This window comes from Tetrao urogallus (genome assembly GCF_951394365.1).
Source record: "Tetrao urogallus genome assembly, chromosome: 17".
In the NCBI taxonomy this organism is placed as follows: domain Eukaryota; kingdom Metazoa; phylum Chordata; class Aves; order Galliformes; family Phasianidae; genus Tetrao; species Tetrao urogallus.
Genome location: NC_136830.1, coordinates 7,918,419 through 7,987,678, shown reverse-complemented (window position 1 = coordinate 7,987,678; position 69,260 = coordinate 7,918,419). Strand labels below are relative to the sequence as shown.

Here is a 69,260-nt window from a genome sequence, read left to right as displayed (position 1 = left end):
AAAGACTCAGATCAGCTGCAGCGAAATAAATGGGAAATTGGAAAATGTTGTCCTGAACTGAAACGTTAGTTGGAGTTTTTGATGCCTAAAGCACTTCTTGCGTGTAATCTGTTGGAGCTAATATCTACCTCGGAGAGCATGCTTTGTGAGATGCTGTCTGTGAAATTCATTTTTAAAAGGCATGTACTCTCCAGATGATTTCTCTGGTCTGGATTGGCATTGGAATTTCCAAGGAACGGTATTCTCCTTGTGATCATTGGCAGCTTTTGCTATTCTGTTTCTTCAACGATCTTTCACATGAAGTGGCCCTGGGCTGCTCACAGGACATCTTTACAAGCATATGTCTTCAGCAAGACGTAATCACTTGTGTGTGCAGGTATGGGTGTAAACAAACTAATGCAATCATTATTCCTACCTTCCAAATTTAACAGACATGTATCTGACAGACATGGAGCCCAGGAGCCCACCAATGGTGTAAATGGACACAACGAAGGACCACATCAAAGTAATTATCTCTTCACTGGGAGAAGATCCATATCTCTTCAGCCAGGTCTCATGTATGAAACTTTTGATGTACTTTAAGAGAAAAAAAGAAACCAATGGACTCAATCAGCATGTTTTCTGATCACTGCACCTTTTTTCTTAATTTCTCTTTCCTACCTATTTGTCTTGTCTGATACATTTCTGTCAATACCATGGCTGAAATTTAAACCCCAGTAAAACAAGGAGGAGTTTTGCCACTAACATAAACAGAGTCCATGTTTTAGAAACATAGTGTAATAAATCATAGTAAATATCAATACTAAATATCACCAGCAAATGCCATCTTCTGTTCACGTGCTAGAGCACGATTTGTTATACAGTTTTCCCCTTCACTGCCACTTATTCTTCTTTCTGCATCCTGCCTGCTGCTTTGGATAAAGTCTAGGTTTGACTTAAATTGCCTTCAGTGAGGTCAGGATTTGTCTCCTAGTGTGTATCATTCTGGGGTCTCTCTAATCTACTGTTGATAATCTCAGTGTCCTTTTTCATGATAAGGGTTCCCAGTGTGGTGACACTATGAGTTCAATGTCCTCTGCACTATTTGAACTGACAAACACCTCTCCTTTTTCAGCTGCAGGTATCAGCGCTGACCTGAGCTCCAAAGCTCCACTTCTTCCCTGTCCTGTTTTGCCTCACAGGCGTTCACACAGAACTGGTGTGCATAGCCAAGGACCTGGAACAAAGGAATCCAGGAACCTTGTGGACAGGAGAGCTTCTTGTGAACAATCCAAGTCAGTAATGGAAAAACGCCTGGCTATGGATAGCCCTCATCCTCCCCTTTCCCAGTTCTGTGGCAAATCGGTCAGAAGTTAGAAACAAGGATATACAAGAGAAATGGCAGCTGCTCTGACAATCAGGCAGCCACAAAAAGTCTAGTTTCGAGTGCGTAAGGAAAGACCTTAGTGATTACAGATGGAGGCAGGAATGCATGAGTGAAATCCATGCTGGGAGCTCAATCACTGAGCTGTCTGTGCTTACCTCAGCAGGAGAGTTCATAATGGAGATCTGCAACCCATACTGGAAAGTTCCACCAATGCCCAGGACAAAAGCCAGGAGGAAGAGATTGCAGCTCATTTTCTGGCAGGAAGAAAAGTCAGCATAGAAAGCTGTTCAGACATGCCCCCAGATGTCCTGTTCTGCCTGTGGGATCGCTTGAAGGTAATGAATGGAGTGAAAGACCACAGCAGCTAAAGCACAGGACAGTGAGACATTTGTAGAAAGGAGAAAGGAAGCTTGCAGCTGTCTTCCAGAACACGTTTTACACCTCAGTGCTTCTGTCTTCAGCTTTGTCAACTTAATCTGCATAGAATTGCTAGTTGTGGAGCATGGTACAACGTGCAAGCATCATGTGCACGCTTCCCTCCTATTTGTTCCTCCTCCTCCTCCTTTCCCATTTGTTATCTCTCCTAAGTGAATATTTTGTTCAATAGCCTGGCTGAGACAACATAAACATTTGGAGTTTGGAGGGCATTCCTGGTTTCATAGTTACTCACTCTGTTTTAGAAATATATCTGATAGGCTTAAGAATAGCCCCAGTGTGGTGCTGTGCTACATGTGTACGCCATCCCTCCCACTCCCCTGCTCTCTGTTACTGGGTGTCCCAGTGCTTTCTGAACAGCAATGATGATACGGTGCTGTACTTTTATCTCTGGAACAAATCGTATTCAAAGGCAACGCTGAGCTATAACTGGCAAACATTTACAGGCCGATTTCTAATCAGATGAACGCCGTTGTTTCAATGAGCATCAAATTTATCCATGTCGCATCATTGCTGGCTTCAGAGGAATTAGTTCTGAATGGAATTGGTATTTGGCACGTTCATATATTAAATGATGACAGTCTTATCTACTTCTCCTGTGCTTATCAAAGCACTAGGAAGAAGTGAGAATTGTGGTCTCTACCACTAGACCCATGCTCTGTGCTTACAAAAGATGCCACATATCAGCATGAGACTCACCAGGAGCAAAAAAAGCAGTAAATCCCATTCTAAGTACAAAGTTTGCATCTGCAGCAAAATTCTGACTGTTATCCCAGTTCTGCATTATAACACCATTACTTGGTTATTCTTTTATTGGGTTCCTTAGGTACCTTGTTACTTCTAACCCCTTTATTGAGGAGGACATTTTCCATCTCCTGGTCCTCCATCTGTCAAATCATGCAGTCTTGTTTGCTCGCCCTGCTCTGAACTCCCTTAGTTTGTCTTTGTCATACATCAGGCATTAAATAGAAAAGTGCTCTCAAATTCAGTTTTCTTTGCTTTTTAAAAATATTTCCTTGCAACATATTTGATAGCTCTCAATCATGATTTCATACTATTATTTTAAATGCATTTGATTCAGATTGATTTAACTTTCTGTACTTAATTTGTGCAACGGGTCCTTTAGAATAGCAGGAAGAAAAAAAATCTGTATTGAAAAAATTCTGTGGGGGGGTGAAAAAAGGAAACGTATACCAACTTGCATGCAAAGGTTGTCATCTCTGCTTGCAGGCTAGATCTTTCCTGATGCTTTGTTTGGACACTTTGGGAAAAGTCAGGCTATATATAAAGAAAGAGGAGCCTGAGATAATATTTCAACACGTCCTTTCATTCTCTTTCAGTGTTTACACTCTCTTTGGTTTGTCATTAAGTTCTTGCTATTTGCTTTGAAATGTGTTGGTTACTGATGAAACTGCGAGCAATCCTGATGAGTTATGCATTCATGCCAGCTCAGCTGGGCAATGAAGCTCCAGCAACAGAGCTGCAGGAGACAAGGAAAGGACAATAAAGAGGCATTAATGGAAGCCAAAGTCCAGAGTCTGGCATGGACTAGAGCGGACTGGCTTGGACTCCCCAAAACACGGCTTGGGTAATTAGTCATCGTATTAACAGCAGAGGTCCTGACTGTTACCTTGAGCCTCAACACAGAAAAGCTGTCTGAAGCCTTACTCAGAAAGTTGACTAAGCGTGACTAAGCTTGTGCATTCATGCTTGAATTATGGGATCAGTCGATGCTTTAAGGCTACCGGTTTGTTGCCTGAAATTCAAGTCTGCGTTCCTGTAACATGCTGAGTGCTAGGAAAGCTGAACGTCACTTTTAAAACCTGATCGTAACATAAATCAATTCAATCTTTACTTTTAGCCCTAATTCTCAATTGGCCTCTTTCTCTGGCAGTTTCCAGCGCATTTCTGGTAGAAGGCTTTTACAGGCGATTCAGACAGCTTAGGGGAAAGCATTTCAGCTGTTGAGTGGCTGCACTGGGCAGTGCCATGCTGGGATTCTGCACGCCTTCAGTTTCTGGAAGAATCTGGGCTGGGCAGGCTGGGACCAAGCTGTGTGGGACGTGAGAGGCAGATTATGCAGAGGAGCACTCAGAGCATAGCAGCAGGAACAGTGCTTCTCTGCTGTGATGGTAATCAGTCATTCCTACGGTGCCTGGGGATTTGATTTTTAAACCATCATGAGTCTCTGAGAATCACTTTTCAAGAACCATTTGTACCATCATGCTTCACATGATTAGGAAATTAACCTAAGTAAGTGGCATATATTCTTTCTGTTAATGAAGGTATGTTAATTCAGTAACAAATAACTATCTTGTTAGATGCTTCAATTAAAATGCAACCAACTAGATCAATTAAAATGTAACCACTGTTTACCTTTGCTTAATCAGTCTAAAGACACCTGATTTCAGGCCATGGCTATGAAAAGAACTGATTGGAGCTGAGGTTTTCTGATGCATAGTCTCAGGGCTGGGTCTGAATGCCTATAACTTGTGCGCAGGCATCTTCTTCCAGGGCTGACTTGCAGACATCTGTCCTTTCAGGGCCCTGGGGAAAGCCAAGGAGCTCTGACTCAGGGTAGCAGCCATACAAGTGGCCCAGATGAGGACCTCTGGACATTGCAGGGTTTCTCCTCAAACCTGTGCTTCCTGGCAATTTTGTGCCAGGCCTCTCCCTCCACCCGGGCATCTTCTCTCCCACCTTCTCTTCCCTGCCTCATTTCTATTTCCCATCTTTTCCCTGATCCCCACTGAAGGATGGAATGTTTTGGTATCATTGTGATGGTACCAGCACTTTTGCTTTGAGTGTGTGCATTCATCAGTCCTCTTTCCTTCAGACCCTCACTGCCCTCTCCCATGGTATGAATGAAGAGTTCCTCTGCATTTGCTAGCTTCCAGCTGTCTTGCTCCAGGTTGTCTTGTCTCAAAATCCTATTTGTCTCAAAATCTCAGTGTTGTCCAAGAGCAGAGATAGCTGCTGTTGCCATATGTTTACGTGAATGACTTGTAAATAGCACCAACTGCAGATAAACAAACATTTATTTTTTCTACACTGTAAACTGTAGGTAGTGAAAGATTGTTCTTGCACAGACTCCGGAAAAATACATCTGCCCATGCCCAACATGACAGTAATACACTCAGAAACATTATGTGTACATTCATGACATTCAAAAATGCTGGATTTTTTTTATTAAAATTGCTTAAAAATATACAGAAAGAAACTTTACTTATTTTGCCAATGTTCTCTTCACTGCTACCACAGCCTCAGCAGAGCACAGGTGTGAAATGGAGTCTTAATCCCTGCAAGATGCACAGGCACTGTCCAGGCAGGACCAGAGACAGAACATAGGATTGGATGGCAAGAAACAAGCCATGAAGAAAATCAGTCCAGAGTAAATAGTCTGCAAAATGGTGACCAAAAATCAGCTGTATAAGCCACGCAGCAAGTGCTAGAAGCTTTGCATCCATCATATGCCTTTATAGCTGAAAATAATTAACTGCTTGCTATTGCTCAACGAGTAGTTGTCTATTTGAAATCACTTAATAACAGAAACAGGAGCACTGCGACACGGTTCTGAGAATTTCATCTGCTGTCTGAAAGCAGAATTTAATCATATTAATTTTTATATCTGAGAGCCCAGATTTAGAAGGAAAAAAAAAAAAAAAGGCTTCTGGGGTGCAGATGAAATTTAGGAGAAATTCAGAAGATAGATGCTGAAGCATCACATGGTGGTGTTTGCTGATAAGAGAATAAGGCATCAACCTATTACTCTTTAATATGTGTGTTACTTAGTATTAAAAACCTACAGCAGAGTTTTTAACTTTTGTTGCAATTTAGTAGCTGATGTATATTATAAATCTGTTCTCCATGAGCAGAAACACAATTGTGACAGAACAAAGTTCTGTGCAAACCACGATCTGTGACACTGATAAGCTTTGGCTCCTAACTATGGAGCCTTCAGAAGGTGCATGCATTTATCCAAAACTGTCTTTGAATTTGGGAGAGGAGGGAATCTATTTGTAATTCCCTTTTTTTTCTTTTCAAATCATGGTCCATCCTAAGCTCTACGCCCCTTGGGCCAAATTTTAGATTTGAATACCTAAACACAGTATCCTAAATGAATATTTAGGTATCTGGCAGCATGGCCTGAGTTTCACCGTCGGTTGGAAGCAGGCACTTCACATTTCAACTCACAGAACCTTGCTTTTAAGCAGCAGGAAAATAGTCTGTGTAGCAACACAATAAATAGTTTGAATGTTACAAAATTCAGCTGATGAAAAGGTGGCTTACAACCTTTGTAACATCTACTGACATCCCTGAACAAAGCAGTCAGGTTCCTTGTCTTGCTATATCATGCTGCTGTCAGGCATTTCTCTGATAGACCGGCTTGAAAGTGTTTCAGTGGAACCACCACATCACTCATGCTCTGCTTTTTAAGAGAAACTCTCGAGCATTTTGGCAGGAAGGCAGTCCCTGAGAACATCCCCAGGAGCTGACAGAGGACAAGCTGTGGATGCCCCATCCCTGGAGGCATTCAAGGCCAGGCTGGATGTGGCTCTGGGCAGCCTGGTCTGCTGGTTGGCGACCCTGCATACAGCAGGGGGGTTGAAACTAACAATCATTGTGATCCTTTTCAACCCAGGCCATTCTATGATTCTATGTTAGGGTTTCAGCCAAATGGTGGCTTAGGAGTATAACAAATGAAGTAAGTAAGTACTGTGATCCTAATGGCTGAATTAAGAGCACTATATTCTCCCCAGCCCTGCTCCCCTCTCTGTGTCCCTGCAAAGAGAACATAAGCACTGCTGAATTTCCCCCAGCTGCCATTCTCCTTCCTTCTGCTACAACGTGGTGGACCTGATCTCCTCAGGGCCTTTATAGAAACCTTCACGGCTCTGAGCTCTGAAGTTCCGTTTCCTGAATTCCTCTGAGATTTCCAGGAAGGACTTTCCTTTGGTCTCAGGAAGGAAGAACCAAATGTAGAGAGCAGTGCAGATGCAAACCACAAGGAATGGGACGTAGCAGAAATGTGCTAGATTTTTCTGAGGAGGAGGTAAAGAACAAAATGATGTCAGAGATATTCTGTACAACAGCAACAGGCTATTAAACCCCTTCCCTGCATGGACTAACTTCATCCAGAGGGTATTTGTGTGCTTCCCAGCAAGGAGGACAGCAGCTCTCCAGCACAGTTTGGGAGCTTTGATGTAGCAAGAAAAGTATCTCAAATCGTGTTTTTCTGGCTTTCTGTCTATACATAACTGTATAGAATGGAGATCCACAGTAGGAATTAAGATGGGATTGCATATGCTGGAGTTTTGCTCCCTTTCACTTCAGGAATCAACATGGGGAATGGTGCCAGGGTCTGGCTGAGGGGAATTACATTGCATCTCTAGTCCCAACCATTCTCAGTAGAGGATGGAGCAGCACTAAAAGCCATTCATGCCTGCAAAGCTTTACATCAACTTTACATCAGAAATCACCATTGCATTGCCTTGGGAACCCACCACAATGAATGGAAACGCTGTTCCGACCAGAAAGAGATTGAACCAGAGCAGAGACCCGCAGATCATGTAAGCAGCTGGTCGGGACATCTGATCAAATATCTCTGTGGGCAGAACTCCTGTTACACCAGCTGGAAAAAGAAATAGCAGGAAAGTTAACAACGTTGTTGGTAACACTGCTGATGAAAACCAAGAGAGCACAAGCAAAGCCAACGTGAAATTTGTGAGAACAGTAAATTGTATTCAGTAAATTATTCTCACTAGTCAACAATGCCAGAACAAGTGGTAAAAGAGATAAACTGCAGTGGGGAAGTCTTGGGTTAAATATTAAGGGCTGGCTAATTATTTAGTCTCTTTCGTGTTGGAATGAACTGCTGGGAGAGGTTTTGTAACCCACATTATTCTCACTGGGATCTGGCTGTGAAAGTAGCTCATAATTAGTTCGATCCTATGACACTGTAAGGACAAGAAATTACTTCCAAAGGCATGTGCTTGCACACAACTGCGGACTTCCATGGCACCCAAAAGTTTCAGTGAAACGTGGGGAACTGACCTGGTCCAATTCCAAAGCTCAGGATATAGGCAAAAATGCAGGCCATGCTGAGATAAGGCATCCAGCTAATCTGAGTCTGCAGCCACAGGGAACAACGAAAAGCCAATGAGAGCACTTACTGTTACTTGCCACCACTCGACACCCCAATCACATGAAAAAGCAAAGGCCAGTTGCATTTCCCTTAAATAATCCAATGAAGTCCATTACCTGCTGACTCAGAGCGACGATGAAGACAGTGGCCCATCCTGCCATCAGGATGTATCCTCCCAGCAGCAGTGGCCTCCGGCCAGCGTAGTCTATAATCATGTTCTGCACAAAGTAACACAGTGAAATAAAGCAAAATGTTTGACATCTGTTTAGATTCCTGCCTGCTCCCTCTTGTCCCATTGCAACTCTTAGCTGAAAGAGAAAAGCTGCTCAGGGGAGGGGGTCTGGCAGGAGCCAGCAAGATGGTGGTTGAAGGAGACACAAACATCCCAGGTGCACCTAAACCCTGACTGTAGCTGTGGTGACATGAGGGAAAAGTTTCATTTTCTAGAGACAGTGTGCACAGACCAGAAGCACAGTGTCCATTCAGACCCTTTCAAAGAGCATTTTTCAGACAGTGATGACAATGCAATGTCTTACAAAATACAGCATTAACCCCTCTGGACACGAATGCTGAGAGTTTGCCTGACCGCTGTGTTATGAAGTGCTTCCTTGGGACATCAGACAATGTAAATTCGAAATTCCTCACTGTCAGCACAGCTGTGTGTCAGCAGTGTTTGAAGAGCCTCACACAAGTTACAGATGTGATCAGTTCACAGCTCCCTGTGCCGATGACAACATACGGGATTGTGTCCTGAGGAATTCCAGCCTCTTGGAACACGTAAGCTGCATAAAAGTACATCTGTGGAGAGAAGAGAAGAGAAGAGAAGAGAAGAGAAGAGAAGAGAAGAGAAGAGAAGAGAAGAGAAGAGAAGAGAAGAGAAGAGAAGAGAAGAGAAGAGAAGAGAAGAGAAGAGAAGAGAAGAGAAGAGAAGAGAAGAGAAGAGAAGAGAAGAGAAGAGAAGAGAAGAGAAGAGAAGAGAAGAGAAGAGAAGAGAAGAGAAGAGAAGAGAAGAGAAGAGAAGAGAAGAGAAGAGAAGAGAAGAGAAGAGAAGAGAAGAGAGAGCAGTAAGGGAAGGTGTCTGAAAATACATCCACTTGCTTTTTCCTGAAGGACCATGAAAATCAGGGCTGGATGCCAAAAGGTTTTTCATGTATATTAAGCAGGCATCGTTTACTTTTTATGCCATCATTTTATATACTCCAATTCAACTTCTCCCACTTCTCACAAGATTCCTCCTTCACCACTTTGTTCATGCCTTCTGCAGCCTGATCTGCAAAAGCAGAGCAGAACACTGCTCCTTCTTCTACAGGAAGAGTGTTAGACCCAAGTGCTTGCACCCATGGCCCACACAGTGCTGCTGCTGATTGCTGCAGTCACCAGCAGCTCACCGAATCGTTCCCGCAGAGCTGCATGGCACTGCTCAGCACGACGATGCTTATCAGCTGCCACCTCACCGCTGGGTTTCGGATCAGCTCCCAGGGCTTCTTCGCTCTCTGACCTTTGGCAGCAGCCTGTTCAGCTAGCATCTCCTCCAGCTCTTCTCCCAGGTCACTGCTGCCTCTGAGCTTCTTCAGTGCTGCAAGGACGAGGAAACTCAGGCTTTACCTTTGTTTGCCCATCTCTGCAGGCCAAACAGCTGAGCAGTAGATGATGGTTGTGGGAAGCTGTAGAACAGCCCATGATCGTGGCATTGCCTCCACAAGTGGCAAGTGGTGGCCCCTTGAAGGATTAGGGGTAGAAACTGCAAATCCTTCCCTGTTGTTTGACAAGAGAATATTTCCAGTCCATGTCATTCCAGCAGCCATGCTTCTGACTCATACCTCAAGTGGATTCCATGGGAAATGCAGGCAATTAAGACATTCTTGGTACATGTTTCCTGGAAACTAATTCCAGCTTCTCTGTGTATGGGGATTGTATGCTACAAATCTAAGCAAATCCCTTAATATGAACTGGCTGCACATTTGGTCATGAGCTCCTCAGCCAGCATTTATTTCACTTCATAGTTACAAAACATATACGCCATCGTGAACACAAGCTCCACCTTTTGACCTTTTCTTTGTATCAAAAAACATACTTTTTTTTTTTGGAAGATGTCTTTAAATTATCTTAATAGATCATAAATATTTAAGATTGTAGAATGCTGTTTAGCTTGGAAGGAGGAAGTAATGACAACTGGAATGATACAATGCTTCTCAGATAGAAAACCATGGCACCATTCTCACGAGATTACAGCCTAAGTCTTTGCAAAACAAGCAGGATGCAAAGAAGTATACATTAATCTGTGCTCAGAATTACTTTGGTTCACACAAATATGCAACCAACTACCACCTGCTTAAAGGTGCAACAACTAATGCATCTGCAAACACTGGTGGCACCGTGTATCCTGTACAGAACAAGTATGGTTCTGGTTTGTTCACCAAATGTTCTGGCACATCGTGGGACTGGAGACAAAACCCATAGTATTGGGCTTAAGGATTTTATGTTCATCTGAGGAGACTGGTAGGTCACCAAACAGAATATTTGTGTTGGGAGGAATCTACATTTCAATTTGCTTTGGGCTGAATACACTGGACTGTGTGTGAAGATATGCAGTTAACCTTCTATGACTTCTATGACTGTGTGTGAAGATATGCAGTTAACCTTCTTAATGTGCCTTTGCCCAGTCAGCAGATCCCATTGCTCAGTGGGGGGCTGGCTGTCACCCTAAGCTCACCAGAGATGCAGGACTCTCTGTCTCCACGGTCAATCAAGAGATATCTGGGACTTTCAGGAAACCACGGCAGAACCATGAGCTGGATTAGGGCAGGCACAGCATTGCTGGCTAAAAGGAGTGGCCAGCTTTCCTCCCCTCCTAGAAGCTCCCTGGAGAAAAAAAATAACAAGTATCTTGCTCAGTAAATCTTACAAGAGACCAGAATCATCTGCTGTGTGTGGGCAGTGGAAGAGAAAAGAAAGGGAGGAGGAGTAAAACAAAAAGGAAAAAAAAAAAAAAAAGGAAAACAGAGAAGAAAAATAGGTGAAGTATAAACTGGGCTTCTAGCTTTACATTACCTGAGTCCAACAATCTGGCCCAGCACCAGTCCCAGGGCTGTAAAGGATGCAGAGGTCAAGGCCACAGCCCCTCGGAGCTTCCTTGGGGCACTCTCTGCCAGATACATGGGCTGAATGTTCATGCTTACACCTGGCAAGGCAGACAAATGCTGGCCTCAGCTTGCAGACAGAAGAGATGAGGGCAAATGCAGTCAGCTCTTGTCTTGCAGGAAATGTGATGTCTGACCTACCTAAACTTATTTACCCAAACCTTTAATTTCAGATCTGATCGGACTAGAGGATAAATTATTTTCATGTCTAAGATCATTCCTATTTCAGTATCTTCTATTTCTAATCGATCCTTTTGATAACTTTTGGCCTGTTAGGTTTCTCGTTCCAGCACACCTCATACCTGCATTCACACCAGTAAGGAACCTGCTGAGCATAATCATTTCGAAGGATTTTGCCATCTGGCTGAATCCTGACAAGACGGCGGCTACGATCACAAAGACGTTGTTAACCAGCAGGGACATCTTCCTTCAGAGAGAAAAGAGATGGCTGTGAGCTCAGACGTGTGCCAGGTTCGCATATTTCCCCTTGGCCTAAAAGAAGCTGCAAAGCTTCAAGTATAATCCAGCACCTCTTACCTTCCCAACACAATGGCCATGGGGCCAGCAGCAAGAGCCCCTGCAAGGCCTCCCAGGGGGAACACGGACACGGTGAAGGACCAGAGCAGCAGGACCATGCCACTCTCCAGGGGAGCACCTGTGCGTTCCAACCATGTTTTGTTCATGAACGTCTGGATGTACTGCGAGGGAAGGACACTGCTGTGTGACCGCGGAGAGAGAGAGGCATGTGAATGCTTCTGCATCCATCTGCCTGTCCTGGGTTCATGCTGTTACACCTTGGGCTGAAAATGGCCTCCAGTTCATAGACGTGTTTTTAGCAGAGGGATAAGGATCTAAAACTGTAGCTGCTGAAAAGTTGTACTTGGCTTGTGTGCCTGCGTAGCTGTTTTGGATAATTTAAAAACATGCATCGTGGGTCCAACTTTGAATTTAAGGACAAAAGTCAACTTCATAGGATGTAGGTTGAAAAAATTTAGAATTAGATATTTTAAAACAACTAAAAGCAAGGCTTTTGAAAGAGTTCTTGTGACTCTAGATCCTGAATAAGGGTGGCTCGTGGCAGCAAAGTTCTGTACCTTGACTATGACTTACACAGAGGTGACAACACATTCCCACCCTCAGTACTAGCAGACTGCTTATTTTTGGAGGCAGGCCACCATTTGCAGCCTGAATGAGGACACCGAGGCAGCGTGTGTCTCAGGAGGAGCCTCTCAGGCCCACAGTACTTACAAAAGTTGGAGCATTGATGATGGAGATGTTGTAACCGTACTGGAAAGTGCCTCCAATCCCAGCAGCACACACTGTCAGGAGCAGGTTCTTGCTCTGAAGCTGAAGAAGACGCATGCAAAAAGGATAACTTTTGTGCACAGAATAAAATGGTTCAGCAGACATTTGGCCCATTGTGTGATGAATATTAGCACAGGCTACAAATGATGTTATATAATGGGAAGTACAAAAGACAGAAAACAAAACACAGAGTTCTAAAATCTATGGCTTCCAAAAGTGAAAAATGATATTAAGATTCCATATTAATGCTTTGCTGCCATTCATTATTTGGAACTGCTTGAAGACAAAGGCTTGCAATATCTTTTGTTTAATATTTAATGCATGTGCTTACAGAACAGCAAATTCTGTCAGGGTCTGGTGTTATTGCTTCAATTAATTCAATTCTGTACAAAACCTGTACCCATGCGATGAATTATTCAAGAAGCATTTGGCAAAGTTTAATAACTTCTGAATCATTTCCAGCTCCCCTCTAGGATAAGAGAATTTCTCAGGGCTATTTACGTGCAAGGCACTCTTGTTCACTGGAATGCTATTTCTTCTACCCTTTTACTGCAATTATCTTTTCTTTTTTTGTCCTTTCATTTTAGCTTAAAATAGACTGCCTTTCCTGTGCTGCTTCAGTTTTCGTACAGAGCAGGCAATGTCTTTCTGATGAACTTTCCCATCACACCGTTGTTCCTACAGGTGTTCAGCAGTCTGCAGTTGAGTATTCAGTCAGAATACTTTCTGCATTTTCAGTATAATGATGGTGAAATACATGGCAGCTCGTGGGTTCTGTGTCACGTTCTGTGCCTCCCTGAGGTCATTTCTTCACTGCCCACTGCTCATATAGCCATTTAACGGGGCTGCTTCACGCAACATCATGGGATCAGGGTGCTGGTATCAAAGAGAAGCCTCTTGCCTCAGGAAGGGTTAGAACAAGCTGTCCCAGCTGACACCTGGGTGCTCGCTGTCAGGCTTACGAACAAAAAAACAGTCATGTGTATTCCCCTTTCTACATATTTCTGTTGATCTTTCCTCCTCTATTGTGTTTGTAAATTCCAGTTCATACTTGTCACCCTTGAACACGATGCTCTTCTGTGTGTCTGACTTTCCACAAATGGACCCACTGCTCCTGCAGAGCAGCAAGCCACGTGCCAGCAGCATCAGCTCCCCATACCCACACCTCCATCCTCACTGCAGCCACACTACCAATCCTTGTCTGTTCTCATGTATTTTGTGCCTGTGCTTTCGGTTTCTCTACTTGTACATGAGATGCTGTGCCTGGCAAGCAGTGCCCTGGCGGTGTCACTGTCTCATGTCCCAAGACCACTCTGAGCTTGTTGGGGCACCCAGCCCTTATCCTGACACTGCCTGCACAGTGTTCCAGGCGGCCCAGGGCCAGACTTGCACAGCATTCCCCACAGGACAGCTCTGCAGGATGTCATGAAGAGCTCAGGCTCAGCTGTTCACCACCAGGGCAGGTCACCTCAGGCCAGATTTTGTTTTGCTGCATGAATATGACTCCACTGACCCAGGGGAAGACTTAGATATCCTAAAGCTGGGGAGACCTGTCTGCTTCACCTGCTCAACTTCTTCTTACAGAGCCATCTACCAAAGAAAGGAACGGTTTGCCTCATCTACCAGTAGTTTCTAAATCACAAATTCAAATAACCTTAGCTTTTCTCTTTCCTCAAAGCCTCGTAATGTCATTAACTTCCAGAGGCTCAGATAAGACGTTCTCCCTGGCAGAAGCACGGCAGACGGCTCCAGCCCTGCGGCTAGAAGAGGCTGAGCTCTCTCCTGCCCCTGTCAGAGGACACACAGCGCTCACTTGCACTTTCCTTGGCACCGCTTTGCTGTCTCACTGCTGCGAGCCCAGGACTGTACCCTGCTATCCCTGCTCTTCCCACCAACTCCATCCAGATGAGAGAGATGTCCTGTGCCTACAGCAGCACGCTTCTTTTTATCTTTAACCACAGTGTCTAAAGACAAAACATTCCTCCTGCTGATTTCCCTGTATTCATTCTAGAGACTATCACCTATTACAGCCATAAGCAAAGGGAAAACGTTTGCTCCTCTCTTCCGGAGCCACGGCGCAGCGCCGAGCTCACAGCCGAGCTGCCCTGCAGGGTTCCTTCCCAGCCTGCATTCACGTGTGATGTGCAGCTCCAGGAGAGCCCTCTGTCAGCTCTAAACCAGGGACTGGGACGAGCTGACGAATAATTCTGCAATAGCCTGTAAGGACTTACACAGCCTTATAAAAATAGGGGAAAAAAATAATAGAAAAGTTTATTGTTCTTACTAATCTCTGCAGCTTGTTCATCCTCTTTGATGGTCTTTCCCGTCTTGCCGAAGCCTCGCGTGCTCTCAGCAGTGCTCCAAAGGATTATTTAAATCTCCAGCGTAGGTACCGACACTCATTGGCGGAGAGCAGCCGCCTCGCATCCCGGCCGGCTCCGGGCACGAAGGATCCGCTGCGTCCTTTGCCAGGGAAACGCCGGCACGGCGGGCAGCCCTCCATCAGCACGCAGCTCTCGCGAGAGCGGCTGACGTGACGCGGGCGTTGCCAGGGCAACGGCGGCAGAGTTAAACGCCCGAAAGCCGGAACTGCCGCTCACTTGTCGGGTGGAGCCGCGCTGGGTGGTTCGGCGCCTCCGTTCGGAGCTTCTAAAGGAAGGAGCGTCTGTGCAGACCGTGGTCAGCCAGATTCACGTGTAGTCTGCGCTGAACCCATAGGGCTAAACAGCCCTGAACTCTACCAGTGAATATCTGGTTGGAGGGGAAATGAACAGCGATGAGAAATGGCGAATTGCCACCAGAAAGACTAGCAAGAGGGAAAAGCCTGCCTCAAAGCGTGAGGTACAGTGAAGAGCTCAGGGAACACGGGTTGTCTGGTCAGTTCTCCAGGTTAGGGGAATGGGGAGAGAAAGGGCTGACAGAATTAACGTCAATAAATGGCTGAGGGAGTGGTGTTGTGAATGGGGCTTTGGCTTCTTATGTCATGGAACTGATTTTGGGGCATCTCATCTTGGGGAGGATGGAGTTTATCTGTCAGCCAAGGGGAAGACCATCTTTGGCAGCAAGTTTTCCAATTCAGTCAGGTGAGCTTTAAACTAGAGTTGCTGAAGGTGGGGATCTTAAAATCATTGCACTTTGAGGCTGACCATGAGGATCATGGGCCAGTAAGACAGCTCTTAAGGTTCAGGATAAGGGATTTCTGATTGGTAGATCAGCCTCAATGGAGTCCAACTCAAGTGTCTGTACACAGTGCAGAGAGCATGGGGAGCAAGCAGGACGAGTTGCAGGCATATGCATGTTAGGGTTAAAGGGAAGGCAGGGGAAAGGAGACATTGTAGTGGGGTTCTGCTACAGGCTGCCTGATCAGGAAAACCAAGTAGAAGAGACCATCTACAAACTAATAGTAGCTGCTCCACATTCACAAAGCGTGGTCATCACAGGAGCCTTCAGCCACCCCGTATCTGTCAAAGGGACAACAGAGCACTGCACCAGAAATCAAAGAGGTTCCTGAAACGTGTTGATGATAACTTCCTCTTGCAGGCTGCATGGGAACCCATGAGAAAAGGAGCTGTGCTGAGCCTTGTCCTCACCAATGAGGAGGGACTGGTGAGTAATGTGAAGCTCAAGGACATTCTTGGTTGTGGTGTTCAAAATCCTCAGGATGTTAAAGAAAGTGCACAGCAAGCTTGCCACTCAGGAGAGCAGACTTTGAACTCTTCAGGGAACTGCTTGGCAGGGTGTCATGAGAGAAATGCCTGGAGGAAAGAGGTGCCTAAGAAAGCTGGTTGGTATTCAAGGACCATCTGCTCCAAGCCCAGAAGCAGTGCATCCTGAGAGAAAGGAAGGCAAGAATGCCAGGAAGCCTCTGTGGATCAACAAGAAGCTCCTGGACTTATTTAGCTCAAAAAGAAAGACTATAGAGAGCGGAAGAAGGAACAGGCTACTTAGATAAAGGAAGAAATTCTTTACTGTGAGGGTGGTGAGAAACTGGAACAGGTTGCACGAAACGGCTGTGGATGGTCCCTCCCTGGAAGCATTCAAGGCCAAGCTGGATGAGGCTGTGAGCAACCTGATCTAGAGGAAGGTGTCCCTGCCTGTAGCAGGGGTGGTGGAACGAGATGATCTTAAGGGTTCCTTCCAACCCAGACTGTTCTGTGATTCTATGTATTGAGTCACCTATTACATTAGGATAACACACTTGACTTGGTAAGTGTCTTGCCAGCTGATTTACATTCTCTAAATGGGACTACATATTTATTAGCAATACAGTTCCATTAACTTTCTTTCAAATACATGACAGTCTGGGGAAGTTATTCTGCAGGATCCAGAGCTGCCCAAATTCCTAAGCTCTGAGGGCAGCTGGTACCAAGGAGTGTATGTGGTTTTGTGCTGTGAGAGGTACCAATCAAGGAACCAATAGAGCTTCACAGTTGATCACAGAGGCGTAGAGGTCCTCGTACAGTGGATTTATGGCACACCCCTGGAATGCAAAATTGAAATTCCGTTCTGTTTCAAAACCTTGGTTAACAATTAAATGCCTTTATGCAGTAGAGGCTCTCGTTACCTCTGGGAGGCTCCAGCTAAATTCTAACGAGTAGAAAAGGTTTTTGGTTGTTGTTTTTGTTTTTTGCACAGCAATGGTGACTTCTTCCATGACCTTTCATCTTTGTCTTCTGGTTTATCTTTCACTAGGATGGCAGCTTTGCTCCCTTCCTGCACCACCCATCACTTCTGCAGGGCAGATCTGATGGGCTCTGTGTAACGAGGCCAGCCCGTTTGGGGCTGCTCATTGTTCCAGAAATGCTTCCTTGTCCCGTGCGAGCTGAAGATGGCCTGGCAGCAGTGACAGCAATGGCTTGCGTCTTTCTGTACAATACATTCCGTACATTTCCAAGTATTCAGAACAGGTGCAACTGTTTTTAAACCCCTCTTTATATCAGCTGTTGCTGCCGACCCGTTCTGCAAAAGCTTCTCTTTCGGGACACGGTGGCACTGAGTGCTGCTCCGCCTTCAGCCACTGAGCGGCAGGAGCAGCACGGGATGCTCGCTGCTGTGGCTCGCAGTGCAGCCCGGCTGGGAGCTCCTGGAGCTCTCTGCCTTTTCCAGCAGCGACCTCGATGTGTGTGTGAATGGATGCTTTTCTTTCCCCTCCATCACACCTGTATGCATCGTGCTGTGATACTGACTGGTGCTCACACTGCTTGCGTTGCCAACTGGATTCCTGCCATGCCTTTGGAGATCACAGTATCGCCAATGCTCAGCCTTCAGGATGAGTTCTCATCGTGTCACAGCTGATGTGGGTGAAGAATCTCCAGCCTGTGTCACTAGCATGAAGTGCCATGCTGCAGCTACACGACTTCTGGAAGGAGAAGCAGCTCCCCAGCACTGCTTACCTCCCTCTTTCCTCAAATATCTTCTCGTTGAGCTCAGCTTATCATAGTTAGGTTAAACGTGATGCCACAAGTATGGGACAACTGTTACATGGAGATGTGATGGCATCTCTGTGATTGCAATGGTCTGACTGCAGGAGCAAGCAGAATCCTGCTGTTAGGAGCCTCTAAGCACACCCTTTGCTCTGCCCAGCATTGAAAGGCTCCTGCATGGCAGGGGTCTCACCCCGGATCCTCTGGACCAGCTGCAGGCACGCTGTGAGAGGAGAAGAGGGACCTGTTTCTATTAATGCAGCTTGGATCTACAGAATGCATTCTCCCTACATACCCTGCTCTGTAACCGCAGGGCTGACCTGGAGCTGTTCCCTGGCTGGCTGTCGGGTCTCACCCAGCTGTTTCTGTCAAATGTTCTGCCTTTCCTGTAAGGACCACCCTCACAATTTCTGTGAGTTAAAAACACTGTATGACAACTTCAGGAAATGGGCTTTGTTGCAGTTTCTGGGGGCAGGGACACACAGTCACTGGGCAACTCTCTGGCTCTGAGGGGACACATGAGTGCTGGGGGGATCTGTGGTGCTCACCTGCTAGCAGGCATTTCTGCGTGTCAGAAGAGCGGCTCTGTCTCCTGTGTGTTGGGTCAGTGCTTGGTGTTTTCATCCTCCTGATAAGCAACAGAGGTTCTCTGGGAAAACCCAGGAATGCCAAAATACTACTAGTAATCGAATTGCATTTTCTCAATCTCTGGTGAGCAGTAGGTCAGGCTGTAGCTGAGCTATTCCTTTTGTTCTTTGTATCATATTCTGACACAGGGGCTTAATTGAAAGTGAGTAATCCGAGGGCCAGAGAGAGCAAACTGCAGAACAAAACCTCCATCCCTGAGTGCAGGAGAGGATCCTTTGTGATGCCACGTGGCAACAAATGGTGCTGGATGGTCCTGTCTGATGTCACAGTGTCAGATTCATCCTGATATCTTATTTAGCACTCATATCACGTAGGGCTTTTTGTTCCCAGCTGAGAGCCACCTGGACTAGGACACGGGTACAGCCCTGGCTCCAAAGTGCAAATGCTCTTTCTGATGCCTTCAGCAGCTGACAGCAGACCCGGGTGTATGTGCTGCATTTCTGCAGCTGAAAGTAGACCTTCTTTTATAGGAAACAAGTGTTGCCTGACGTTCTCGTAGCCAACTGGCCACAGTGGTTATGAAATGAATGTTACAAAATGAGTGCCCTCGAATGATGTTCCCCCGCGACAGCTGTGGGAGGTGACCTGTGGTGCAGAGAACAGATCACAAGGCAGAACTTAACAGGAGTGATGAAGCACTGGGAAAAAATAACCGTGCTAAGAGACAGTGGTTTCCTCTCGATGCCTTCAATTCATAATCAGAATCTGGTTTAGAAGAGGGCCTTTATTTGGATATGTGACCAGACTCTGCTCGAGGAGATTTAGGTGAGATTATCTTTCTCATGATATGCCAGAAGCGGTTGTATCTCTGAACTAAAACCCATAAGAGTAAAAACAACATGAACTTTGATTTACCACAAACCCCGTGCAACCCACTTGTCCTTGGAGGGTTGAGCAGTAAGTGCTATTCTTAGTTTCTTTCTAACAAACAAGCAAACAAAATACCAACAACAACCAAACATCCAGTTCTGTATGATTCATCTTCCCCTGACTTCAGCCCTCAAACTGTAGGCTTAGCTGATGTGTAATAGACACAAGACTCAAGTGCCTGGGGCAGTTATGGTTACACAGCTTATCGATGGGCTGTGAGTCCATGGAGTGGAGTTTCCAGAACTGCAGCAGAGTTACTTTGACTGATTTGCAGTGGGTCTGGGGCTCTTGATACCCATCATCCATACGGCAAGGATGGAGTCTGAGAGCAGCAGTTCCCTTTCCAGTGCCCTGTGCCTTTCTGAACACGTTCCTCGTGCGATTACGCTCCCACTCACACAGATGTGTGCCTTGCACAGGGCTGGCACAGCACATGCTGGGGGGCACTGGGGTGAGTGAGACCTCACAGGCAGCTCACTCCCCTCATGTGATGGGCGGGCAGCGTGAGTTCGTCCCGGGTTCCAAACAAAGCAGAGAACTGGGGCTGTGCAGCAGGATGGAGAGCTGGTCTGGCCAAGGGCTTGGGGTGAACACAGTCCTGCTGCACGCCAGGCAGCTCAGCTGGAGGGGTGTGCCACTGCCATCCACCAGTAGGACACGCTGCTAAAGGTCATCAAATGGAGCTACAAACAGCCTGCTAATGGCAGGAGAGAGCAGAGGGCACGCCTCACCAACTGGACGCTCTGCATATAGGGTTAGGGGCTGTTCTCTTGCCCCAACACTGCTGGTGGCATGAATGGCCCCATCAGAGGGCTGCTGCTCATTGGGGTCTGTGCTGACCTGGTGCAACACTCCTTTCATCCTGCAACCCCAGCAATTGCTGTGCTGGGCAAAGGGGAGCTGACGCCTTTAAATAGAGCATCTGTTTATTCTTGAAACAATTAGGGAGGGCAGTTAGATCTTGAACTCGTTACTGAGCCTAAAACAATTATGATAAAAACAAGTTCCAGATGGACTTGAGAGGAATTGTTTTTGTCTTTAGTAAATTAGAACAGATTTCATGTCTTCAAGTTCCTCTGGCTTTTATGGACAGGAAACACGAATTACACACAATAATTTACTACAAACAAAGGAGATGAACTCTGCGACAGCCCATTTATCTTTGCTCATGTGCCTCCTCAAGGTCTGTGAATTGCTTAACTCGTGGAGAGCTTTCTTCTTTGTTTTCAAAGTCCTTGCTATTTCGGTTTGCAGAAAAGAAACAGGAAGCTGCCGTGTTTCTGTTGTGGAGTTAAACTCACCTGTGACCCCAGGCAAATGCTTGCACATGCCTTAAAATCCCCCGTGAAGGCAGAGAGCAAAACCAGAGGTAACAATGTTTGTCTGACCCTGTGCCTTCACAGTTCCCTTTCAGTACATGTGTACTTAAATCGAAGAGCAGAAGAATTTGCAGTGATGGGTTTGCAACACACATGAATTCCTCCCCTCCAGGACTATTTCCTTGTGAGCTGGTTTGTAGATCACAAAAGTTTATGGTGCCACAGGTTACTGCTGCTATACCTGCATGTGCAGAACTGGTAGCAGTGCTTGTGTTACCTCTGGTACCAGTGCACTTCAGTTCGTCCTGTGAGTGACCTGAACAAAAGTACAGGTGGAGATCTGGCAATTTGTTCTTCCGGCAGTTCCAGGAGCCCCCAGATAGACATTTATTAGAGCCCACCCAAAAGTCTGGGCATCAGACCACTGCTGGCAGCACCTGCACCCATCAGCTTTGGTCCCTGGGCAGGGGAAGGACAGCAGGACCAGGCAGGAGGAGATCAGCAAAGCGGCTCCTGAGCAGCATTCCTGTTGTGTCCCTCCTACTGTCTTGCAGCTGAGACAAAGAGATTGGGTTTGGTTTCTTTGTGGGTTTTAACTGGATTCTGTGGTTTTCTAGAAGAAGCTCTGCCAGCATCCCTACAAAGGTATATAATGAGTGCTGTGTGGCTGAGCTGATGTGAAGTGACGGAAGGACATCATTCCCAAAGAACATAAAATGTGACAAGGATTGCAATGCAGACTGAGCTGCCCCTGGGCGTGCTGTAATGCATGAAGTCAGCTTGGCTGCTCTCCATAGGAAGTGAGATCATGGGCAGAAAGCTGCCTGGGAACTGGAGGGGTCACAGGTTTGTCTGGCCTCTTCCCATGCTGAAGGGGGAGTTTCTGGATGCATTTCACTGCTTTCCCACTTGATTCCTATAAAAAGAAAGCCTTAAGCATAAGCCTGGAGAAGTAGAGTTCTCAAAATTTGGCTGGCAAACAAGGGAAAAGAAAGAAAATTATAATGTGATGACATTTTTTTGCCTTTCATGTGATGTCTGATTTGCACATGGAATAATTAGGATTGATCATTTGGGTTCTCATCTCCTTGTAGCTAGTGAGGCTGGGCTCCAGAATGCTGACATTCCAGCAAATGGGCTCCAAATGTTTATCTCCAGTCTTGGTTCAAGCAAGGTAGGGGCAGGAGTCACAGTGCTTGAACTCAGCTTCTGACTGTGAGAGCAGATAGGAAATCTCTAATCTCCCATCCAAATGAGCAGATACTTACTCATATACTTCTTTCATCATCCATTTATTTACTCTCAGTTCTGTTACTCAGTTGCAGCTGTCCTTCTGCAGGGGCTGTGCCTGCACAACGCTGACACACAAAGCTGTGGCAGTGGGGCTTTGGGGCTGAAACAGCCATGTGGATCCAAGCAGCGCTTAGCAGAGCCCCCGGCCCCAGTCAGGAACTCTCTTTCCCTCCTTGGCCTTTCCAGCTGAGGGTTTTTTTTTGACTCAGCTGCAGTTTTAGCATCCCTGGGCTCCACTCTCAGGGTCTCCAGTGCAGCTCATGCCGGCAGTGCTGGTCTCAGTACCTGAGCACTCAGGAACCCGTGCCCCAGTGCCCATCTGCCTCATCTTTTCCTCTCTCCCACTCTGTGTTGCTTTAACCTCACTATCCCTTCACCTTCTACCTGCGTTTCGCCCCCCATCAAACAGCAGTCAGAGTGGATGCAGTGGAAAACACAAGGACTCCTTCCTCTGCTAATGATTTCACTTCCCATTGACTGAGGGCTTAAAGACGAATCTCAGGGCTCACTAAAAACCTGGTGACAATTTAACCTTCTCCTACAGAAACCCAATACCAGGCCCCTTCCTCTGCCTGCAACCAGGGTGGCTGTAAAGTTAGACCTGGCTCCTCAGCACGGCGTGCAGCTCTGGAAAGCACCACAAGCTCAGGACTGGGGGACGGTGGGTTTGTTTAGACCTTTATCAGATCATGCTTTCAGAGAGTGCTCTGCGTACACCTGGCACAGCCTCATGGAGAGCAGGCACCTTGTGCTGCCTGGTTTGACCTCTCATAGTTTAGGGAAGCACCTCAGTTGCTACAAGCAATAAGAGATGGAATCATGAGCATGAATTCCTGAAACCCCAAAGCCTCTGAATGTTGGTGCACGTGTCATTTGCTGGCTGCAGAGTGAACCGGAGAGGAAGGGGCCGGCTAGCGGCGGGGAAGGCTGTGCTTTCAGGGCAGCAGCCCTGCGGCTGAAGGGGGGAGAGAGCAGGTGCGCAGTGCGTACCGCCCGGCTGGGCACGGCCTGGGCACTCGCACACCAGGCAGCGCAGCCCCACACAGAGCCACGTGCACAGCGAGCCTCCGCCCCGCCCCCTGTTGTCCCTTTCTCTCCCCGTGATTGGCCACCTCTGTGGGGGCGTGACCCTCTGCCCCGCCTTCACACAGCCATCCGCCAATCGCACCGCCCCACCTCCTCCGGCGTCCCTCGCTCGCCCCGCCTCCAGGGGGCGGAACCCCAGGGGCGCTCCCCCTCTCGGCCCGTCACCGTCCGCAGCGGGTCCGTTCCGGGTTGGAGGCCGAGGGCATGAGGCGCGCTCCGATTGGCCAACCCTCGCCGCCCGTTGCGTCAGGATTGGCCTAGCGCAGCTGGCGGGGGCGTGGCTTCGGCGGCTCGCGGGGGTGCTGTTAAAGGCCCCGCGGCGCGGCGCGGCCGGGCGCTGTCGCCGTGCGCCATGGCCTACCAGGGCTTGGCGCAGGAGTACCTGGGCATGCCGGCCGTGACGCGCGCCTACACCACGGCCTGTGTGCTTACCACCGCCGCCGTGGTGAGGGCTGGGGGAGCGGGCACTGGGGTGCTGTGCTGGGGAGGGTGCGGGGCGGCTGGCGCTGCGTGCCTAGCGAGCGGCAGTGGTGGCAGCTGCCCTGCTTGTGTCTCTCAGCAGCTGGAGTTCATCACCCCCTTCCAGCTGTACTTCAACCCCGACCTCATCTTCAGGAAGCTCCAGGTGAGGCCTTGCCCAGGGGCACGGGGCCCTGACCGCGTCCGGAGGGGCTGCTCTGACACTGCGGGAGCTGCCTGCTGCTCGCCTTACTGCAGGATGTAGCTCTCTCCTCCCGGCCTTCCCCTGCTATACACCATCCTGCCTTTCCCTTTTCCATAGATCAACCCCACCTCATCCCCTGCATCCCTGGGTGAGGTCCTTAGCAGCTGTGCTGGGGCTGGGATTGCTTTGCTGTGGTGTGGAGTGAGCAGTCACACTTACTCTGGGTGCTGAACTGTGCTTGTCCGATCCTGAAACAGAGTAATCTTCTCTCATCTGGGCTGGTAGAATGTGTTTGGGGTGGGGGTCCACGTGTAGGTGCAGCTGTGTGGTGGGCTGACCCCACTGCACGGGGCTACTGTCCATATGATCAGAGAGAGCCACCTGCCTACCCTCTGTTCTCTCTTCTCTTTCAGATATGGAGGCTGATCACCAACTTCCTCTTTTTTGGGCCCCTGGGATTCAGTTTCTTTTTCAACATGATATTTCTGTATCCTTTGGTCTCAGTAAGGCTGTCTGCTCCCTTTTTGGCTCAGCTGTGACGCCCTGTCCCTCCTCCCTCCACACTGCCCTGTCACGCAGCACCCTGGGGCTGTTCCGTGGGTGGTGGCCCTGCTCGTGGCCTCTGCTGTTCCACCTGCTAGAGGATGAAGCTGCTGCAGCAGATGAGTAGCAGCACCACAGCTACCTCAGTGGTGTGAGACTCTCTATTCTGCTCTGGTGCTTGTAAAACTGCTCACTGCCTCCTGTACTTGCAGCTGGCTTTTCCTCATGAGGCCTCGCTGGGGATCAGGCAGCCAGCCGTTAATTTCCTATACCCCTCCTTTCTCTCCTGCTCTCAGGTACAGGTACTGCCGCATGCTAGAAGAAGGCTCCTTCCGCGGAAGGACGGCTGACTTTGTCTTCATGTTCCTCTTTGGAGGGTTTCTCATGACAGTATCCTTTTGAGCAGGCTGAGGCCCTCTGGGCTCTTCTGAGATGCTCTGAGTAGCATGGGGCTCATCTGCCAGCTGTGTCTCACACTGCTGCATGTGATCTGTGGGCCAGGTCAGCCGGCTGGGGAATCCCAGCACCATGGGCTGCAGGCAGGGAGCCTCACTGTGCCCCTGGGCCTGCACTCCTTCTGTCCCGTGGGCCCGAAGGGTCTGCTGGGCTGGGATGGCTGGAGCCTGGCCTGAGCCCAGCCAATGTGTGTGGAGGAGTGGAAGCAAGCCAAAGGAAGAGCTTCTGGTATTTGTTGTGTCTGCGAAGCGCTGATGCACCTGGCGTGGGAAGGGCTGCCTAATCCCAGGGGCAGAGTGACAGCGTCTGAAAGCTCTACATGAAGGGAAGCCTCTTGCTCAGCTCTGTGAGGAGCCGCCCAGCTGAGCCAATGACAATGGCAGGGCTGAGGGTGAAGGGCTGTTCAATAGGTGTGAAGAGAGTAAGGAACTGAAGTGGGGGATGCTGAGCTGTGAGCACAGGGAGCAAGGTGCCTGCAGGTCAGCAGTGTGCTGGGCACTGTGAGCCCATCTGTCCCTGCACCTGGCCAATGGCTGAAGAGACTGCCGTGTGTCCCTGTCCTAAGTTTGTCTTAAAGTAACCGAAGTAGTCTGGATAAGAGAAATATCTCCTTCCCAAGCATAAAACGTCTTTGGAATGCCTTGCCTTAGAGCACAGGCTCTGACACCATGAAGGCCCTTCTCTGAAAGCCCCTTCTGATGGTTGCTTGATGGAGAAGGCCCGGAGCTCCCTGGTCTCCTTTGGTTGTAGCAAGGACCTTACGGAGCAGTCACTGTAGGTGCCATGCAGTGTCTTGCTCTAGGGTGCATGGATGGAAATAGAGTGTGGGGGAGCATTGGTGCATCTCAACCAGCTCAGGAAAGACTTGGTGGCATGGGCAGCATCTTTCATGACAGTTAGCTGAAATTTCCTGGCTGCATACATCCTGTGCTGCCTGGAGATGGTGTGCAAGGTAGGTTTTTTCCTTGACTCCGTAGTTTGTAGCTGTTTGGTCTCTTTGCCAGCCTGTTTTTCCTGGGCCAGGCTTTCACCATCATGTTGGTGTATGTGTGGAGTCGCAGGAACCCTTACATCCGCATGAACTTCTTCGGGCTCCTTAACTTCCAGGCCCCTTTCTTGCCCTGGGTCCTGATGGGCTTCTCCCTGCTCCTGGGCAACTCCATCATTATTGATTTGCTGGGTAAGTCAGAGCTGGTGGGTAGAGGGGCACTTTGCAGCCGTGGCATTCTTCATTCTGCTGAAGCTGTCTTGCTTTCATCTTATTTAAGGCTGTGGGTGGCTTGAAGTGAGCTGGCTGAGTCTGCTGCCCGGCCAGGCTTGGGGCTCAGCTCAGCACCTTGTATCTTGCTGCATCTTAGCCAGAGGCAGCAGCTGGGTGTTGTGAGCTCAGCGTGATGCTTGGGCTGTGCGTGGTGTCCTGGGCATCTGGCTCTGCCCTGCCTGCCCCTGTGCCCATGTAAAGCATGACCACAGCCAGCAACCTGGCTGCTGACACGCAGCTCAGGTGCATCTGATGGGAGCTGTGTGCTGTGGTGGTCTCAGGGCTTCCTCCTGCTTAAGCTCCAGCAGCACTGGTCCAGCAGGCAGAGAAGGCACAACTGGGCCTGACTTTGGTGGCATCTCTCCCCAGGGATTGCAGTGGGTCATATCTATTATTTCTTGGAAGATGTCTTTCCCAACCAGCCTGGAGGAAAGAAGTTGCTTTTGACTCCCAGCTTCCTGTAAGTAAAGCAGATTTTAATTCTTGGGTTTACAGTGTTGCTTCCCAATGTGTGTTTCTTCCATAGCAAACAGGTCTGTGGCTCTGTGGGGTAACCTGGCTTTGGCTGTTAGTCTTGCTGAGCTTCTGCTACGTTGTGTTAAGCCACGCAGGACCCACCTGTGTGGTTGTAGCTTCTGTGCTCAACACTTGAAGCCTTTGCTGCAGAAGCACTGGCACTTAGCACGCTGTGTGTGTACAGAGCAGCTACTGGTACCATAAGTTTTTCTAGCTGAACTGGAACCTTCTTGTGGAAGTGCTAGATACAGGTAGGATTTTATTTTCCTGAAGTACTTTTGTGGTTTAAGAAATTAGAACATGTTCAGCTTCATGTTAGTGATCAAAGCTGTCCTCGAGATGGAGGTATTGTCGTTGCATGTTGAGCTGAGTGCTTGTGCAGCAGGGCAGTGGTCACAGCACCAAGCCTGCCAGCGCTCAGGAAGTGTTTGCCAACTCTCTTAGATGTATGATTTGATTTTTAGGCATTCCTGTGCAGAGCTGGGAGTTGGACTCAGTAATCCTTGTGGGTCCCTTCTGGCTTGAGATGTTCTGTGCAGCCAAACCCTGTGAAGGGTCAGGGCATCCTTGGAGGGCTGGGGGTTTTCTTTGTCTTCAGCTCACTTTGTTAACCTGCCTGCTTGATGGGATACATGTATCCCTTGCCAGGAAGATGGTATTTGACACACCTGAAGAGGATCCAAACTATAACCCCCTGCCTGAGGATCATCCCGAAAACCAACCTGGAGACCAAGACCAGCAGCAGCGTCCACTGTAGCAGAGGACTTCATTGTGGCTGGATTCCTCTCTTCTGGCTGGACTTACGCTGTGCTCCAGAGATCTCACTGGAATAATACCAGTTGCCATTCTGATGTGTCATGCTTCACTGTTTGTATGGGTAACCCATCTTCCTCTTGTACTAAGTGGTTCTGCAAAGCTTTGCACGTAAGAACTGATGAATCCTTATGGAGGTGTTCTAGGGAGAAGGGCTGGCGGTTATGTGATGGCTCCTCAGCTGCCTGGTGGGGATAAGTATCAAATGGGGTGTGAAACCGGTTACTCATTCTCTTGCTGTTGATGGCTTGCTGCATGGCAAGTCACTTCTGGCCTCTGTACAAAGACTGATGCTCTCTGCTCTCACGGTTGTGAGACATCTTTGTGGGCTTTCAAACAAGTCGTGCACCTTGTCACAGTGAAGCACAGCCAAGTCTCCCAGGCAAAAACCTACCATAGTGGAATGCAGCTCAACTACTCCCTTCCCTCTGAGTCCCCCACCCTTTCTCATTGTTGTTTCCAAAGAGTCTTTACATTAAAGTTTTTATTTTTCAGTTGCGTGTCCATTTCTGCCAGGAGCAGAAGCACCAGGACTCTTCAGGACTTTGCTCAAAACTGCCAGGCTTCTTGCTCAGGCTTCCATATTTTTTATTCTTGTGGCAAGGCAAAACTTAGTCTAGTTGGAAGCTTTCCTTCCCCTGCTTCTCCCTGCAGCGTGTGACAAGGGGATGAGGTATGGATGGAGAAAGGGAGGCCCGCAAAAGGAACGTGGAATGGAGTTGGAAGCTTGTTTCAGTTGGTGACTGAAGGAGGCACTTGATACTAGTAATAAAGGCAGTCTGTGCATGCCATGCAATTCCACACTTGTGGAATCCACCTCTGAGTTTTAGAAATTAAACACGAGCATCTTAGTAACTGAATTTGATCATTCTTGCTAGCTTTAGTGCATGTGTGCTCCTACACCTCCAAAATGTTTACAGTAGTCCTGCAGCATGTCTTACAATAGCTCAGTTAACGGCTGACTGTTCAGCTACGTGCTTGCAAACCACCGCTAAAACTACTGGAGGTGTGAGTAACCAGCAGCCAGTAAGAATGATACAGAAGCCCTATGGCAATGGAAGGCTGAACCACAGCCATCCCACTCAGCTCCTTTGCAGGCTTCCCATGAAAACAGCTCAGTAATGGAAAACTTCAACTATTTTTGCTGCACTTCTGTTTCTCTGTAGGGAAAGAACCATACATGGAGTGATCTTCTAGAAGGCAGAGTGGTACTAGGGGCAAGAGGCTTCAGATTAGACAGGCACCTGCTGTGTGCTTTGTTCATGAACTCCTGCAGAGCTGGTGTTGTCTTTAGGTAACGCAGAACTGTAACTGTGGAACGCAGAAGCAGGGCTGCACTCAGTGGGGGCTGGTTACTAGATTAAAGAGAAGAGCTGTGCTTACAGGGTGGGAAAGCTGCTGCTCGCTGGTTCCTCATAGTCCTTGTGCTCAAAGCAGCCTGTGCTCCTCTTTCTGTGAGCTGGACTCCTGCACTTTGCAGCCTTGCCTCTCGTTTCTTGGAGGGAAAATTCCTACATCTTCTCTGGATCTGGAGAAGCCAAAGTACTTGTAAGCTTGCTACAGAAGCTCACATCCACGTGTGCACTTGTCCATTCTTTTTTGCAAAGCTTAGGGTTACTTAAGCACAAACTGCTAGGTTTAAGGCTACAGCAGTTTTGTTTGCATTTTGGTTGTGTTCCCTGAAGGGGCTGCTTGCAGAAGAGATGCCTGATCATAACAAGAGGCTGAAGTGTTAGAAAGAACTGCAGTCCTTGCCTCCACAAGCAAAACATGTTCTGCATGGACTTGTCATACGTGCAGAACTAACCTTTTGACCCCTGTAATAAGAAAAAATGGATGGAATACCAATCTGGGACAGGAGTCTAGGCTAAGACTGTAATATTATTATTGCTAAATTGCAAATTTGGGGTTTCTGTGTACTAACATCTGGAAGAAGTTCCCTCCCACCCTGGAATCAGAACTAGCTCTGCTATTACTCAAGTCTAAACATGACAAACTAAGGCCAGAAAGTAGTTCTGACTGCGCAAGCAGTGTGGGTGGATCAGCAGGGATTGTAAAACCTACTGGCTTTATCATAAAGGTCTGAATGCAGTGTCAGGCTGCCAGCAAAATCCGCCCTGTCTGCAGTAACTGACAGTTCCTGGCAGAGAAAGGTAGGAACTCTGTCAAAGAGCCGGTGGACCTCAGTAGCAAGGTAGATTCTAATTAGATTTTTTTTAAGGAAGCTTGAATTTTTTCATCTCACTTCAATGAATTTTCTGCTTTTTAAACATCCCAGGAAAAGACAGATTGGTTCTAGGTTTGCAAAATCCAGACACTGCAGTGCTGAGGGAATTTAGCACCCAAAGCAAAGCGCGTGATCTTCTGTGTACTGTAACTGGCTGCTGTGTGAGTAAATAATGACCAAAGCAAAGCCCAGTGCTGAAGGGATGCTGCAGTCTCAGTTACCGAGTGCACAGACATTATAATCTTCCAGCTGCAGTTCTCACAAAGAGAAAACAAACAAAGGAACATCACCCGTCAACTCTTCTACCCAGAAGTGACTCAGTTGCTATAACAGGACAAAGTGTGAGATTCACTACGTGTTCAAACATACTGAACTCTACCTTAGTAGTATGCATTCCTTTTATTTAAAAAGTTGTTCTAGTAGTGCGTGTTGCACCTATACAAAAGTATTTTTACACTGTCCACACACAGGCATAGAAGGGCTCCAACAGCTGCCACAAGTCTCAGCTAGATCATGTGCTAATGCAGCATTCTTGGTACGTGGCCTCTAGGCTGAGGGGATGGGGCAGAAGTCAGCAGTACAGGGAACTCTTGGCAAGTGGAATGTGTGTCCCTGAGGGACAGTAAGACCCCTGCCAATCCTAGATCCACGTGGGGAGAGAAGTAGGGACAGAGTCTGTAGGAAGAGCACCAGTGTCACAACAGGGAGTTTACCAGGCTGGAGCAGTGTTGGCCAAGCGTCTCATGCGCCTAGAAGAGAAAGAGAGTTACAGTGAATGCTGTGTTACAGACAGGTGAAGCCTTACTAAAAGCGATGCTTCTGGTGAGGTTACCATGGCTTTGTGATACTTTTTTTACTGCCCAAACATCCTTGGTCACTTGAGTGCCCCTACCTGTAGTGCTATGACACACCATTTTCAGCTTTTAGGGCAGTTTTGCTCATTAAGTGAGACTGAACCAGTTGCTCATGAGAACTATTCAGACAGTGATAGCTGAGAACAATTATAAATCTGTTAATTAGCACTAAAATATTCCTAGGAGAGAGCCAAGCCAGCATACTTACTGTTCCCACAACATATCTTTTGGAGAGATGCTAGCAGTTCATTTGTATTGCCAGAAGCAGCTGCAGTTTAACCAAGTAGGAGCAAGTGTTTTTGAGTACTTGCTGAGCGCTGCTTAGTGCGGCTCTATGGCAAGCAGAGCTCCTCCTGCAATGGCAGAAGTGCTCACGTGCCAGCAAATGGGTCAACATTCATCAGGCTGGAGCTGAGACCTTGTCTGTTCCTAGATCAAACAGCACTTTATCCTACATAAAAGGAATTCTTCTGGCAGGATGCTAATTCACATGACAGTGCATGAAACTCCAATATTTTTGATGAATGCCTTCCTATAGAAACACTTCCCCCGCACAAGCAGAGAGTCCAAGGGGAAAAAAAAAAAGGAAACTTTGCTTCAAACAGGATATGGCTAAAGTAGACAGTTAAATATTTGTGGAGTAAGGTGATAACAGTTTAGTATCCTGGAGCAAAAGGGTTATGAGTTTGTTGTGGTGTGCAAGTTTGAAATCCTGCCAATCGGCGCTCAGCAGAGAAAAAACCAACATTAAAGCTTTTAACTTCTGTCTTAGGGACGGGCCAGAATGAGAACTGAACGAGGGGCAGCACCTTGTATTTCTATCCTGGTCCCTGATCTTCTTCTCCATCTCGGCATCTGTGAGGGTTTCCAGAAGAGGGCACCACTGGTCAGCATCCCCCGTGTTGCGAATCGCGATTTCCACAGTCGGCAAAGGGTTTTCACTGCAGCAGCAGGGCAGAAATCAAAGCAACATCCATCAGTGCTAACAGTCTGCTCCCCTGGGTTCCTGCCCAGGTGCAAGACACAAGCACAGCACAGCACTTCAAGTGTTTCAGGCTTAAGCACCCACTCAGCCCCAGAACGGGGGCAGTTACCTCCTCAAGGAGACCAATTGTTACCAACTCCACAACCCCCAGCGAGGACAGACATCTAAATGACTGCAGCAGTAGTTCTCTCCTATTAAGGCCATGATGTGCTTGGCCATCAGGGTTCAAATGGAGTAAGCACAGGCAACATTCAGATCAGTTTATTAACGTGGGGAGGATGTCTCCCAGAGCAGTAGCTGAGCAGGGACTGTTGACAGGCTCTTCACCTAGCTTTGCCGTTCTGCAGCTCTTACTTCCTAGCTGTAGCTTGCCTAGTGCAGCTCCAGCAGCTCTTCCCAGCATGTCAGGCTTTCAGGGAGCATGACAGGATGGGAACCTACAGTGGAACAAGGACTTTCTCCCCACTGCCGTGGCAAAAGCTCTTTCTTGAGGACCTGCTGTTGTAACCACAGACTGTGATTAATCCCAGCACAGAAACACAGGGCTGTCACAGAGCACAAGATCGCTCATCGGAGATCTGCCTGCCCTGAACAGCTGCATTATCACATGCACAACAATGTTTACTCCTTCACTAGTGACTTTTCAGCAAAAGTCAACAGGAACTTTACAGGAGTAGCTTTCCAAACATTGAGGGTGGAGCTGGAAGCTCAGCATAAATACAAAGGAGCCTCAGAATGTAAATGTTTGCTTTGAATTCTAGAAAGCAGCTCAGCACAAGTGTGTGTGTGTGAATGTGTATGTGTGTGTGAACGTGTGTGAGCCCTCACACAGGTGTGTGCAGATCCCAGGGATGTGCCCCCACCAGGATCCCAGCACTGATGCTCAGCCACCTCATTCACAGGAAGGGACTCTGGTGGGCACCATGGGAGCAGACAAAGTCTGCAGCAAAGCTGTTAAAAGAAAAATGAATCCAATGCCTTTGGTGTCTGATCCAGGGAGGAAACTTTGGTCAAATCCACTTCCAGTATTGCTGATATCCACTAAAGCAACACTTGAAGCCAGGAAATTCATCTTAGCCACAAAATGCCGCAAATTCCAGGCTAACTGCTAGATCCTGACTTAAGCATGGTAAATGAAGTTGAGACCATGCTATCAGCAATGAGCATCCACTAGAATTAAAAAGGGGCCGGAAAGCCAGCTCATGAGCATTGCTAATGCAAGCCAACTCAGATACTGCATTTCTGTAGGGCAGAATTAGAGAAAATGAAAAATCCTCCCTCATCTCCTAAACTTCCTCGTAGGACAGCTTCCCCCTCCTTTATTTTTTTAAACAAGAGGTGCTGGCAGAATGAGTGAAAGGCACTGTCAGCTGCAGCATTCCCAGTGGAGCACTGCACTGCTTGTGCTGGGGCAGAGCCTCTGGCAGCAGCATCACGGGCACAGCAGTGCAGCCAGGAGGGCAGGGAGGGGTCTTCCTCTGCAAAAGGCAACTCGTCAGACATACAAGTTATTCTGGTTTTTGAAGGCAAAAGCCTGGGTATGAAACACTGTGCGCTGCCCTTAAAAACATCTCAGCACCGAGGCAGGAAATGTTCAGTACACCATCACCCTGAAAATGACAACTGCATCAGTTACCAGTCCTGTCACTTCCATTGGGTTCTCAGGCTCCCCTTGTTTTGCAGAGAAGCCAGCTGGAACAACTGTCCTGGAGTTCATCAACTGAAGGACAGTTTCACCTCTCCCTCTGATGACTAAGAGGCACATGACTTCTCAAATCTCCGATTCCTGGAGATTTTAAGGTTCTTTTGATACATCTACAGCACTCTTTCCTTACATCGTCGGAATGACTTTGGAGCAACCATCGCTCCTGTGGTTTGGGAATTCAGGAACTAACCAACCACAGAACCCAAACATCATTAATCACAGGAAGGCTTCAGAAGTACTCCTTTGCAGGAAGAAAAGAGGGAAGAGGAGGGCATGTTTGTACTTTGACAAAAAATGCAAGTCTTAAATTAGGTGCTCTTTGCCTCTGAATGGTTCATGGCTACATACTTCGTTCTCTCTGCCTTCCTTCCTTGTTTTTAATTCCCCCCCTTAAAAACTGCAACAGTCTAAAGGTGGCCTGAAATCTACCTATTTGAGCTACCCCTAAAAGGAAGCGCTCTGCAGTAACCAGGGCCAGATACATGTTTTTACACATGTAAACTACATATGCACAGCAGCAGGGAAGAAGAGGCAGCACTAGAAGCATCACATTGCCACTGACTGCCCTCCAGGTTCCCACCAATTCTCAGCAACACGTACCCTCTGCTCTAGCAGTTTCATCTGGTCCCACACAGATCAGCAAATATCAATCTACTGTCATGGCTAGCAAGGTGGAAGTCAGCTCCCTAGCTCCAAGAGAAGAGTTTAACTTCCATGTGAACCACATCAGGGATTAGCTGCAAGCTTCCTCAAACTGACCTCTACAAAACCGGCGCCAGCAGCACCTTTCTCCCACCTCTGCAATACATCACTTGCTGAACTCTCAAACTTCCTCAAGTGTCACCGTGGCCTGAGGTCAAAAAACCCAGCAGCACACATTAAGGAACACTTAACAGACTGCAAACTCAGCAACGTATGGAGGATAACATCCCTACAGTAAATTGCCACGGAACGCTGCACAGCACAACTGGGAGTAATTATTATTAGGAGACAAGTCAGAAAAGCTGATTATTCAAATCTGACACTGCTGCATTCCAGCTATGAAAATGGCCTGTGATCAACCTCAACTTCAGCCAGGGTAGAGAGCTGTGGTGTCAGTCAGCTAAGGCTCAGAAGGCCAAACCTTGGCCCAAGTCAGGCAGAGCTGATGAGACAGAAACGTATCTGAGGATCATCTTGTGCAGACATTAGAAGAAGGCACAAGGTATTCTGCCACTGTCAATTAGAACAGCCTTTCATTCTGTGGCAAAAGCTGATTTCATTGATATTTGGTCGTGGGATGTATTACACCCACCACAAAAAGATCTCTGAGCAAAAACACAGGCTGGTTGAGAGGCACCAGGATGTAGTACAGAACAAAAGACACCAGGCACTAGATCAAAATACTTCATTGCTTCACCAGGCAGCCAGCAACAAGCAAAGGGCCACACCTGAGCATGACTTGACTGCAGACACATCACTAGACACGTTTAGAGTGCTTTGGTTAGATCCACCACTAACATTTCTGTTATCCAGGAGCCCATCCATTTCATACAAGCAATACAACGACTCTTACAGCTCACCACTAACACCTCCCCCTCTTGTGATGTGACTCACTTGCCACTTCAAGACAGACAACCACCCAAAGCAGTGGGAGCAATGAAACCACCTGAACTGCTAACCTTGCACAAGCAGTGGTCTGTAAATGACTCCAGATTAGGGGATTGCCAGTCGATGAAACATACCAAAGGATGTCCAAGAAATAAAAAAATCTTTACCTGCACCCTACTTCATTTTCATCTAATAAACTGGTTTAAAAGGAAGACAGTTGTATGCATTAGTGGGCACGTGAACATGAGAAATCAAACACTTCTACTATAGAAAAATAATTCCAGAACTATAGAGATATAGTATAGTATATATACAATCCATGAGAACCAGTTTCAAATTAAGCTTTCTACATTGCATCAGCTGTTCAAGATTCATGGGTACTAGCAGCCATGAAGTTAGAACATGCATCTACACCCATCCAGAAAGATGACAGTTTGTACCTGAAGGCGTATGTCTTCTGATGCCAGCTCAGCTGTCCCCGGATGCTGTAGGCAATAGTAGTGACAAACTCCCCACCCAGGCCGAGCTCTGAGCACAGCTTCAAGGCAAACTTCTCTGGGGAATTCTCCTTCTCTGACATGTCCCATTCAAACTGGTCTACAAGGGAGATGTTCCCTACATGGATGTTTAGCTGGAGACAAGGGAAGAAACAAGTCATTCATTTCTCAAGGACAAAAATCTAACCTGGACACAGGACTGGAATTAGGAACTCCTAGTTTTGATGGAAGTCCTTGTACTATTCTTCCCCCATTAAAAAAAAAAAACAAAACAAAACACCTAGAGAAATGCAAATGGTTCAGCTCTCATTCCAGTGCCCCCCTGTCCTTACCTTAATAATAACACGTTGGTCTGACTGATCCTCTAGGATGCTGTCAGTCGGGTACGATTCGATCTGTTGTCGGATGGCAGAGGCAATAGCAGGGACAAAGGTCAGAGGATTCAAATCCAGGTCATCACAAAGAATCTCTGAGAACATTTCTGGGGTCATCAGCTTTTCTGATACAGAATAAGAACAAAAAGACTTATTTCTCAGCCACCAATATCTGCCACTTACAGAATACCCAAGTTAAGATCTTTGCCTGAAGAAGGGAATCACCTTTTGCTGTTAAAACAGTGCTTTGTTCCGGGGTTGCACACATGTACACACTGACTTGACTTTCTTGTTTCACAAAGAACGCAGCAATGGTCTATTAATTAATTAAATACACATTAACTATTTAGTATTAATCTTGGCTGACATTTCCATTAGGCTGCTGAACTGATAAAGTGGATCAGAACAGGCCTAACTTTTCAGATTACAGCATCCAGGAATTACTGCAACCCGTGGAAGTGTCAGGGATCTGCTAAGAGCCATGAGAGCCGAACGACACATCAAAGTACAAGAGCTTTAGAGCTCCTCCTTTATGGGGCAAAGACCTGCTTGTTCTCTCTTCATATTTGGTGATGAATGCATCTGTATCTCTCTAACCCCAGGAAACTCTCCTCCTACATACCATTCATGTTCCATGTAAATGCATCTCTGAGTTTCTGCCCATCAATTTCCATGTCAAGCCTGATTGGAACCAGAACCTCTGGCTGGGACGCGTTCTCATGGATGACTGCTGGGTCATGGTCATCAAAGCTACAACAAAGAGCAACAATACAGCACATGGAATAGAAAACCATACATCTGGCTCCCATAGAAGGAAGGTGCTTTTTACTGTTACCAATCCCTACACTTCAACTCCCCAGTTATTAGACATACTCTTCAGCTCAAAGTTACAGGGCTGTGGCAACCACTTCTCTATTAGAGCAGCCCCCTGCAGTGAGTCATGTTGTAACTGTTTCCAGTTTTCTGAAGAAGGAAGCTGCCTTACCACAGAGGGAAGGTCCTCTTCTTGTCCCTGCCCATGCGATTTCTGTTAATTGTTGTTGAGCACGGCACTGCATCCAGGTGATGAGAGCTGTTGGGCAGTGTTGGCACCCACTGGTTGTTCCTCTTCGCCTTCTGTTCTCTGGAGAATGAGACTGTGTTAACCTGCAGGCCCTGAACACCACTGCCACTATTATTAAGAATAGTACCATAAATTACGAGCTCCTCCCTAATGACAGCTGGACTGAGAACTCCTATTCCACACTCCCTCCTTCGAAGTCCATTCTCCAGCTCACAGCTATCCATCGTACATGGATCCAGGTGTACCACTATAAATATGAGGTTCATATTTGGATTTCCTGTCTGTATTTACAGAGGGACTGTTGAGAAATGCGACATCTCCAGCAAAAAGTACGTGCAGAGAGTGTTCTCCACAACATCTGTTACAGCTGGAATGAAGTAATTGCAAAATGAGCTGTATCATCAAACACTAATGTTTTTCTTCCTGTAATACGTGGGCAGCAACCCAATCCTTACAATTTGGAGATCTTCATTTGCCCAACATTGCAAATATCTGCTAGCACAGACTTGCAAGCGCCCCCTGCAAGCTGCCCTGGGTTTATACGATTTCTGTTGGGACAGGACAGTGCTTCCAGTCCATGCTGACACGTTCCAGCAACTTCATGGTCCTCACCAACACTGGTTACCTGAGGTAGGTGGGAGGTTCTGTGCTGATAGACACTGCCTTGTATTTCTCATCATTTCCATCCAAGATCTCTTCCACTTCAGAGGCCTTTAACAGTGTCACACTGGTGGCTAATGTTGTATATCCATGATCTGTTACCAGGAAAGATGCCAATAATTAACGTGGAAGAGCATTATGCAGCATATGACATAAACAAGCTGAATAGTGAACAGCCCTCTCTGTCAGTGCAGGTGGGACTAGAAAGAAAACACATCATTTTAAATGTTTTTAAGTCCTCCTAAATAGTAAATAAGCTTATAAGTAATGTGCTTTTACATAAGGGGAGAAAAAAAAAATTCCTACCCTGTATTACCCCATACTATCACATCGTTTAGCTCTGCACAACTACAGTCTCCCACTGTGATGTAAAATCTCTTCCACAGTTTCTGGGAGGAAAAGCCCAGAAAACTATAAATCCTCAATGGACCTAAAGGTTGGAAATGGAGATGTAACACTCAGTGGAAAAGCGAGTGGCTGAGCAGACACATCAAATATTAATGAAAGCTAAGCCACGGAGTACAAACACTTAAGACTTGGAAAAGGGGGAGAATCTCAGGACAGAACTTGCTAAATTGCACAGACCATCTGCATCCAAGAACCCATCAATGTGCTGAGAAAGAAAAGTTCAGCATGTGATGACAATGCACAATTGGAAGACCACAGGGAGAGATCAGAGGGTGAGATGTTAATACATACTGTAATAACACTAAAGGTCATGGCAGAGATTATTCCTGCAGCACAGCTAAGAATAACACAAAAATCAGACTTACATCTTCTGGGACTGTGAGACCGCTGATTTTCTGTTGGAAAAGAAAGAAAACAGCGATGGGTCAGCAGGATATGAGAGAGAGGAGGCTTAAGTATAGAATGAACTGCTTCTCTTTATTATGCCTTAGCCTGAGGAACATATGACAAGTTACACTGCTAATGAATATAAGTACTTATATAAGAAGTCTCCCATCAGAAATAATACCAAGGTGGCTGTATTCTCACTGTGGCAGTAACATCGGTAGAAACACACTACAAACTCTGGGAGTTGTAAACATACAAAGTACACATGCAGGCTTTCAATGGGCTAAGGGACAGAACCACCCCTCTGAGAATAAAAGTCCCTTCTGGAATACGGTGTTTATCTTGAGGTGTGACTTTTGCATTGTGACGAATGCAGCCAAGTCCAGGACAGCATATTTTGCAGAACACTCCATCACTGAGGCAATCTGAAGCGATTAGCAAAGCCCTAAAGGTACACAAGCTTCTGAGCCTACAGAGACAGTTCTTCAAGGCAGTCATTTAGTCTGGGAACATTTACTCATCTTCTTACCATGTGAAGATGCCACTATCTTCTTCCTTTCTTCCACTGTGGCCAGTCGTCTCCAGAGTGAGGGGTACCTCTTGTACAGTGAGCCCCGGAACATACGCAGGTAGTTCCCCACCTGGAAAAAGAAAAGCAAAGATATGACCTGGAATCACATTCCATTTAAAGAAATGCTTATCAGAAGCTGAAACAAATCCTCTGTAATGACAGCAATCCTGAGAGGATTTTTTATGTTTTTCACAATATATCAGGTTTGGCACCGTAAAGCACAATTTTTGGCACAATATAAAAAAAAAAACAGCTCTTATCAGCACTTACTTCACTATCGCAGAGTCACATAATCACAGAACGGTCAGGGATGGAAGGGACTTCAAGGACCATGAATCTCCAACCCCCCTGCCACATGCAGGGCCACCAACCTCCCCATTTAATACTAAACCAGGCTGCCCAGGGCTCCATCCAACCTGGCCTTGAACACCTCCAAGGGACGGGGCATCCACAGCCTCTCTGGGCAGCTGTTCCAGCACCTCACCACTTTCTCTGTAAAGAACTTCTCCCTGACATCCAACCTAATCTAGTTTGATAACAAACTCCAACTCATTGACAATCAATTTTCGTGTATTTCTGAACAACTTAACATTGACTTTGCTATATTAACACAGTGCTCAGTAGGGATTTAACCCAGTTGCATACCCAGCTCTCCAGCAGCATCCCTTTTCCCAGACAGCACTGGGATAGCTCAGACACCACAGCCCTGCCCGGTCCTTTAAATCCTTGCAACACGCAGGATGTGATCTCTGCCTCCTCCAGGCTTGCTGAATACCCGCAAAGCAGTTCTGCCTTCCTCAGCACAAGGCTTGCTAGTCAGCAGGATGAGTTCTAGGCTCTGAAAGCAGATTTTTAGACTGGTGCTGTGCTTGTAGAGTGATTATAGTCCACAAAGAGGCTCACATTCCTCGTCAGACAGGACTTATTTTGACCTTACCATCTTTCAGGCCATTTTTAATTGTATCTCTGCCCTGCAGCGCTCACCAGCAGACAGCGGGGAACGGGAAGGCGATTCCTCCTCCTCCTCCTCCTCCACGTGCCTCGTACAGCGCACACGGCCCGACTGCCCGCGGCTCCGGCTCCTTTCAGCCGCACATTTCCCACGCTATCACTGCAGCGAAGGCCCTCTGCCCCCACTCAGCGCAGCCCACCCCTCAGCCTCGCCCCCCCCCCCTCCAGGCCCCCGCCATTGTCCGCACCTCGGAGCCTATCATATAAAACTCGCCGTCCTCCTCCAGCTGGAACTTAACAGGCTTCTGCCCAAACGTTTTGCTCAGCGCCATCATCATCATCGCGGCGGCCTGGCGGGGCTCTGGCGGCGCTGAGAGGAGCGGGGCGCAGCGGGAGGGGCAGCGCCGCGGCCTACTCCGCTGTTGCTCTGCGCATGCGCCGGGTCCCGCCCCGCGCGCTCGTTCCCACCTACCCGTTCCCGCGCGCTCGTTCCCGCCCACCCGGCGCGTGGCGGCGGCGCTGAGGGGAGGCGGGCGGCAGGTAGAAAAGAGGCGCTTTATTGGTACATCCATACGTATATACACAGTATATATATATATATATATATTTATATATAAAAAAAAGGGTTTATACGCGTCGTACAAACGTTGACGCCCGCGGGTTTGGTTCCGTCCTCGGAGCGCGGTGCGGAGGGGCAGTGTCCAGCACTGGGAGCCGCGGGGGGGCTGGCTGAGGGGCTGCGGCCTCACGGAGCGGAGGGCGGCGGCGGGTCGGGGTTATGGGGGGAGTCCCGTTCCAGGCGGGCCTGATGGCTCTTGGGATGCTATCGCTGGAAGGACCTGGCCTGCTCGTGTCTGTAAAGAATGTGGCAGATGCTTTTGTGTTGACAGTGACAGAAGCTGGGGCTGCTGCTGGAACGGGAGAGGAGCAAACTTTGTCACTTGTTGTGACAGACGTCTGTTGTGTCAGGCTCTGCGCCTGAAAGGAGCCAGGACGGGCGGCGGAGCCCTCTGTGGCTGCTGGAGGTCAAGGATGGAAGGGAAGAGTGGGGTATGCTCCTTCATCGGAAGGAGTTGGAGGAAGGTGTGCAGCTGAAGAAGTCCTGGCTGATCTGGCGTGGGTAACCCTCCAGCACCTTCACCTGGACGGGGTCAAACTTCCAGTAGTCTCGGCCTCTCAGGAAATAGGCAAAACCTGTGGAGGACAGAGGGAGGAGTAGGTGAGATAGCTTGGCTCAGCTGCCAGCACTAGGTAATACTGAAAGCAGCCGGTTTGTTCAGCACAGCTGCCTAGGCTGAACTGTGGGCAGAGCTGCTGTGCTGACATTGTTGGGAATGGTAACAGCTGGGTAGGTACTCTGTGACCATTCATTTACCAGAAGTTTTAAGTTTTCTCTCATCAGATGCTTAAATGTTGATTGTTCTAATTAATACTTTAAAAACTCCTTACTTTCATGAAAGTCCACAGTACCCTACCCAGGGAAGGGACAGACAGGAGGAGGTCCCTCAGACAAGAGGGACCTGTCTGAGTCTGTATAAACTGCATGGCATGTGCTATGGCTGGGAAGTGTCCACTGCTACCAAATGTCTAAGTCTTTCTGGTGAGAAGTAGCATCACCCTGAGCGCATGCCCCAGAGCAGGTCCTGACCCCACTGGCACTGACCCAACTCATCCTGAAAAGCAGCATCAATCTCCTGTGGGACACCACGCCAGTCAGCCATGGTCCGGGGGTAGATGTTGTCCACCTGGCGCGTGCGAGGGTTGAAGCGCCAGTAGTTGCCTCCACTGAAGATGTAAATCTTGTTCTTCTCTGCTCCCCACACCAGAGCTGCCTGCACGGGAGAAGCAGGGAGGCCCAGCTCTACAGTTGGGGTGGGACCAGAGACTCTTCTCTCGCCGTCATAAATCCAGTACTGAGAATCTGGTGAGAAGATGAAAAAGCGGAGACACAGGTTCAGAGGTTCTTAGATGTCAGATAACTTGGCACTGAATTGCAGACTCGAGCTGGTGCCTGGGCAGAGCTCCCAAGGAAAGCTATTTATGAATGCCCACCAAGCGGGTAAGGAATTTAATTCTCCCCTCAATTCAACCCAGAGTTGTCAGTGGTGGGATTGGGAGGACTCCTAGCAGCTGTCTCTTCTGTATCTGTGGAAGTTATAATACAAGATTTAACTTTACATACTAGCTGCCAGGCTGCCTTTCCTGGCCTCTCATGGTTGTGGTGTTGGAGAGGCCTGTGTGCATTTGAAAGAATGTTTCTCTCTAGCTGCTCCAGTCAGATGGGGTTGCCTGTAGTTTTTGAGGATGCATTCAGGCAGTTGAATCAGCCCTGAACTTTTAGCTTGCCCTGGTTATGCTGAAAAAGGAGTAGAGCCCATCGTTGGATAAAGAAATCCACAAAGCTGTAGAGTTTGACCAGACAAAGGCTGATTCTTGTGGCATCTCTGTGGCGAGGCCAGGGGCTGCCAGGCGGTTGCAGAGAAGCAAAATGGGTTATGGACTGGTTCAAGGGGGGGCACATCCCCTTGTGTTCCTTGTGTGCCACATCCATGCACGGGATAGGGCCCAAGGATCAGTCCCTACCCTGCCTGCTTATCTGGAGGAGATCATACGTACAGGCATAAGGGGGACATGTGGCTGTAGAGAGGCAAACTACAGAACTCCATTTCTTGTTGCCAAGCTGAAACAGAGACGGGGGACATATTTCCAGTTTAGATTAAACTGGAAACTCTGTAATTGCCCTATGGCATGTAATACTTTCCCCTTATCTCATTTTAATTCATGGTTGGAGCCTGCCAGTTTTCACACTGTAAACCTCATCTGCAGGTGAGCAATCTGTTTATGTGGTAAAGCTGCCTGCAGAGCTGCCTGGTGTGGTTTCTGGTGCTTGGTCTCATAGTGCACAGATGGGGCATGCACAGTCAGGGCAGTTGGGCATAGTTACATAGTTCTGTGTCCCTGATATTAAATACACACTTGGAAAGAGCATTAGAGAAAACAATGGAGCAGAAACAGCAGTCCTTGCTGGTCTTAAGCTCCAGAGTTGTCCAGGAGGGCTCACCCCGCTGTGGTGGCTGGTGTTGAATCCCTGTGGTGGCTGGAGGTTGCCTGGCTCTGCATAAAGGCTCCCTTCTTTGTGGGCTCACAGTTTTGGGGTGCTAGCAAAACTCAGTAACTGTGGGCACCAGTGAACCTGCCATTTTTCTCCTGTTTTCATCCCCAAGAAAGATGTTACGAGTGTTTCCTTCCTCCTCTGCCAGCGGCATGGCCAGGGCAGAGGCTCAAAACAATTCCAGAGGCATAGATATGGCTGTGTCTGAAGTAAAAGCGACCCTTTCTTCTCTCTTCTCCCCTTCACATCTGCTAAAAAGCTTAAACAGAGAAAGAAATAAACAGCAAGAATCATGACTTGTTGAGTGTATCCTAAGGGTTTCTTCTCCCAGGGACTTGTTGTGTCCTGAATACCCCGCTGTAAAGAAGACTACTTCTGAGCCATCTGATCCCAGTCCAGCTCTTACCTTGGAAAAACCAGATATTGCCCAGAGGGTCCTCGAAGGTGGCATCGACAGAGCTTGGGATCCCCTGCCAGTGACGTGAGGCCAGAGCTGGGTAACCGGCCTGCAGCTTTCCAGCTCGGAGCCGCCACACGTAGCGAGATGTGAAGAAGAACAGCTCTCCCCGGATGGTGGCTGCAGCATCAAAAGCTGTCTCACAGGCATCGGGCTGCGCAGCCTGCCAAAGCATGGCCTGGTCAGGGGCTGGGACCCACAAGAACCGCCCTCACCCAGGCTGGGTTCAGCTGATGAGACAGCCCCATGTCCAGGACGTCACCCTACTACTGGGCCCAGTGGTGTGCGAGGAAAACAGGCATCAAATCATGTCCAAGTCTGCTGCTGGCCCCATTATGAGGGCAGCCCCAGCAGCTGAGAACAAGCCACGGTGTTAAAGGAGACAGAGACAAGCTGTTTGCTTACCCCCACATTGGTGATCTCGTTTGTTTCAAGGTCTGGCTGGGGCAGCTCTGCTGGCTGCGTTGGGGTTGGGTCGGAATCCAGTTTGGGTTTCCCATAGAGATACTGGATACCCTGCTTGTCATCCTCGCTCAGGCTCAGCGGGTAGCGGAAGATGTAGAAAGGAGACATCAGTGACTTGGAGACAGTTGTGTGCTGCAGGCCCAGCACGTGGCCAAACTCATGAGCAGCCACCTGGAGGAGGTCAGTGCCTGCAAAGGGATGAGACAGGAGACGCTTGTGCCTGTTAGTGTGAGATGGGCAGGCTGTACTCACAGAGAGGATGCTGTCCTATTAGGTTCATTGCTGCTGATCATCAGCTCCTGACAATGCACTGAGGTATGCTCTAGGAGTCTGACATGCAGCAATAGAAACCTATCTTGCAGATTGTTTCTGGATGTTTTCCTGTATAGCTCTATACCTTGTTTGTGTGTGTGTTTTTAAGGGATCAAAGGGCATAATTAATTAAGGGATCCACTGATTCCAGAGCACTGTGAGTGAATTCATATGCTCAGGTATTAGCCTGGGCATGTTGGTAATCTTCAATTCTGTCTCCAGGGACTTCATTAGGTATCTGGAAGGTGAGGATTTTCCACATACTTTTGGAAAGGAGAACTTTGCAGAAAGAAGGAAACCCGGCCTTTAGACGTAAGCGGTGGGTGGGAAGGCTGCTCTTTGTTCACCCAGGCTTGCAGCTGTTGTTAGCTACAGCTATAATGTAGCAGGTAGCACTTATCTGATGCCTGCTGTGGCAGCTCCTGGTGTCACTGGGGGCTCCTCCGGGAATGCAGCCGGCGAGTGGTGGCTGCCACGCAGACAGCAGAGGGAGCTCATTTATTGCTTGTGTATGGACTGTGGCAAGAGGAGGGCATTTAAAGATAAACACATAAAAATTCCTCCAGTGTCAAGACCTGCCCTTCTTCACCGAGCACAAGCAGTTGTATGGGAGATTGTACCTTGGGAATATGTGATCCGACAGCGTTTATAAGAGTAAATAGAGAAAAGTGTATTTCGGTAAACAAAAATGTTGCTTGGCTGGCAGATGTTATTTACCTTCCAATAGATCATTTTTGAAGTTGATACATTTTAGGGAAGTTTGTAAGAGAAACATTAAGCAGCAAAGCTTGTGAGCTGAGGCTGTTTGTTGACAAGTCTCAGCGTATTCCTTCACTTGCCTTCAGCCAGAAATCCTCTGAGCTGCAGCCCAGGTGATGAGAAAGGCAGGGATGTGAGTCAGCTGGTCTCACTGCTCCGAGTGGGATTTCCCTGCTGGCCCAGGGGAGCAGGTCACTGCTCAGCACGGGGATGGGGATGCAGCTGGAAGGGAGCCTGGGAAGGGTGGAGGGGAAGGTGAGCCCTGGTCTTTCTCTGCTGGTCAGCTGCACGTAGAAGCGATGAATTTTTGCAGCACTGACACAATTAGATCAACACACCTAGGTCAGCTGACAAAGTGGGGTCTCTGTGTCAGTGATTTATTACAAACTTTCAGACACTTGTGTTTAGCTTGGCAGGATCCTCACTCGATGCTTTCCAGTGTTGGCAGATCTGCAGCAGTACTGTCAGATTCTCTGGGGAGGTGAAGGACAGCACATCTGCAGGAGCTGTGCTGGGTGCTTTGCTGCCCCTCACAGAAGGTCCTCTGCATGCAGTCCTGCTCCCTGCACAGCCCTGGGCTGACCCTGAGGCACCTTACCCCCTCTGCTCTGCCATGTAATGAGGCTAGGGATTTTCCTATCTCTGAGAGCTTAGGCAAGGATTAAACCGTGTTTATATCATAAAGCTCTTTTCGGCATATTAAATAGCAATTAGCTGCAAAGACCTTTTATAACATTTATTTATGGAAGGCAGAGGGGGGAAAAGGCCATGGAACAGGGCTGGGTTCTGATGGGAACTGGCATCTGTTTTGACAGTTCTGGTTTGGCTCCAACGCTGGCTATGAGAGAATGTAGGAAATTCTGCAGTACATGCAGCCCCAATGGGAGGTGCAAAGTGTCAGAACCCACCTGTCCCTGAGAAGCAGAAAGGTTTCAGCAGCAAGACCTGGTGCTGAGATTCTTGTATCAGGATGGCAAGGACCAAGTCGGACACGTGATAGTCCTGTCCCCCACAGAGCCAACCTAGCATTCACCTGACAGAATTGGACTTGAGGGCGACCCATCTGAGCCCTGACATCAATGTGGACAAAATATCTGGAAAACCTCAGAGGGGCAGAGCTTTAACTCGGGCTTTGTGATTGTCTTTGTCCCTGCACTAGTTTTGGTGGCTCTTGCAGAAACGGATGCTTTGGGTGCTGGTCCAGATGGTCCCAAGTGGTACTGTGGTATCACATGGATACTGTGACGCCAGGCCCCAAATGCCTGAGCAGTGAGCTACCAGCTCCAATCTATTATTAGCAAAGAAAAAAATGTCTTGACTTGCAGTGGCATTGTTTATGGTCAGAGCATTCCCAGGCCACAGGGACAGAGCTGGAGCCTGGGTAGATTCCCTTTATGGACTTGTTCAAAGGGAAAATACTCTGAGGGCATGCAGGACTGAGTCTGAGGCCTGATTGCTATGCTGTCCTTTGGAAGCCACTTGGTGTGTCATCCAGTGTGTGAGCCTGTGTCTGCTCTGGGAATCCAAGTGCTGGGCATAGGCTTTGCTGTGGCTGGAAGAGGACAAAAAAGTCCAGCAGGCTTGTAAGTGGCAGGAAGTGACAATACATCCCACAAGAATGAAGGTTGCGTATCAGTTTTACAGGGCCCCTGCTCAAAGCACAGTTAAATAATCTCTAAGTGTGCTGACAGGCACCTGGCACAGCACAGCTGCCTTAAACAGTACCATACCCAGGTTGTTCCCGATCGTCCATGTCTCATCGTAGTCAAAATGGACATCTCCTTCCCGATGCGTCTTGGGGAAGAATGCGTGTGCCAGGATCCCTCCGGGGCCATCAAAGGGCAAATTGTCACCATGCCAGTACCTGGAGGGGAACCACAGCACGCCTCAGACAAACAGCCATGTGGCTCAGGTGCTTGGCACTGCACAGCCCAAAGTGGAGAATCGCAGCGAGGAGACAGCAGGTCTCCGTCCCACCATAAGCTCATCCCATAATTGACTGCTTGGAGCCCTACAGGTTGACGCCAACCTGGTTCTGTGCTAGGGCACTCAATAAATAGAGCCCCATCACACCAAGCTCAGGGGAGTTTTATGGTTTTCTCAAGACAAAGCTGAAGATGGAACCTAAAGAATTAAGTGGCTGCCGGAGCCAGAATCGAGTCAACCTGGCTGAATGGCAGGGAATGTGGAGGGGCAGCCTGTGAGGAAGCCAGCCAAATCCTCAGGTCCTCACTCAAGCCGAGCCCACTATTGGCAACTGAAGGAATCCCATGGGATGTGACCACTGTAGGGAGCTGAGGGTGGCACAGGCAAATACACAGAACACAAATCGCGTCCCTGCTTGGACAGTCTCCACTGCCATTCTCAGTTTTGTGCAAACAGGCCACAGAGGGAAGCCTTTGCTCCTGTGAATGTTTTGCCAGCCATTAATTTCAAGCCAAGCGCCAAAATTCATTTAACCAGGAAGCTATATTTGTCTTCAGGCAGACAGTTACATTGTACTGTCAGGGGACAGGATGGAGGACCTGAAGATGGAACGTCAAAACAAACACTTAGAAAAACAGCCTGTGGGCAGAGAAATGTAAATATACGCAGAGTTAATGACGGATTAGTAACGGTACTGTGCACAGCCAGCACAGAACAGCTGCATTTACACTAAGCGGCCCACATCTGACAGAAAAACCAAAAACATGCCCAAGTCTGAGAGCTGAAATATGAGTCTCCCTGTCAGTGCCCGTGCTGTGCTGGCAGCTCAGCTGCAGGCCTGGGATCTCATAGTCAGTGCTGCTGCTCCATCTGGGAGCAGCGTGTTGCTGCCCGCCGCGCTCACCTTGTGAAATCAATGACAATGTCAGCCCGGCCCTCCTGAACCTCAGTGAAGGTCAGCGGTGTCACATCGCTCCAGACTTTCAAAGCCTCCTCGATGGTCCTTCTCACTTTGGTTTTTACAAGTTGCCACGGGAATCTGATAATTCTGAAAGGCAAAAGACCCCAGGGGAAAAGAGCATCAGCCACTCCCTCTTGGTACCAGAGTACCTCCAATCCAGAGACGCTCCATTCCAGAACCCTCTTCCATTCAACACTGCAGCAGACAAATTCCATCAGCGCTGAAACCCTCGGGCTACTGGGCCCAGAGGTGAGCTCTCTAGAGAGCTTTGCAGAGCTGTGCTTTTCTGGAGTAAAGGGCTGCAGCATTTCCCAGTTCTGTCTTGAGTCCATCCCCACAGAGCTGCCTGGGAGCGGTGTGATATGATTTCAGCCCTTCAATCTTTTTGACCCTGGAAATCTGGGCTTGCTCAGAGCAGCTGCCTATTCTGCTCTCTGCAACGTAATCAGAGTGTCAGGTCTGCTACAAAAGGAGCTTGCTTTCCCTTCCACTAACAGTGTTGGTGTGTGTTCATCTCAGCTGTGTTTCCTCCTTTAACACTGTTGACTAAAGTAAAAAATGGAAGAAGCCTTTCTTTCATCTGTAGCCTCCTAACGCTGTGAGGAACAATCTTCTGCACTCAATTAAACAAAATATTATTTGTGTGCTGTTGAAGTCCTTACAAGTGTGCTCACTTCAGCACTCACACCTCACACCCTATGGGGAACTGGGGAGACAACAAACCTTCCCTCAGACCTGATCAGCAGATCTGCACTTGAGAATGTGTGGGCTGGTTTGGGCAAAACTTGACACCAGAATCATGTTTATGGGAACATCAATAGCAGCAGCATAAAACTGACTTTTTAAAACAAACTGTGAGGTCAGCCTATGGAATCATGGCTGTGGGGGGCAAAAGCACAGCAGGAGTGTGCTGCTGCACAGCTCGGTGTGCACTGGGGTTTGATATGGGAAAGCAAAGGCATGCGCAGAGATGCTGCTGTAGACAGGCTGAGGGGTGGCTGTGCAGAAGGTGTTGGGATGGGGGAGTGAGCAGCTGCATTTACAGGAACACATGTGTGAAGGGATGGAGAGGTGCTGGGTGCAGTCCTGCAGGCGGTTTGGTGTGTGGCTGCCCTGCCAAGCTGGTTATACCCAGCTCAGGGCTGCCCTCCTACTTGTGTGAGGACATCACAGCATGCCGCAGTCAAGGGACATCAGATGGAGAGTTTTAGAGAGGGAGAAGCCATTGAGTCTTACTCTCATTTCACATCTCTCTTACTTGTAGGTGAGGTCAGTCTTGTCCCAGCGTCCCCCGGAAAGGACGAAGCGTTTCTGCCGGTTGCGCCCGTTCTGGCCGTCCGGCAGCACCGGGAGGTCTGGCACACCACAGCGGGGTGGGTTCCAGCCTGCTGCCTGCTCATCTGCACCCATGGGAAAGCCCTTGGCGGCCACCCCAGTCCCTACCAGGGATGAAAGCCAGGGACTCTGCTCCTTCCAGGTGTGATGTTTTCGAGACATGTCCTGGAAGAGAAAAACAAAGCTGTCACTTCTGTGTCTTGGATATGAGAGGTCTTGATGGAGGAATGGACATCTACCAACAGCAGACCTGCAGAGGTGAGTTCCACCTCTCCCTGGTTTCTTCCCTGGCTGCTAAGGCACATCCTGCTGCCCACAGACATCCTCAGTTCCCTGGGTTCCTGCTCTGAGGCCAGGCCATACCTGTGAACAAAGTCTAATTCCATAGCATCCCCTACATCTACTTTTGGTCCACATTTCCTTGACAGCTGGACAGCATGAAATGCTTTTGCAAACTGTGGATAAGAACCAGACCCTCCAAACTTGAAACAAATCACTAGGGAGGGAGTAAAATTTCCCACTTTTCACCACATCCTTGTGTTCCCTCCTTGCCCTGATAGCAGTGATGTGGGTGACGTGAGAAGGAGAAAGCCTTTAGTCCCCAGCACGTGGTTGTGCTCCCCGTTCTCCCTCCTGTGGTGTTGTAGTGCGATAAGCAGACCCCTGGCATGGCTCAGGGCCTGCACAAGCTGGAGAGCAGGATACACGGATCTGGAGGGTGACAGAGCCCAGGGCAGAGCAGCAGTGACTGTTCCTGCGGTCCCTGTCACTGTGTGAGAGAGAGAAGGACAGGACCATCCCCCCTTGCCTCACTATGCCTGTAGATCTGCTTGCAGAAAGGTCACTCCACTCTCTCACACTTAATTAGAAAAGCCTGGTTCCTCTTGGAAGCATTAATTAGTGCTTCCACTGGTTTCCCAACTAACAGCAAGATTATGGGGCACAGGACCACCATGATACGTGAGTCAAGCTTAATCCCCAATCTGCTGTGGGGTACATAAGATGAGAAGATGCTTGATCCCCGAGTAACTGTGCTGTGTGAGCCCTGGGTCCAAATGCAGCCCTTTTTGCCTCATTCTGTGCAGCCAGATTTAAATGTGCTTGAGCACCAGGAGGGCTTGAGATGCGGCAGTGATGCATCTGCTCAAGCAGGCAGGCTCTGTCCCAGAGGGCTTGAGTCGTGTGTAGGGCTCTCTTCCTTCCCTTGCACAGAGCTGCCTTCTTTCAGGCCAGCTCTCCCGCCTGCCTAAGGACTGAGGGTCGGGCTGGCGCGATGCCAGCACTGCCGCAATGCCGTGTAATCCGCGTGCTGCCATCCCTCTGTTCCCCTACAATGAGCCCATTCATGCGGGCAGGAATGAAGTGTGAAGCCCTTGGCATTAATTCCGCTACTGGGCTTTGACTCTGAGACTGCCCCGTGCCTCGGAGTGATGCATAGGTGGGCACAGGAGCCAGAGAGATTGCACAAGGTGCAGTTCGGGTGTCCAGTTCTTCATATGTCTGTCACTACTTCACGGTGCTGGTTTGTCCTCCCTGCCAGTCAGCCAGCCTGGGGCTTGGCATGTGCCAGCCTTTGCCTTAGAAACCAGCCTCTGCATCAACCCCATCCTGGCATCCCGCTGCACTTTCACACACCACTAAGAAGGGCAAAGAAAGCCATTTTATGTCTTGCACAACAAAGCCCACTCAACCCACCAGCCATTGCATGGGGAATCCGTCCAATCCTTTAGTGAAAGGAGGGTGCATGAGCTGGCCAGTCCAAGAGGAGGCTGCACCAGCCTGCTTCCATTGAATGCCGGAGCCCTGCCAAGTGCAAGATACCTGTTTTTCTAAGCTGAACTCTCTAAGAGTGGCTTGGCATCCTGCCTTCCCAGGCAGCTAATGTTTGAGAAGGACAGCTGGCAGGAGGAACTCATAAGGATTGTGTCCTGGCCAATATTTTGTTCTCAGCCCCCATGAGACCCTCTGCCAAGCATATAACAGCAGCTGCGTCTGCCGATGCTTTTCACCAAAGCCCAGTCTGAAAGGCTCTTGGCTTCCCACACTGCATGCGCTGCTCAGGAGAACTCTGCTACCATGGGGTGATGAATGTGTCTGCATCTCCAGGGCCAGAAGGCATCAGGCAACCACTTCAAGGCACACAGGGAACAGGAGTGGAGATGGACTCCAGGGAAAGCCCTCACTGTGGAAGTGGGATGGGAGTTACCCAGGCAGGCAAGTGAGCTGAAATTGAAGATGGGCTTTTTGTCTTGGCTATGATAGCAAGATCTACCCTAACTGCTGGAGGCCTGACAATTGGAGGAAAAGTCAATTGTTGGCTTTTTGGCTAGGAACACTGGCATAAACTGGAGATTATCAATGTCTGAGCAGAGGCAGAGAGGAGAAATTACCTTTTTCCTTCTTGCCCTGAGGGAATTATGTGCAGGGGCTGAGGACAGCCAGGTTTTGTCTCTACTGTTTGGTTAACTTGAGCTTGTTGGCACAAACTCCAAACATCCAGACCCAACTTTACCTTTAAGCAGGACCCTCCCTGCTCCACCTGCCTTCCCGCTGCCATGATTGAGCCTGACTGGGCTTGGGAGGGGACACCAGCAGGTCCCTTGGGTGGAAGCAGGACGTTAGACCTGCCCTGCTGCCCCTGCACTTGCTGCACCCCTGCACAAACAGTGGTAGGGCATAGAGTCTCTCTCTGCCGTCACCACACTGACATTAGCATGATGGCAGGAAAGGGCTGGAAAATGCCACTGCAGGCACAGCCAGCAAGGGGAAATGTGACGGGCAGAAACCACTTTCCAAACAATGCTCAGGAGACGTATCAGGCTGGAGATTTCAGCCTCCTTGACTGGACACACCTTACTGCAGTCACTTCCCAAAGCTTAGATAAGGCACATCCTGTCACTTAAGGTTGAATCCCTTCCACCCTGTGCTGAAACCACCCATCTATGGGATATGTATGGGAATTTCAGGGAGCTCCTGCTTTGTTTTATTGAACTCTTCATATGTGGTATGCCCTAACTGTATGCTTAGGGGTTTGCTTAGAGCTGCGCTGCTGCTGAAGCAAGGACAAACCTGTGGAGAAGGGCTTAGGAAGGCAACGGCTGTAGGGTAACCATGAGAGCATCCCCACTCCTCCCATCCTGCCAGCAGAGGGGAAAGGACTGCTGAAGACCAAAAGCAAAGGGAGGTCTCTGCAAGCCAGGAAAGACATTCAGAAAGGCCAAATGCAGAGCTGGTTCAGAGCACAACAGCACCTGCAGGGAAGATGGGAAATCAGACAGTGTGAGAGAGCCTGCCTTACCCCCCAGCAATTCTCTCCTGCCAGCCTGGGGGAGCCAAGGGCTGCAGAAGACTGAGCCTGCCAGCTCTCCCCAGTGACAGCTGATCTCCAGCCCACGAGAAGCCTCCCATGCAAAGGGCTGCCTCTGAGCCTACAGCAGTCTGCAGCCCTTTGCACTGTCCTTCACAGGATAACCCATAGTCAGGGATGGTGAGTGTACACAGGAACAGGCAGCTTCCCGCTGGGGAAGAAGCCAAGGCTTTGCAATGGAGACTGAGCAGCAAAATTTCTGCAAGTGCAGAGCAGAAGTGGTTGAGTGCAGAGGGGCTGCCAGGCCTGAAACCCAGAGCAGAGAAGAGCAGAGGAACAAAACTGTTCACAAAGAGGGCTGTGCAGAGAAAGAGAAACCTCTTCTTAACAGCCTTGTGACCAAAAGACTGAGGGGGAGCTGGAGGGAAGGACTGATCCCATGGGAGAGCAGAAACCACCGTGGAGGTGCTGACTGCCCACTCGGTTCCTTCCAGCTGTCTCAGTACTCAAATTCTGTGACACAACATACATCTCTCCAGCTCTGATGGGGCCAGATGAACATCAGCCAAACTTCCCAGGAAGTGTCCCAGCCATCCCGAGGAGCCAGGAGCATCTTCAACCTCATTGTGTTGGGCAGCACTCATCCCCCAGAAAAGAGAAGCAGCCAGAGCAGCACAGCTACAACGGGTGCATAAAAAACCTCAAGAGCAAGGCCACCGCCAGGTACAGACAACTTCGGTGCTCTCCTCTGACTGGGTCCATCCTCTGCTGCCTGCCCTGAACTTAAACTTGTCTTCTCTGTCACACACCTAATTACCTCCACGGCTGGGCTCCTGCTGACTCCTGCAGCACAGACATGAAAGGAGACCCCCCTCCCTGTCAGATGGGAGGGACTGGACAAGCTACAGCATGAATTCCATCAGTCTTGGATACTTCCCCTGTCGCTGAGGGCTGTTTTCTTTTCTGCTGTGGGATGAGTAGATGGGCTTTCTCCCCACCTCCTTGCCTCTTCTGATGCTTTTCTCCTTGTTTTCTTCTTCTGTTACTCAGAGTATTTGGTGTGGCCCTAGTATTTGCTCTCCCTTTGGCTAGTAGGATTATCCTCCTCCCATCCATGAGTCTGCACCTTGGAGCACTCCTTCCCTTAGTTCAGTGTGCAGAGAAGAAGAGCAGATATGATTTCCCCTGTGGCTCTCATGTACAACAGTTCCAGCATGTCTTTTCTGCTGCCAGGCAGCTGTGCCCCCTCAGTGGCTGTGCACTGCTGAGCAGGCTCTTGGTGATGGTCTTGCCGGACATCAGCACTGGTTTCCTCAGGCACAGAGCAGTGTGCCCAGTATTTTGGCCAGCCTGCTTCTCATCCCAGCACGGGTCTGCAGGGTTGGACTGGAAGTGCACCTGCAGCTGTTAGCACTGAAACCGGGGTCACCCTGCTCTGGAGTAGAGAGTGGAGGCAGACCATAAGCGCAGCACTGGATGGTCACAAAGGTGTGAATGCTGTAGCTGAAAGTCCACAGCAGAAACATCTTTTTTGTGCTGCTGAAGGCACAGTTAATGGAAATGCTGCAGAAGAAGTGTGTAAGCAAAGTCAACAGATTATTGGTCCTCCTCCCTGAACAAGTCTCTCTCCCAACCCCTTTGAATTCTTTACTTACACCAAACACATCTATAACAGGACTGGCTCCTTCAAGCTGCGCTGCAGCTCTGTCCTACTGCACACAGAGCACAGGGAATGGAAAGGAAAAGGCCAACCTTTGGCCAAACGAGGTCAAATGGGAGGTGCCGCAGTTCCTGGCCTTCACACAGTTGGAGGTTCCTCTCTGCTCGCTCCCATACTTCACAGCACCACCAAGCACGACCTCCTGGGGCCTGACGGTTTGTTTCCGGATTATTTGGTGATAGTTGTTGTTGGCAGCAAAAGAGGGAAAATGTTTATTTTTCCTAAGCAACACAGAACACGAAACATTATAGACTGCAAATGTTTATGCCCACAGTCAGAATGAAAAGGCTCAGGCTCTGATGTAACAACAGAAAGCAAATGAATAAACACTGCAGGACTATTTTTGTTATCAGGCGCTTTAATTACATAACAGTTTGTGAGTCTGGTCCATCATTAACTCTGCAGCCATGCTGCTGGTGTCACCCAAGCAACAGTTTGCCAGAAGCAGCAGTACTTAGAAAGCAAACAAGCCTCAGGATGCCAGGACAGTGGAAGGTTTCAAGAGCCCTTAGGCTGATGACCTAGAAATCCCCTTGAAGACAAGAAACCAATCTAGGATGCAGTGCTCTCCAGCCAGAGGAGGAAGGGCTGAGATCTTTTTGTTCACTGTGCATTTACATCCAAGCTGAGGTGAGCGATGAGCAGATGAGCAGCGACTGGTGCTCAACCCAGGGACAACAGCCAGGACACCTCCCACTGGTACAGCCACCAGGCACAGTGCAGCCCTCTGCAGGGCTACGGGGAATGTTCTGCCTTCAGGGAATGCAGGCAGGGATCTCCAAACCCACAAGACAGCACTGTCCCCCTGCCTGATGTGCTGGAGACGTCCAGTGGACTTTCTCCCTCCACTAATTTTCAGAGCCACTTAAGTGAGATGGTGTGAGATTGTGATGCCTCTCTGCTTAACCCCACTGTCCACAAGGAGGACAGCTACAAGCAGACTCAGCATGAAAAGTTTTCCACAGAAGCCCCATGTTGAACAACGCCTTTGCCCTGCTTCTATGAACCCCTCTGAGCTGTGGGCCAGGGCAGACTGCACCCAGGGGAGCGAGTAAAAGTGAGCGTGTGCTGCAGCGTGGGGTCTTCACAGAGTGCTCCTCTCCTCTCTGCCCTTTTCTCCCTTTCAGCCTGCTTTGTCAGCTGCACCCCATTTGCCACACTGCAGGGTGTGTGCATGTTGCATGTGAAAGCACAAACACAACAGGCCCACTGGAGAATAACTGCTTACATGTGTCTTGAGTCTCTCCCAGAGCAGAGGATAAACATGCCTAAAATTACCCCAACACTCATTGCAGTATTTAAATAGCCAAACCAAACAGCGCAAATCAAACCCTTCCTGCAGGAGCCACCTCGCCAGCTCCGCTGAGAGCTGGGGGCTGCAGCAGAGCAGTGCAGGGAGCCCAGGACTGTCGGCTTTGGGGGCACAGCTGCGGCGTGCAGCTCCCAGGTGATGGCGCTGGCAGCTGGGGAGGTGCCACTGCTTTTCCACGGAGAGTTTCCCAGCAAGTGGAGTGACTTTGAATTCCCAGGGGAGCTGAAAGCAATGCAGGAATTCAGCACGCACCGTGCACTGCCCAAAGACTGCAGTTCTTTTGTTCTCAAGTTTTACTGTGGACACCAGACACAGCCTGTGTTTTACTCTGTTTTTTCTTTCTTAGGCATAAAGGCAAAAGTGAAGGAGAGCTACAGAGCTTCCTACAATGACTGAAGCTTCTCAAGCCCAGTCTTAAAATGAATGTTAACCCTTTATTCCCCTCCCTCTCCAATTACAGCTATTGTCATTTGGTGTTGCAGCACCCAGCAGCCCCAGTCTGGGTACAAGGTGTTGGCAGTGCAGCCCTCGCCCACACCTCCTACTGGCACAGCCGGAGGAAGTCACCATGTTCTGTCTCAGAGGAGCGAGCCTCCTTTCCCAGCTCAGCCCTTTGGCTCCCTTCTCATTCATCACCTGACAGCACAAGGTGCACAGGAAGGAAAACAGCTGCAGTTAGACATGGGGAAACATCTCTTTGTGCAGAAGGACTAAAATTAGCCAGGAGAGCATGTGATGGCATGGCAGAGCTCTCTTACGAGGGCAGAGAAGGGATGAGGCCAGAAATTCATGTGTAGGCCACTGCTCCACCCCACAGCGTACCCCAGCAGGGGCACTGGGAGTGGGATGAGGCACTTTGCTGTCATCTTACTTGCCGAGAGCAACTGTGATGCTGTCTGTGCTTGGAGGCACCAGAATGCCCTTCAGGAGCACACCAGATAAGGAACATGTACCCAAAAGGAAATCTGAGATGATCCTTTCTGTCTGAAAGGATGGAAAAACATCTGTCCATTTCAACCCTCAAAGCAGCGCAGCCACTCTCTCTGCAAAGACTGAATGAAACGTTGATTTACAACCCCGATCTCCACGTGGCTGATCAAACACACCAGCACAAGATGCTCCTTAGCGAAACATATTTGTAGGGGCATCACGTGCAGTTACTCGAGCCAAGACAAAAGTATGAGCGCTCAGGATGCGGAGCGCTAACCCAGAGTGAGGAGGAAACAGTCTCGGGACAGCAGGCTGCCAGCTGGGGGTCCGGCCAGCCCTCACAGCCGGCCGGCAGCTGCACGCACCATGGGAGGAACGCGAACGGTGCGAGGACCGGACCCACGTCTGTAGGATGTGACACACGTGACCGGCTCTCCCGTCCCCTGGGAACCTCGCGAGTCCTTGCCGGCAGCAGGATCGGAGCCCGCTCAGGTCCCTCCGGGAGCGGCAGCGTGCCAGCCTGCGTGCGGCCCCCAGCACGGCGAGCGGCCCCGCACGCAGCAGCACCGCCGGCTGTGCGCTCTGCCTCTCCGCAGCCGCCCCGCGCGGCCGCCGCTGTGGGTGAGAGCCGCGGGAACGCCCGGCCTCGCCTTCCTCAGAGTGACGGCTGAGCCAAGAGCGGTGACATTTGGTTTGGAATAATACAAGCGCTTCGGGGGCCGAGGCTGCTCGGTGCCAAGTCCCAGCCCACGGCATACTTAGCAGCCAAGTTAGAAAGTGCTCAGATGACAGAGCCGAGAATAAAACCATCGGCAGACCCTCAGCTAATCCCCGCGGGCTGCTACCGGGCATTCGCTTTGCCGTTGCTTTACGGCACACCGGTGCAGCACACGCCTAAGAAGCCAACGAGCCGCTCCCGGCACGAGCCGCTCCCGGTGCCTCCCGTCGCCGCTCCCCGGCACGGCGCCGCAGCCGCATCCCAGGTGCCGGGACCTGGCGGCCCCTGCTGCCTGCTCGCCCCTCTCCTCCGGTTATCCCGTCTCCTCGCTCTCACGCGGAACGGCCGGTTCCGATGCCTTTAAGGCGGGGGATCCTCTCGCAAACCCTCTTTGTCCCGGTGCCCGCCCGGGGGCCGTGCCCGTCCCCACTCACCGGCTTGTGGCGGCGGGCGGGCGCGGCGGGCGCGCAGTGCAGCAGGGCGGCGGCGAGCAGCGCGGCGGCGGGCAGCGGCGGGCGGGCCATGCCGGGCGGCGAGGAGCGGCCGGGGCGGGCGGGCTCGGACATGGGGCGGGGGGGGTCCCGCAGCGCCTTTTATCCCCCCGCGGCCGCCTGCCCTCCCCCCGCGCCTCCCTCCCTCCCTCCCTCCCGCCCGCCGCCGCTCCTGCCTTTTGTTCTCCCCTCGTCGGGTTACAGCCGTGCGGGCCGAGGGGATGCGGCCCGTCGGTACCGCGGGCGGAGCCGCCCCGGAACGGGGCCGCCCCGCCGCTCCCCGGCCCCCCCGGGCTTCACGCCCCGTTGGGAGGGAGGGAGTGAGGCGCCGGGAGCCGCGGCCGGACGGCGCAGGGCTGCCGGGGGCTGCAGCACCGGCTGGGAGGGAGAGAGGAGAAGGAGAACGAGGAAGAAGAGGAGGAGGAGGTGCGGGGCTGCGCACTGCTGCCCCGGGCTGACGATGCTGCTTCGCCTCCGGCCGTCTGCATCTGCAGCGAGGCAGCACCTGGCTGCAAGTTGCACACACGCTGCAAGCGCTTCCTTCCAGTCCCGGAGCTGGTTTCTGCTCTCACTGGGATGGTGTTCGAAATTGGGACTGCTCTGCGTGGCAGCTTGGGAGGGGGTTTGAAAAGTGGTGCTGAAATCCCACAAGTGTTCACCATTCTCCGCCCCGTGCGTGCTTTGTGGGGCCACAAAAGCTCTTGGAGCTGCCTCAAAGAAGGTTAGAAGAAATGGGTCAGATGTTCTGCTTTCGTCTGTGACAGTTCATTAAAGGACTGATGCCTGGGTCGAAGGGAGCAAGTGGGAGGGCAGTGAAGGTGTTTTCCACTTCCCCTCCACAGGACAAAAACCATCCTCTGCACGCCTGGATGTTTCACTGCCCACAGGGAAGACCTGATCTCTGGATTTAACGCAGGAAATGTGCCTGCATCACTGCTTTGCATTTGTGGGACTCTGTGGGAGCCCCTGTGTGCTCCTGGCCCTTCACTCACCACCCACAGGAAGGCTTTCCCTGGGCAGGATGCTGAGGAAGGGGAAGGAAGGGTAAACCCCTGATTTGGGGATGCCAAAGCCTCCATCCGCTCAGCCTGGAGATGGAGGCAGGCAGCACACAGCTCCAGTTTCTTGGTTCCTGTGGGGAAGAGGCTCTGCACTGTGTCAGCATCCCCTCAGCAGAGATTAACTGCAAATTGGTTCAAGAAATGTATGCAAATAAGGAGACTTTGATCTCCAGCTGCCTGTGCTGGTGCATGGGGAGTGGGTAAAGCTTCCTAACTTCCCAGGCTGTATGACTGTTTTATTCGTCTGTGATGAATTGTTCGTGTTCTACTTTATGGAAACCATATTTAGGATGTAAATACTGAATATGATAAGCAGATGCAAGAAGAGTGAGCCTGGTGGTGGCCTTGCTTGGACAGCACTGCAATGCTGAGCAAAGGAAGGTGAGGCAGAAAAGCAAAAGCCCACCTAGCACTGCGTGTCAGGCAGTCAAGAGCGATGTCCTGACCTGACCCTGCACAGATCTAACGTGTAGAGCTGTAGAGCTCCACACCTCACAGCTCAGGCCCTGTCTGGCTCCCACTGTGAGCACTGGGGATGGCAGCTGTCCCTTGTTGGAGTGGGCACTGCAGGTATCCCAGAGGCCACACCTGTGGGTGCAGCCAGAGGGAAGAAGCAGGGAAAAGTGCTCGCAGGGCTCAGGCTGCAGGCTGTGGAGTGGACACTCTGCTGCTCTGGAACACACAGCAGTTCTTACTTTCTTGCCTAGCTCTGAGTCAGACAGCTGGGTTCCAGCAAGGAAAGTTTTCCTGCCTTTGTTTCGCTTTTCTTTAGTGTCTTTCATTTGAATGGCTGGTGTCTCCGGGAGCTCAGGGCCTTCAGCCCATGCCAGGGGAGGCTGTTGGTGCCCTGGGGAAGCAGGGAGAGGCGTGGGAGCAGCTTGCGAGGCAGCGACAGGCAGCTTGGCTCTTCTTAAAAAAGGGAGACTTGGGAAGGGGGTGTTCTGGGAAACACAGGCCTTACAGAGATGGGACCGTGCGTGAGAACAGCCGGTTCCTGCCAAGACACTGAGCACAAAAGAGAGCGCATGGTGTGTTTGGGATTCCAAGCATTTTCCAGCAGAGCAGGGACATGTTCAGCAGCAGGAAGATGGCCCACTGAGTGGGTTGGGAGCCTGTGTGCTCACCTTGTGCTGACAGCCCTACGTGCAGCCAGCACCAGCCTTTTCTGCTAACACTGCTCTGCTAGGAGCTCTCGCAGTCACTGTCTGCCTGTACAGCCCTCAGCCTTACATCGGTGTGCAGCTTGCTGAATGTACAGAGCATGCTGGCACAGGAGCACAGGGCTTCCACCCCAACCCCGGAGCACCAACAGGCTGACACCTCTCAGTGCAAGTGCAGCCAGCTTGCTTTCCTGCAGCTTCTGCTAGGCTGGAGCAACCTTTGGGGATCAGGGAGCTCGTGGTGGCTGCAGGAGATCCATAGCAACCTTCATGACTGGGAGGTCCCACCAGCGCATGGATTTTCTTGCTCGACAGCTGCCTCAGTGCCTGCTGGTCTGTGAGCTGAGGCTGGGCTGCATACTTTGTTCCTTGGTGCCTGAGTTGTGATGGGGCTCAGACCGGGAGCCTTTGGCCAGCCAGAGCTGCCAGCAGGAATGAGAATGGTAGAGATGTTTGTGAGGCAGGGCTCGGCTGTGTCACGTGTATGATGAGCTCTGTGGCCTCAGAAACAGTGAGCATGGGGGTTCCCTGCCCTTTTGTTGCAGCCAGCCTCCCTTGCTCACTTTTTCCAGCTCTCTGGATACAATCCCTGTTTAGCTGGATTTGGAGGACAATTTGCAGGACCATAGTGCCAAAGCATCTTGTTCCTTTGGTGCTAATCATGACATGAGCCTCGCAAGGAACCGCAGCCGGTGCTAACAGTGTGCAAGATGAAGGAAACAGCAGTTCTGATTTCTCTCTGTTGTGAATAGCAAATAGTGTAGCTCTCAGTCAGTGGGACATTTCAGCGTGAAACGGCAGCGAGACGCTGCTGTGACAATTTGGACTGAGAGCAGGAGAGAGAAGAGGTCTGAGAGAGAAGGGGAAGGGGGAGGTGAGAGACAAACTGAATTTCAATGGATTAGGCCTGTCTGTCCAAAGTCCTTTTGTTTCCTGCCACTTCCCTGGTGTGACTTTCGCAGCTGTGTGCTGTGGGGCTGAGGGCCTGGCCTCAGGATCCCTGCAAAGTCAGCAGTGCACTGCACCTCTGGGGCATTGCTGTGAGCAGCTGGAGGAGGGTCCTGAAGCCAGCGCCCCAGGACAGAGTAACCCTTTTGGTTCCTCTGATGTCTTTCTCCTTCCCTGGGTAGGTGACGGCCTCATGAATTGTCTCCGTCACCACAGCTCCACGGGCAATAAATGGGAAAGCATCACCATCAGGCGAGTCACTGCTCTCACCCTCTCATTTTCAGAGGTTCTCTTTTGCTTTGGCCCCGGCGTCATGTTTTCCTGGGCAGCCAAAGCGGATGTTTGTGCAGGTGCTGGTAGGTGCAAACAGGGCTGGGGGGCATATGTGGTGAGCTGCCCTTGGAAACGCCAGGGCTGGGGAGGATTTCCTTCTTGGACAGCCCTTGAGTTACCAGATGCTGCTCCTCAGCTGGCAGCCCAGCACAGGAGTGTGGTGAGGGAGCAGTAGGAGGACTTGGAATCAGAAGCAGAAAGGTAAAGTAGCATCTGAAGTAATTTGTGAACGTTTCGGTTGGTTGGCGAGGCGCTTGGCTTCGAAGCTCTTCATAATTTTTAATGAGGTGACTTAAATTGTGCAAGTTGTCCTGAATCCAAACCAAGCCTCTTGAGAGTTCCAAAGTAAAGTGGTCTTAATGTTTTTTCCCCAGATTTCTCTTTAACCAGGCTCATACAGCAGCCTTGGCATGAATTTCTAGAAAGTTCTGGTTAGGCCAGAAAGTTACACAGGGCCAGTAGTGCTTATTCTGCACTTGTCTGTGACTGACTTCCATTGCAACTTCACCGACCTTAACTTTGACTGAAGGCCACAGCCCCACTGCAACTGCATCCAGCTCTGGGATTTGCCCCCGGCCAGCAGCTCCCTGCCCCACCGTGGTTTTGTGGCTCCAGGCCCCGGTGTTTGTTGTCAATCAGCCCCTGGTCTGTGCCGGCAGCGGGGCGCACACGAACAGTGTGGGGCTGCGGCGAGAAGCACTGCCGCAAGATAAGCTGGGCAAGGAAAACACATCCATCTTTATGTCTCTTGGCCAGGGATGGAGTTTCATCTGCTGGTGTTTTCCTGGCAGAGGCTCAGCACATAACACAATTCACCTCACAAGCCAGACGCCTGGGAGCCAGCTCCCATTTCTGGTGAGAGATGTCAGCAATGAGGGCAAGCAGGAGGAGCTGGTGGCCAGAAGAACCTGGCCGAGCCCCTGTGGCAGCACAGATCTGCCTGCATGCACAGCTGTGTTCACTCCTGAACAAAAGGGCAAACCCCACACCCTGCGAGCAGCCCCTGCCCAGGTGTAGAGCTTTAAGCCCACAGCATGGACACAGCACAAACAAGTGGTCCTTGGAGGCCGTGAGCCAGAGCAGCAGCATGGAGCAGTCGGCCGCAGCCTGTGGCTCGGTGTCTGATAGCAGGTTGCTGGTGCTGTCTTGCAGCACGTTCAGCCTGCCGGTTTTTCTGCAATGAAATGTCCTGGTGAGACACCCCCCACCCTTGCCTCTCTCTGATCCCCTCCAAAGCGGAGCTGAGATTGGAATGTCTCCTGGGATACGATTCCCTCTAGCCTAAGGGGGATTGCATTAATAAAATGCAATATGAGCTGTGAAGGCACTGGGGGAGGGAGGCAGCCAGGACTGCTGGGACAAGGCTGTTAGGAACGTGCTGTGGGTCTGCTGGAAATGTCCCATCCTGTCCTTCCTCGCTTCCCCTGTCCCCTGCACTGAGCTGTGGAATTCAGGGTGTGGGTTGAGGTGTTCTTCAAGCACGTTTCTGCTCGGGGCAGCCAAACTCCTGGTCCCCCCTCTCACTCTCACTCGCTCCTCAGCAAATGGCACTGAAGCAGCAGGTTCCTCTCCCCTAGCACCTCTTTCCCGCACAGCCTGCCTGCCCCTGAGACCCTCCTACCCCTCCATATCACTCAGGCATCTCTTCGGCCTGTGCTCTTGCCTGCAGTAAGCTGAAGCCAGACAAAAAGCATGCAGTGTTCCAAAGGAGGAGCACAAGGCTGTCTCTGCCTTGAGCTCAGCTCTCTGCGGTGGAGGCTGCAACTGAAAGAGCATTTCAGCAGAAGTAACCACAAACCAGTGCAGAACCAGAGTTCTCTGTGCATTTGCAGGGGCTGTTAGCCTTCCACGTGAGGGAAGACACCATCAACTGCTTCTACAGAGGACAGAAAAGAAAGGCAAAGATATTTCCAGCCGAGAACAGATGTTGGGAGCTGCTGGGCTGGACAGTCAGTAGGGCAGAGGAGAACAATGGAGTGATTGAAATCCACGAGAGATTTTGAAGAGCTGAAACAAAGGACCCTGAATCACAGGTGGTTGTGAACTGCTTGCAGAGAGGCTGCACCATTGCTCGGGGTCTTCCAGGCTGCCATACAGGCGTTATGTCCTCGCTTGGGAACGTGGGGGATCTGGGGGAGGTAGCCTGTAAATGTAATATTGTAGTTCAAAGCAGTAGCTGTTCATGAGTTGGTGCTAACAGCCTCCTTAAAGGTCACAGATCCTCTGCCTGAGACACAGCCCCCACCCTCACTTCCATGCTCACTCGTGTGTTGCTTTGCTCAGGCTCCTCTGAGCCAGGAGTCCCCTCTGCTTGGGAGAACTGCTGGGAGCAGCGCTCTGGAGATGTTTGCTGTGTCTGCAGCACAGAGGAGGGAAGTGAGACCAACCAGGGAGCAGAACAGAGGGAAGCGGCCTCTGGGCAGACGTTTGGATGAGAAGGCAGTGCCAAGCCCCATTGCTGGGACAGCGCAGGTGAAACACGGAGCCCCATCAAGGCGTGAGCTCGCTGCAGGGCTGCACAGCACTGCATCCCTGTGGGGGTGTGTGAGCTCGCTGCTTTAGACTCCATGAAACAGCCTGGCAGATCCCGTCAGGATAAAGGCAGCACACTGCAGCCTTATTGCTCAGCTCCTTTAACTGCACACGAATCAAATGTGCTGTGACTGTTCTGTTGTACGCTTACGGGTTCTCTGTTGCATTGAAGGAAACAAAACAGGGTTCAGGTTTACCATCTTGCCTTGCATTAGCAGTAAATTCACACTGCTCACACTGCTGTCCTCATGATCTGAGTGTATGCTGGAGATGTTGTGGAGGAGGTCATTTCACTAGGACTAACTGATGATTTTTGGGACACACAGGCCCTTCTTTGACTGGGTTCAATACATGTCTCCTCTTTCCGCATCGAGAGATGAGGGGAATTCCTCCTACAAAGTAAGGTGTTCACCACTCAGCAGTTCATTTTCCCCCAGGGAAAATGAATCCAGCTTCCATGCTTGGTACCTTCCTCCACAGGCAGCTCACAGTGGGACAGGTAAATGCAGAAATGGACTTAGACCTCTCAGGATCCATGGATGTGGCTGACAGAAGCCTCTTTTGATGGGGAAAGGCTCTCCAAAAATGGGGAGCAGAACAATCTTGCTAGTGGTCAGATGTTCTCCAGCAGCCAGGCCCTGGAGTTCAAGTGGGAAACACTTGTGACATTGATGGATTAGCATTAGGAAGAGCCTTGATACCAGAAGTGGACACACACGAATGAGTTAAAACCATTTAATTGCTTTGTGAAATGTATTGAAAACTACGCCGTTCATCTGTTGAAACTTCACAGCTGTTGAGATTGCCCTCAGGGCAAACCACATCCAAGAAATGGCATGTAGATCTGGGGAGCACAAGACTTGAAAGATGAAACTGCGCTCTGTAGCGCTGCCTTTGCTTCCCCTGTAGCCACATCCAGCCACCCGCTGCTCCTCCGGCTGGACGCTCCTTAAGTCCTCCCTTTCCCATCTCTGATGAGAAAACATCAGCTGTAGAGTTGCAGTGTGTCTCTGTGGCATCACAGCTTCGTGGTCCCTTGGGGGAACCAGCAGTGAGTGCTGCAGAAATGTGCCCGTTTACTCATGAAAAATCTGAGTTACTTTTAGTGGCGGCAGCTTCCCTGGTTTTGTTGTGTTGGTTGCAAGTTCTGCTTGCAGAAAACTTCACAGGATAAAAGAGTGGTGCTCTGTATGGACTTGGAAGACTGAACTCAACCACTCAGCACAAGCAAAATTAGGGGCAGCCAGGGCTCAAAAACACAAACAGGACATGAGAAACTGCAACACATACTCAGTCCTAAGTGATTCACGGGGTAATTTTGAGTAACAAACACATCGGTAAGGACCGGAGGTTTTGTTGCTCTTTTTTGGGACCATCCACAACACAAACATTGCCCAATCCACCCGACGCTTTCTTTTCCTTTGAACGCTTTGCCCAGATCCCCCAGCAGCCGTCCTGCGCCGCTCGCTGTGAACGCAGACAACGCGAATGCAGGCACAGCCACAGCGCTGCCCAGATCTGCCCATGCACGCAGTAGCTGGGCGCTCCAAGCACAGACGTGCAGCTGGGGAGGCTCCGTGGGCATCCGCTCACTGCGACGTGGGGCAGGGATGGAAGGAAGGGCTGCGTGCAGAGCCTGGGTAAGGCTGCCTGGGAGCTGCGGGTGGCACCGAGCCCCTCAGCAGGGCTGCAGCCTGGCAGGGAGAGCGGCTGGCTGTCCGCGGGTGGGGGGAAGGAGATGTGTGACGGAGGCAGAGGGTTGCATTCCTTACCTGTGAAATAACCCCTTGAAATCAAATGCTCGGGGAATTCCGAGGTCTCTGCAGCAGCATTTCGGTGGTGACAGTGTGAGGATTTAAGTGAGGCGGGCTCTGCAAAGGGAGATTATTATCTGCTTTTAGACCAAGAGAGCAGTGGGAAAAATGGACCCATTTTTTGCAAACCTCGTCTTACTGATCCTGCTGCTACCTGGAAGGGACGCACAGCCCAGCGCTGAGTTACTCAGAAAGAATTGGATTGGGGTAAATCGTTCCAGAACTATTCAGAAATTAACTGCTGTCTTTCAGATTTATAGGTCTCCTCATCCAAAATGAATTTTAAGTGTAGGCAAGCCCTAACGCTTGAATTATTATGTAAGGAGGAATCTTACAGAGCAGAAGGGAAAGAGGCAGATACAAGGCTATGGAACAAGATCACATTTGGACTGAAAAACAGGCAGTAGGAAGTTTGGTCTCTGTTGGGGTGATGGCCTGCTGCAGACAGAGCCGTGCTGCACACACCAGCTCTGCGTGGGGCAATGCAGTGCAGTGCTGGTGCAGCCGGCTGCCACAGCAGGAGCAAACAGAGCTGGTGGTGCTGCTGGCCGTGGGCTGTGCACACTGAGCTGGTGGTGCTGCTGGCTGTGGGCTGTGCACGCTGAGCCGTCTCAGACAGCCACACTAAATTACCTCATTAGCACCGCGGCGGTAGCCGGGCTCCTCGGCGCATACCTTCCTCCCACAGCACAGAACAGCTTTGTGTCTAATTAACCAAATCAAAGGGTCCCGGAGACACAGCTTACAGAGATGCCCTCAGCTTGAAGGCCAGACGCCTTCAGCGAGCTGCTGTGTGTGTGGTGGGACCAACAAGCCTTGATTTCCTATGGCTGGATGTCTTGCATTCCCCACGCCCCCACAGTCCCCTCGTCCCCCCAGCACAAGTCCTTTCTTCTCAGGCCCTCAGGGCCTCTGCTCCCCCTCAGCAGCAGGCATGGGGCTGCCCGGAGGGCTGCAGGATGAAGGAGCCTCCTTGGGAAATGGGGCTGGGGGCGGATAGGTGCGGTGCTGCCTTGCAGTGGCTTTTCGGTTACATTCTGCCAGTTTGCCAGCTGTCTGCCCCTCTCTGCTGTTCATCAGTGGGAGAAAGACAGGGAAATGCTGAATGCAAAACGCTGCTGCTCTCACCGGGATGAGACGTGTTGTGCTCTGCTTGGAGCACAGCACCGCTGCCAGGGCAAGAGCTTTTTCTGACGCTGCGGGAGGAAGGATTTTGGGGTGCTGTCTGCACAGAAGAGGAGACAAAAGTCGTTTTCAGGCAAATCCATTTGCTGGAAGTGTGGGAGCTGCGTCCCTCCCCCTGCATGCCCTGTCTGCCCTGCTCCTGCAGTGCAGGGGTGGCTTGTGTTACAAACACTTCTCTCTTCCCCCCATGCTGGAAACTTGATTCTACAAAAACACTTTCAGAGCAGTTAATTACCAACCCTGCAGTGGCTGGGCGCTCTAATTCCTGCCGGTCAGTGAACCAGCCCAAGGAGCTGCTTTTTCTAAGTTGCTGAATGTATGAACGCAGCCCTGGAGCCATAACACAGCTGAGGTTTTTTTCCCTTGACAACTTCCGGATCCATCTCAATTTTGGGAATTTCTTTCACTCACGGGGTAGAAGAGGAGCATCCAAAGATGCAGCAGGGAACCAGGCCTGGGAGCAGCCACAGACCTGCAGAGACACAGGAGCCCAGCTGGGTGTGATTACCAGCAGATCGGTTTGGAGGTAAAGCTGGCTCCTGCCAGCCCGTCTGTCTGTGATCTGAGGGCTCCCTTTGGGTGTCTCGGTGCGTTCCCACCTCCCAGAAACGTCCACGCCTTCAGAGGTTTCCTTGATCTGCTGGTTTGTATCCAGAGGGCTGCTGTGAAAACTGTTGTGCTGGTCAGTGGCTGAGACCACATCACTGCTCCCCGCTCTCCTCCCTGGCTCCCTTTCTCTCTGCCCCATTTGCAGACCGCTCCTCTCCCCTTTCCAAGCCCTTCATTATCCACCTCTCCTCCACCCACCGCCTCTCACGCAGCACAGCCCGGCTCCACTGCCCATTGCCAGCAAGCCCCTTCACGCTCTGCTCCTGCAAAGTCAAACCGGGTCACGGAGCAGACAGAGCTGCGGTCAGTGGCTCTGCGGAGGCAGATGCCATCACACAAATGTATCCTCCTGTGCTGCGCGCCCGCCCGTCAGCGCAGAAGGCTTGGCTGCATCTCCATGGGCCTTTCCCACAGAGGCAGCTGAAGCACGTCGGGGGCTGAGCAGCGTGCCTGTGCGGCAGGGGTGGGCTGTGCGTCCTGGGGAACGAGCCTAGGGCCGGCCCCGCGCTGCGGGCTGCCGGGCGGCTCCGGGTGAGGCCAGACCGACGGCAGCGCCTGCAGCTCCCTCCCTGTTCGCCAGGGGGCGCCGCGGCGCCCGAGCCCGAGAGCGGCAGCGCCCCCTGGCGGACCGGACGGGGCCCAGGCGGCGCCGCTCGGGACGGACGGCTTCGGACGACGGCAGTGAGCGTGCGCAAGGAGTCACGTGGGAGGAGGGGCCGTTCTTAAGGCGGCGCGCGTGGGCGCCTGGGCAGAACGTAGCGGGGATGGCGCGGGGCGGTCGGAGCAGCAGGTCGCGGCCCGCGGCGCCGCCGCCGGCACCCGCCAGGTACGGGCTGGGGCGGGAGGGAGGGACTGAGGGACTGTCTGTCCGCCCGGCTCTCTGACTCTGCTCTGTTCCGCAGCGCGGCCCCTGCGGCCCCGGTGCCGGCGGCGCAGCCGGCACAGCCCGGGCTGATGGCGCAGATGGCGAGCACGGCGGCGGGGGTGGCCGTGGGCTCCGCCGTGGGGCACGTCGTGGGCAGCGCCCTCACCGGAGCCTTCAGCGGCTCCTCCGAACCGCCCAGAGCGGCGGTGCCCGCGCAGGTAGGAGCCGGGCCGGCGGGCGGGGTGACCTTGTGCCGCCCTTGTGCGGGGCCGCGCCGCTGCGGGACGGCCTGAGAGCCCGGAGCTGCGGCTCACCGCGTCGCGCCCGCCCGCAGGAGCCCCGGCAGCAGCCCGCTGTGCAGCCGCAGTCCCCGTACGGGCCGTGCCACTACGAGATGAAGCAGTTCCTGGAGTGCGCTACCAACCAGCAGGACCTGACCTTGTGCGAGGGCTTCAGCGAGGCCCTGAAACAGTGCAAGTACAGCAACGGTGAGCGTGTGCTGACCCCGATGGGGGGCTGCCCTCAGGACAGGGGCTGAGGGGGCGCGAAGGTTGTGAGCAGCCTGCTGTGTGGCCTCAGGCCTTCTGTTTGGCAGTGGTTCTGCCCTGTGAGTGCCCTTCCTGTGCCCTGGAATGCTGCATGGAGCTGGGAAGGGCAGGGGATTGCCCTCACTGCCCCTCGGGGGGGGGGGGGGGGGGGGGCACACAGGTGCTCTCCTCTTGTTGCCCTGAGAACCATGCTGCTGTTAGTGCACTGCTTCCTAATGCCTTCTGAGTTTGTTACTGGCAGATTTCAGTGACTGTGTCTCAGCTTAGGCTGATCTACTTATGTTGGAGAGCACTTGCTAATTGCTGCTGACCTTGTGCTTTCTCCCCTGCAGGTGTTTCTTCTCTCCTGTGAAGAATCTGCTCCCCTGTAGGAAGGAGAAGAGCTGGTGTAGAGCCGTGTTGCCTGCAGGGAGTGAAGGAAGGACGGACAGATGCTGAGCTGAGGGAACGGCTGGGAGAGGAGCCCTCTAGTGGTCCTTCACTTCTGGACTAGTAGGGAAGGAAAAGAACAGTTGAGGCTGTGGAAATTAGTGCTCTATTTATCATGGAGAAATAAAGAAGCTTATTTGGAAGTACTACCTGTGCATGTTCCTTATTTAACACGACGGCTGAAATCACGCTAGCTAAATATTACCTGTTACCCGCTTACAGGGCGAGGCATGTGTTTGCATAACTTCTGCGGACAGGAGCTGCAGCCCAGCTGGAACTGTACCTGTGTGACTTGGTGAAAGTAGATAGCACAGCTGAGATGGGGCTGGCAGTGCTGCAGACAGAGCAGAGGCTGGAAAGGTGATAGCAGATGTCCTGCAGTGCTTCAGAAGTGTCGTTTGCACGCATAACCTTCC

At 50.4% G+C, this 69,260-nt stretch overlaps 6 protein-coding genes across 8 annotated transcripts in view; 2 read left to right on the top strand and 4 right to left on the bottom strand.

The window, feature by feature from the left end:
• The window catches only part of LOC306953055 (solute carrier family 2, facilitated glucose transporter member 11-like), a gene marked incomplete at both ends in the record, with an annotated part of 6,264 nt that extends 4,647 nt beyond the window's left edge, over positions 1–1,617 (bottom strand). The window contains 2 exons of the mRNA XM_079543877.1: positions 416–576; positions 1,522–1,617. Coding sequence (XP_079400003.1) covers positions 416–576; positions 1,522–1,617 — 257 coding nt within the window. The remainder of the gene's footprint in view (positions 1–415; positions 577–1,521) is intronic.
• A 5,025-nt stretch (positions 1,618–6,642) lies between these two features.
• SLC2A11 (solute carrier family 2 member 11) lies at positions 6,643–12,448 on the bottom strand (the record flags this gene model as incomplete). The annotated part of the gene is made up of 11 exons (XM_079543925.1): positions 6,643–6,843; positions 7,306–7,433; positions 7,856–7,931; positions 8,063–8,164; positions 8,634–8,744; positions 9,335–9,522; positions 10,660–10,808; positions 10,998–11,127; positions 11,389–11,513; positions 11,624–11,784; positions 12,335–12,448. 11 exons carry the CDS (start codon positions 12,446–12,448, stop codon positions 6,643–6,645), a joined length of 1,485 nt encoding a protein of 494 aa, XP_079400051.1.
• A 10,934-nt stretch (positions 12,449–23,382) lies between these two features.
• On the top strand, positions 23,383–27,303 carry DERL3 (derlin 3; the record flags this gene model as incomplete). Of its 2 annotated transcripts, none has more annotated exons than XM_079543863.1 (7): positions 23,383–23,475; positions 23,590–23,655; positions 24,108–24,181; positions 24,534–24,627; positions 25,678–25,873; positions 26,324–26,414; positions 27,123–27,303. In XM_079543863.1, 7 exons carry the CDS (start codon positions 23,383–23,385, stop codon positions 27,301–27,303), a joined length of 795 nt encoding a protein of 264 aa, XP_079399989.1. The 2 variants fall into 2 exon arrangements, with proteins under 2 accessions (XP_079399989.1, XP_079399990.1); XM_079543864.1 differs by having other exon boundaries at positions 27,119–27,227.
• Positions 27,304–30,219: 2,916 nt separating this feature from the next.
• On the bottom strand, positions 30,220–39,896 carry SMARCB1 (SWI/SNF related BAF chromatin remodeling complex subunit B1; the record flags this gene model as incomplete). 2 transcript variants are annotated; one of them, XM_079544050.1, is made up of 9 exons in its annotated part: positions 30,220–30,259; positions 31,174–31,305; positions 35,085–35,275; positions 35,474–35,640; positions 36,138–36,265; positions 36,501–36,638; positions 37,204–37,333; positions 38,545–38,674; positions 39,804–39,896. In XM_079544050.1, 9 exons carry the CDS (start codon positions 39,894–39,896, stop codon positions 30,220–30,222), a joined length of 1,149 nt encoding a protein of 382 aa, XP_079400176.1. The 2 variants fall into 2 exon arrangements, with proteins under 2 accessions (XP_079400176.1, XP_079400177.1); XM_079544051.1 differs by having other exon boundaries at positions 38,563–38,674.
• Positions 39,897–40,615: 719 nt separating this feature from the next.
• Positions 40,616–57,396, bottom strand: MMP11 (matrix metallopeptidase 11; the record flags this gene model as incomplete). The annotated part of the gene is made up of 8 exons (XM_079544024.1): positions 57,304–57,396; positions 48,806–49,047; positions 47,491–47,634; positions 46,391–46,524; positions 43,530–43,777; positions 43,074–43,287; positions 41,219–41,476; positions 40,616–40,749 (listed from the first exon to the last, which is right to left on the bottom strand). The coding sequence occupies exons 1-8, from the start codon at positions 57,391–57,393 to the stop codon at positions 40,616–40,618; spliced, it is 1,464 nt and encodes a 487-aa protein (XP_079400150.1). The 5' UTR covers positions 57,394–57,396.
• A 10,370-nt stretch (positions 57,397–67,766) lies between these two features.
• On the top strand, positions 67,767–68,990 carry CHCHD10 (coiled-coil-helix-coiled-coil-helix domain containing 10; the record flags this gene model as incomplete). Its single annotated transcript, XM_079543782.1, has 4 exons — positions 67,767–67,828; positions 67,905–68,085; positions 68,202–68,355; positions 68,748–68,990. 4 exons carry the CDS (start codon positions 67,767–67,769, stop codon positions 68,765–68,767), a joined length of 417 nt encoding a protein of 138 aa, XP_079399908.1. The 3' UTR covers positions 68,768–68,990.
• Positions 68,991–69,260: the final 270 nt, after the last annotated feature.